Source organism: Mercenaria mercenaria, unplaced genomic scaffold (assembly GCF_021730395.1).
Source record: "Mercenaria mercenaria strain notata unplaced genomic scaffold, MADL_Memer_1 contig_1233, whole genome shotgun sequence".
In the NCBI taxonomy this organism is placed as follows: Eukaryota; Metazoa; Mollusca; class Bivalvia; order Venerida; family Veneridae; genus Mercenaria; species Mercenaria mercenaria.
The window spans coordinates 2,581-65,585 of record NW_026459214.1 but is presented as its reverse complement, the minus strand read 5'-3'; the positions used below and the strand labels follow the sequence as shown (position 1 = coordinate 65,585).

The window sequence follows — 63,005 nt, the reverse complement described above, 5'->3', positions numbered from 1 at the left end:
CTTGTTCTTATTTATTATGGCACAGCGTTTTTTATCCCTTTGGGCGGCCTAAAATTTTTGCCAAATATTAAATCAGGGCTGTTACTTTCTATCATCTCAGATCATATAGCACGACTTTTATGTCATGTTTTTGGTACTGTTTAGTTTCTCAGCTTGAACATTTCGGCCTGGGTGGTTCCAATACTCCCGCTTTCATAGCTTTGGGTATTGTATAATCACCCCTTGGATACTGTGCTTGCTTTTTCTTTTTTTTTCTTTTGGCAGCACCTGTGATATACAGATCCGTAACCTCAGATCCCCTTTCTAAATTCCAGTTTGTTTAGTTCTGGTCATTGTTTTCTCGTTTAGGGCAAACCCATTATTTTAACTTGCAACCATACGCCGCTTTTCATGGAATTACATGCAAGTGTATCATTGAAGGTGCCATGTGTTTCGCTATATGAACACATATGCGGATGTCTCTAAATTATTTTTGAACTTGTAGCATGAGTAAATGTTGAGTTCTGCCCAACCCGGGTTTAGAGGGAGTGGACGGCAGCATGCATTTCCACTACCGTCCATGAACAGGCTAAATCAAACCTAGCCTGCAACATTATCCTTTTTTTTTTGCCGTGTTGAACGACATGCGGGGTTTCCACTTTTTCTTATTTCATTTCACAGCAGCGTTTTGTGCCGTCTGGCGGCCGTAAAATGTCTCCCCGTATTTTGATCTTCTCAGATCGTTCAGCACGACTTTTATGTCGTGTTACTGGTATTGTTTAGTTTCTCAGCTTGAACATTTCGGCCCTGGTGGTTCCAATACTCCCGTTTTCATAGCTTTGCGTATTGTATAATCACCATTTGGATATGGGGCATGCATTTTAATTTTGTCTTTTGGCAGTTCCTGTGATATGCAGGCTCCATAACCTCAGATCTCTCTTCTAAATTTCAGTTGTTTATTTCTGTTCATAGTTTTCTCGTTTAGGGCAAACACATTTTTTTAACTTGGGACCATATGCCGCTTTTCATGGAATTTCATGCAACTGCATCATTGAAGGTTCAATGTGCACGGCCGTATGAACACATCTGCGAATGTCTCTAAATCATGTTTGTATTTGTAGCATGTATCAATGTTAAGTTCTGCTCAACTCAGGGCTAGAGGGCGCGGACGGCAGCATGCATTTTCACTACCGTCCATGAGCAGGCTGAATCAAACCGAGCCTGCAACGTTTTCGTTTTTGTCGTGTTGAGCAGCCTGCGGAGCTTTCACGTTTTCTTATTTGTTATATTTTCTGGTTCTTTGGGATCATGGAGTCCATGTAATAGAGTTTCGCTTAAGCCGGTGCTAGGGTACGTGAGAGGTGTTGCACATTCCATTACCTCTCAGGAACAAACTCAACCGCCTCGGTAGCCTAGTGGTAGAACGTCCGCTTCGAGTGCGGGAGGTCGTGGGTTCGATCCCTGGCCGCGTCATGCCAAAGACGTAAAAAATGGTACAAGTAGCTTCCTCGCTTGGCGCTCAGCAGTAAGAGGATAGTGCTAGGACTGGTCAGCCCGGTGTCAGTATAATGTGACTGGGTGGGGTATCATGCCACGTGTCTACGGCGTGATATTCCAGTGAGGTAGCACTATAAAGTTGGGTATTGTGCTCACTGCTACACGTAGACACGTTTATACGACTGAAAAATTGTTGTAAAAAGACGTTAAACCGGAACACACACGCACGCACACACACAGAGGAACACTCTCAGTCAAACCCAGTCTGCTATTATTCTTTTTGGTTGCATTCTATGCTTCCAAGGGATCTTTTTACAGATGTTGTAAAAATAACGTTGCGCTTCCCTTTATAGTGGTGGGACATAGGGGACATAGAGTTTAAAGTATTGAGCCACATGCATAGAAAACTACAAAGCTTTAACTATTATATATATTCACTGTCAAAAGAAGGCGAGTTTGCTTCTCCAATGTCGGACGTGTTCTCATATCTGAAGTGCTAATATTCGTAACAAATATATACACAACTGATCATTTGTGAGATATTTCTCAACAGCACACAAACAATGTTTAAGTATGAAGTCTGAAAAGAAGAACACACGAAGAAAAAATTTCACAATAAAGATTAAGTCCCATATCTGAATGCTTGTAATTAGATATTTTTCACCTCGCATCTAAAATAATAGCTGCCAATTATCAGCTGAAAAAGCGCCGATTTCACATTTCAGAGTTGATGTCAGAATACATTCTGTGGACGGGCAATATCACTGGTCAAGGTATGTAACTTCCAAGCATTCAATTTGTGTTTTTTTTTCCTTCCAAGAATACATGAACACATCTTTTTTTTCTATTCACCTCTGGTAAAGTGGTCTACGGTAGTGATATAAAATAGACCTACTTCTACCAAAGATAAGTAACAGCCGTAACCGTAAATGGGTTAGTTTCATATATTGATAAATATACGTTATTTCTAAAATAACTATTGTTGAAGCGTAAACTAACCAGTTGAAAAGTACTGAGAAGCTTTTTTAAAGAAATAAAACGATATTACCCTGTACATAATTTCTTTATTTCTTTGGAGCTTTCAATACTTTTGTCATAGGAATTTAAACGGTAGGAGTATAATATGTCTATGCGCCATTTATAGTATTGTTCTTCTGACTTCTACTTCCTGTCTATTGGAAGAGTCATATAGTCTTTATATTGTACTTTATTGTCCGGTGAATACTTCTGTCTTCCGAACAGCGGTATCAAATAATCTTGGAGCATTTATTTATGTATCGTGTACACCTTTTCATTTTCAAGATATTCCAAATGTGGGATAAAAGGTCTTGAATAAGACAAATGTTTGTCATTGTAATAATTTGCTGTTTATACATCAGTTTATACTTTTGGACTGCAAACTGTTTTACAATTATTTCATGCAGGTTTTCCAGATTTCAAAGAGAGTACTATCGGAGGCTTGGTGTGGTATAACTTTGATCTGCGGCGTTCGTTAGAAATCTCAATGATAGACAACCTACCGAGAAATTTCGTGAGTAAACGAACATATAAGGTATCTTTCTTAATTCAGTCAATTTGAATTAAACTTTGCTTTAGATTAATTATTATGATTAAAAAACAGTGATTTAATTACAGTGAACGCTTGTCGTAGCGCACGTAGAAGTTTTAACTTGACACAGCCTTGCCTGTTTCCCATAATAGGGAATCAATATGTATTGTAGATTTGGTAATATTGTGGTGCTTCAATTTCGTTATTTCTTACTTAAAGAATGACACATATATTAAACACCAGTGAACATATGACAGCATTTTCTCAAATTATATGACTGACTCATTCCCACAAAAACGCTAAATACAAGTAACGAGACAATTACTAAATCTATATAAAAATGTAAACTCATTCATAATGCTCGTGCATTCCGTAATTGCGTCAATTAGCAAAAAGTAGATTTAAAAGAAAATGTACTGTGGCAACGAAATTTATTGATTTAACGCTAGTAGCAATATAGTATAATTTAAAAATAGTATACAGTATAATTTGTTTTAAATGGCAACTGCTTAGCTGTGATACCAAGACACAATATATAGATATATATATATAGTTGCCATTTAAAACAAATCATACTGTATCAATGGCCTAGTGGTAGAGGGTCCACTTCGAGTGCGGGAAGTCGTGGGTTCGATCCCCAGCCGCGTCATAACGTAAAAAATGGTAGCAGTAGCTCCCCTGGCGCTTGGCGCTTAACATTAAAGGAAACTGACCTCTTCTCCCATACCCTCGTGACGATAGATTCCATCAGGAATGAGGTGTCGAAAATTATTAATATAAGAAAATGAAGCGGAGTGGCTCGTAATCAAAATTAGGTTCTGATCTGTAATAGCGTCAGCCTAATTTACATATTTAAGCAAGGTTTGCACAAAACATGCACGTATTAACATCGTCATTTACGCTTAACCATAATCTCTCTTTGTTGCAACCCATACTAAATATTGTTAATTGTCGATGATTACATCTATTATTTTTGATACGATCCAGTGTTTAAATGTTTTCCGATTATAGAAAGAAAGAGACATCCTTCAGAAGTTAAAACTGTTGTTACTAAGGTGGTTTAGGTGGCTGACTTCACTTGTCTCTGTATGATAAACGGTTGAAACCTAGCTTCCGATGTAGGATTCCTCATGTGCTAGCTTGTTCTACCTAGCTGTTCGCCTGTGATGAAATATTGCCTGAAGGGGCAGCTGGGGTCTGCCGCCTCAATAAAAAGCTCGTAAATTTGTGATACGTCCTACATTTAGACGAAGTGACTCAAAACCATGTATAAAGCTGTTTTCGTTGTATTATATCATCTACTTCCTGTAAATGCATTTGATTTCATTCACACAGAATTTGTACTTTCGATAAAAATAGCCAGTTTGTTGGAGCATGAAATCAATTTATTTGGGTTTTTTTTCAAATACGTCATTGGAAACGTGAAGTGAACAGTGTCAGCAAATATGAAAGATATCTGAAATGATTTGTTAAACCCGGAAAGAATGTTTTTCTTTCCGTTTGCTCATATAACTCTGCAAAGTGTACTATGTAAGTGATTTTGTAGATTGCTACAATAAATGATTTTGCATTATCAGTAGATCAAGGAGATTCCCAGAAACTTTTGAACTAAATCAGAAAAAATAACCTTGATATTTTGCATTGACATATTTGACTTCTCTGATGGAGGAACTATTGATCCTTCACTTACAAGCATAAACCCTAGGCAACGGTTTCAAAGGGTTTGTGTTTTATGCAGTGTCTTCAAGTCATAATTAACTAGAAAAAATATTAATTTACTTCAGAAACAATTTGCTTTCTACTGTTTCTATGACGATGTGAAGATGAGCTTTTTGCATCTTAAAGCGCCGATGTGTAATATTCAATCTGTTACAACTGGATCAAGAATACATATGAGGTAATGCGTGTGCAAACCTTTTTTTTTTTGAACTACTGATTTCTGATGCGTACAGTATTTGTTGATGATATAAAACAGATTATTTAAGGAAGTCCAGCTGTGTTTGTATACATCTTAATTTATCATCAGTCATAAACGATCGCTGTACGTTTTACACTAACTGTATATAAAATCCAAATTTCATAATTGAAAATATGGACAGCTACTACATATAAATCAATAGTTACACGTCACTTTCTTTTTTCTAAGTCTAGGAGTAGAAATGTCACATTCTTAATTATAACAACCGTTCAACAGGCATGTTCGAGGCCGTTTCATCACACTGGTATTTGAATCAAGGAAGAGCGTTCATTATCGAATGAGTAACGTATCTTTCGAATTCTATATTTCGAACAAAGAAGCACGTAAGTTAAAGCTAAGTTAATATATAACCTTTATTATCAAATCTATATTTGTAGTAATTTCCATTGGTCTAGATGTAGTCACTTGATCAAAGATAAAAAGTCACAAAAACACGCATTGACCGCCAACTGTGACGTTATCACGGGTTGACGTCAAAACAATGCAACGTCATACACAATTTACTACGAAAAATGACCAAAGGCTGCAGATATATTGTATTTAATTATTATACTGATAAGTAGGCTAGATTTGATAATAAAACAGTTGTTTCCTTTTAGGTTCGGTCATTTTGTGGATTTATCAGGTCGATAAATCCACATATCGACATCACCAAAAGGCAATAATTGTATATCCTTGACATGAGGATATCAAAAGAAACTTGTGCATGTAATATAATTCTCTGCAAAAGAACATCCAAACATTAACTTTTGTTTGAGTTACAGCATAGTTGGAGCGTATACCGTTTTCAACAACATTTTAAAATTTGTACCTTTTCATTTTATTTAGTAAGTATTTCAATGTATATTTGTTTGGAAATGTCTTTTAAAGCTCTTAACCGACGAAGCAAATGCAAATAATTCTCGTTTCCACAAATGGTACTAGACAAGAAAGGAAAAACTGTTTTACCGATCAGATGATTTCTTCAGCTCTATACTAAATGTTTTACTACAGTCTATAAATTTCAGAGCGTTTCAAAACGTGTCAGAGATGTTTGATATAGGTCTTTCTAAATTATTTCATGTCCACATATTACATAGACAGACGATAATACTCCCTTAACCGTACAGATATATTAAAATTGAAAACATTTATTAAATACTATTAGTGATACAAGCATTGTATTATATGTAGTGAAATGTTTAAGTATAGTGTATTACCAAGACCTGGCTCTAAGGTGTGTTAACATTATTATCCTACATGAAAAGCTTTCTTTTATCTGTTTAGAGACTTTAAATATAAGTTTATATACGTGTTAAGCATCTATAAGTGGAAATATACAAACATTAGAATATATGCAGCAAATAAAATTTCATAATGTGCAACACTCTATCTTTAATCATGGTTATGAATATTTTTAATTTAAAGAAATTGCAAAAGATTTTGAGTTAAAAATGATATACTGTTGCATAACCTCTTTTATAAAGTAATGGACAACCGTTTATTTCAATGCTATCTTTTTAGAAGATATTTCAACTTTTTCCTAAAATCGATATTCGTTTAAATGTACCCTCGACTAAGGCATATATGTAAGTGTTATTACAATATGACCATACGTAATTCCGCTACCAAAACGTTATATGTATATGTATATCTGTTACTTTCACAGGTATACTTCACATTCTCATACCTCATTAACCCTGAGATAAACAGAAGCAATTCACATGACTTTTTTACTTACAGTAGGAGGTGAATTATGTAATGAAGATCTTGGAATGGCAGATGGAAGTATTTCAGACTCAAGGATAACTTCTTCCTCATCACTTCCGCAGCATTTGCCATCATCAGCAAGACCCTTTAGGTCCGGTTGGTGCCATAATATGTCTGACTATACACCTTGGATTTTGGTTTGTACATTGCTAAACATCCATCTGAAAAATGCATGTGTTAACACAATTTTAAAGTAAGATATTCATTTAATCGCTTGAAAAGGACAATTTATTTATTATAAAATAGCCGCCGGTTTCTTTTTGCCACGCCGGTATTTGGCAAATTCAGCCCATATTTATACGCGCTTTACAAAAATGAAAATTGCCTTAAATTGTTACATAAACCCACCTATTTTAAAGTTAGTATGTTTTGATATGATATCATTACTAGTTTTTTGTAAATCAGTACGAGAAAATTACATTTGCCATGGCGAAAGCGGTTTTGCCATGGCAAATCGGTCTTTTGCCATGGCAAAAAAATTTTGCCATAGCAAGAAAATTCGTGATTTTGCCATGGCAAAATTGCCACGGCAATTTTTTTCCCATTTTTCTTAAAAAGTGATTTAACTACTTCCAAACGAATGTATTGGTAGAAATATGTTGTTTCATATCAATAACTCAGTTTTTTTTATTTGCCATGGCAAAAACTGGCCATGGCAACTTTGCCATGGCAAGATTCTGCCATGGCAATTTTGCCATGGCAAGGTTCTGCCATGGCAATTTTGCCATGGCCAGTTTCTGCCATGGCAACTTTGCCATGGCAAGATTCTGCCATGGCAACTTTGCCATGGCAAGATTTTACCATGGTAAGATTGCCATGGCAAGAATTTGCCATGGCAATGAATTAATTTTTTCAAAATATTAAAAGGAAGTTTGATATTTTTAGAGATTATGAAATACAATACTGGGCAGGAAAAGAGAAGATTTTAGGATTTCTTGTGTTGCACATTTAAAAACAGCAAGCAAAGAATCTTGCTACAAAGATAGTATCACCATTATACTGGGATAAATGCTGGTTGATTTTCACCGGCAAGAAGGTAGTTAATACAACCTTGTTTTAACAAAAGTAAAATGTGTTGTAAATGTATTTGTAATATACATAACGGTCATCCGCAGTGTGCACATAAATTTTTCAAATTAGAACAATAACAAATATTACTTAAAATACAGAACATATCAATTCAAGCAATAAGTAAGTTTCCATTCCGTTTATGAATACGATATACTTATTATCTTAAGTATCTTGATCTTTGATGTTATATAATGACTCGAGAATTTTTAGCAGGCTTGGATAATCTAAGCCGCGCAAAAATAGAAAAAAATAACCGCACAAAATTGTTAGCGCTTTAAAGTTTGTTTTTTTATATCTTGATCTGCATGAGGTACTTAAGCATTCAAGACATCATACAGCGAATTTAATGACGAATAGTGAAAAATGATTAGCAGATTTTCCCTTGCACATGAGTTTGTGCAACATAAGCTATGTTTACAAAAGCCCGTAGGAAAGTCATACATACATTTCCAGCGGAACCGGTTATAGGATCGAAGGCCCCGTCGCGGTCATACCAAAGACGTAAAAATGGTACAATAACCTTCCATCCACTGCGGCCGCTCAGACGGAAGTCTTAGACTTGTAAGCCGCGCCCCCAAAAAAAATAGAACAAAATATCCGAACAAAAATGTTTAGCGCTTTAAATGATTTAATATTAACAGTGAAATTATGTGAACTCTGAAAAGCAATTTAAATAAGAAAACAGTTTACATTTTGTTTTTCAATTTATTTTTTGAACGTTATGTAGATATATTTGATAGTCGAACGAAATAAATGGAAAAAAGCTGTTTATTCATTATTCTTATCTCAGTGTGAAAACAAGTATTATGGTACATACCTCCGGGTTGAAAAAAAAAAATATCAGCAGTGACGATTGCGCCTCATGACACCGAAACTGTTGAGCCATGCAGGCCCCTACACCACTAGCAAACGAGGGCCATGCCTGTAATGGACTCACTAGTCAAAAGAGCATGTGGCAGGCATGTCTTACCACTACTGAGCCATGCAGACATGACCGGCTTGCTATTGTAGCAATCTAGGCATGACCCATACTGAAAATCCTTAGCCTAACCAATCCATCATCCAAAGAAAAGGTAATCCAACCGTGTATACAATCAAAGTAAGTCAATGAAAAAAGTACAAAAGTAAAGTCATTTCAACAATGGATCGGGGAGCATTTTAAAGTCTGACTCTGAAGTTTTATTTTAATCATGTTGAAATGAAACATAGTCCATTGCACCGAGTTGACCTACTGACTTAGGAAGTTAGTCAATAAATCCTTGAAATCGCGACGTTTATAAATGCGTATTTGCCATAAACTAGATATTCTTTAACAATGTTGGTCTTGCGTATTTACAGAGAAAGACATGACGGTCACATAATTACATCATCATGTTAATTCACGTTGCTATATTTGAATGATCACAGAATTTCGCACAGCTAATACTAAAAGTAGATGTCACGAACCATGATGACACATTATGTATAACAGGGAAATAGAACTCAAAGATTGTCACTGTTCCAATTATAGGTAACTTACCATTGCAAATGCAATGCTAACCCTACTGTACAGAACACTTTATAACAACAAAATATTATCAATAACTGCAGTACTGTTGATTCTAGTTTAATATTAAATGATTAGACATTATCTATTAGAGAGCTGGAAGCACTATTCTATTTTGATTTTGTTTTTGGGTTTTCATTTTATAATTCCAATGGGAAATTTTAAAGATTTTATAATTTTATTAATGTTATTGTATCATCGATTTAAATTTATTTTTAATTTGTTGAAATGAATTGCCCTTCTATTCAATGTGCTCAGCAAATTTCCTCTATTGTACGAATGGGAGATGTACCCTAAGGAACTTTTATAGAAAGTTCATAATTAAAAAAGCGTTCTTTCATATTAATAATGATAATTCATGTTTTATAAACTGGACCACTGTTAAAAGATCTACTCGAAATATTAAGGAAAACAAAATGTGAACTTTCAATTAATGGAATAGCTAAAACTTAACTATAATACCACCACAAAGATGGTGATAACGACTAACAACAGTACTTTGACTCGAGAGATACAACACCCCTTCCCCGGACCCCCGTCCCAATGTTAAATTTGACCGCAGAGGATTCGCTACCCTGGCTCATTTCAAACCCCTTTTTAATTTATTATAAATATTTTTTTTAAAGTAACGGCAATGAAATATATTCCTCAACCTATTTCTGCATAATAAACTCTTTCATTTTTAATTAAGCTATTTGCACATGTTTAATATTAAAATTTTGAAAAATCCGTCAGATCATGTAACGTGAAAATCGTCCATCAAGAGTATTTGTTTCAAAACTGAAGTTCCAAGCAGAAAGAAACAAACAAGATAGAGAGAGAGAGAGAGAGAGAGAGAGAGAGAAGAAGAGATTAATCAATGCGTTGTTTCCCTAAAATAATGAAGTTTCCAATAAATCAATGAATGGTTGAAACTAGCCCAAATGCTAAAAAACGAAGAGAGCATAATCCAATTTTTTGCATTGATTTTAATTTTGCCTAAGTTTTCGCAGAATCCCGTATCACAACCATTAAATTCAAATTTTCAACGACGTGAAATTGGAGGAAAGGCTGTAATACGTACTCATGTAGATCATTTTTTTTAAAACAATAGCCCAATAATTAATTGAAATATTGTGCATGCCGAAAATGTTAGACATTGAACTTTCAGTATGTAGAACACTACATTAATTCAATTTAAAATTTTTGATTTAAGTTTTCATATAGATCGGATATTACCGATTTTACCAAATCCGTATTAAGACTTACAAAGTCAGTTGAGAATCAAATATCAGTAATATTATTAGTTTTTCATCAAACAGCCCCTGATATTTTCTCAGAAAACATTTTCTCCTCTAAGACGACCAACTCAACCGACATGAGACAGAGGCAAGAGATAATGTAAATTTTTTACATGAAAGAGGTATAGAGAGGATTTGATTTTTATGGCCGACTGTGCCAGAAAAACTGACCAAGGTAAACGGCAAATTCAATACTAAGATCTACTATTAAAGAGAAAATCTAATTATCTAACTCAGTGAAAACGAATTCAAACTTTAATCAGTTTCTTAGTGTTTGACTATTTTTAGCACGACTATCATTGAATAGTAGAGCTATTGGACCACGCCCATGCGTCGGCGTCCGCGTCCGCGTCCGGCGTCCCGCGTCGGTCTCCGCGCCCCGATTTGGTTAAGATTTTGTAATGTAACTGGTATCCCACAACCACATTGTGGGAAAGGAAAGAAACTTCATTCACACACTTATTTACTGTGATAAACAGACTTACATTGCACAGGTTCCATAACTCTGTTTTTGCCTTTATTTTACAAAATTAAAGCCCCATTTTCCGACCTTAGATATATTTGTTAAGGTTTTGTATGTAAGGTCCTGGTATCTCAGTAACCACTTGTGGGAATGGATTGAAACATCACACAACTTATTTACTGTATTACTGACTTCCATTGCACATGTTCCATAACTCTATTTTGCTTTTTAACAAAATTATCCCCTTTTTTTTTCGACTTACAATTTTTTGGTTTAAGGTTTTTGTATGTAAGCTGGTATCCTCAGTAACCACTAATGGATATTGGATTGAAACTTAACACACTAGTTTTTCACTGTCATGAATGACATCAATGCAAAGTGTCAAAAAACTCAACTTCGCATTTTACAAAATTAGCCCCTTATTTCCAACTAGGATTTTTGGTTAAATTCTTAATATGTAAGCGTGGTATCACAGTACCCACTAATGGGAATGGATTGAAACTTCATACCTTGTTCACAATCATGAGCTGATAAGCATTATGGCAGGTTCCATAAACCAATTTTACTTATTTACTAAATTATGCCCCTTATTCGACTTCCGTAATCATTCAAATGACAATGCAGTTGAATCGTCTGAGCGTTGCTGTCCCTCCGACAGCTCTATGTTTTTTTCGGGTAGCTACTTGGACAAAAGAAATGGTTTAGCAGTGCATTTTGGTGGTTAGGTAGAATAGTACAGGACGATCGCTAAAATGAATTCCTTAACATAACTTATCTGGCCATATTTACCTTTGTTCATCTCATATAATCTTATTTGATGTGATGTTGCAATATCAGAAATGTATTATAATACATTCTGTACATAAAATCCGATATAAATAAAAAAAAAAAAAAAAGTTTAGTATACAAGAGTCAGAAAAAATAGAATTGTACGTTTTTGTATTGTATGTCGGCCGGACAACTAACTTTCAGTAATGTCATTAATTGGTATACATCCGGTACAACTTACAACACATTATGTACAAGAAAAGACACAGTTTTATAAATAGCTGTTCAAAAAACTTCACGAAAACTTCATTTCAACACCATTAACTATTAAGATTTGTGCCTATGTGACAAAAGCAAACGAACCAAAAGGTAGGAGTATAAATATAATTAAAGGGTCATTACCGCCTTCCAAACCATTATAGCCTTCTGGCAGGCAAGTAATTCATGTGGGCCATTGCGATCATGCAGACCAAGATCAGAGCCTGCACATCAGTCAGTAAATTATCATTGAACACCCTCTTTAATGATAAGTTGGTACAGCCAAATTATATGTGTACCAGTCCATTTTAAATTTAGCAGGTTAAAGCTAACAAGAATCCAGTCGAAATAAGGGACAACCATTTCGAGCTACTATTTTAACCCTGTTATAGTCATAACGCAAAGAAACGCACGAGGTGACCTGGGAGGAAACATGCGCTTTCCAAATTCCGCCCGATACTTACCTGGGCATCTTCTGCTCAAAGTGAGAATTTATCACACACAAACATTGGAGATATATTATAATACATAATGATAAATCAATTTGAGCACACTTCCAAGATAGTAAGCACCTTTGTCAACAATAAAGTAATATATACCATTTTTCACATGCATGGTCATATTGATTGGTAGACCAGAGTGCACGCGCGGGTCCGCAAAAAGCGTGAAATTGACTTAAAAACTTTACACTGTTGGAATAATTAGACTAGCAAGTATGGAACCTAACTGTAATATAAAATGACGAAAGATCCACAATAGAATGACGTGATCCCACATGTCATAAAGAAAGAAAAACTATATATAAAATGGAAAATTAACAAAAAATATTACTGTTTTCAACAACAAGAAGAAAAAAATATTATAATGAACTGGAAGTGCCAATCCCACAAGTCACAAGGACCTAAGAAACAACTTTGGGAGTTTCTCTGACGAGCAGTTTGCTTTGCGGTTTCCCGAACTACATGAACTAAACATGCGCTTACAGGGAGCAACGGGCCGGTGGTTTCTTAGCAGTACACCCATGATCGGTAAATATCCATACGTAATATGCCATCCATTCTGTGACGTGAAACTGCTGGCACGTTCTGAGACATTTCAACTAAAAAGCTTTTTAGATTGTCAGATATGGTGTGGTACCCCGGTTTAATTTGAAACTTCAAGCCAAACCGGGCAAAGAATAACGGGTTTCTTCATTTCCAAATCCAGATAAATGAAAATGACATTGTGTGTCCTCGCATCTTGCGGGAGGTTGGTTTAGCATGGCATAGGTATTTATTAAAACTTGAATGCATCACAGTAATTTAAAAAGATATCCGTTAATGTCGTAACTTTCCATCGGATTCTCAACCATCTAATAGGCCTACTGGGGCAGAAAAAATTATAGACATTATTATTATATATTGATAATCAGTTCCGGATCACTTTACAATGTTTATTTTGAGCTTCGAAAATATTTTTTAAAAGCACAATTGCTTTTTAAAAATATCACCACACTTGGTTTGAAAATACAAGTTAAATGAATAATAGGTCTATACGAAAGAAGTATACCCCCTGTTACCTCGTATTCTCCAGGTTTCTCAATTCTCGTTTTTTGCCATCAAGTTGTCCAAATAATTTAATGTTTGTAATTTTCAAGACAGAAATGGTACAAAACTGACACTGAAAATTTACAAGTGATTTTTGAATGCATTTTGACGAAACTATCAGCAATTGTTAACTCAATATAACAAAAAATCCTTATTTATTTTTTACTGGTGGTGTTAGCAAATCAAAATTCATAAAATGATTTAGCAATTATATCAAATTGTAATATTTCATGATGTAATTTACTACAGAATATATCTTTTTAATAACAAAATGATTTAGGCTATTGAAATAAGAAGTCTGACGCTCAAATATAAAGTCATACTGTCTATATAATGTCGACACTCGAATATAAATATCATACAGCCATCAGCGTGTATGATAAATAGATTTGTCAACACCGAGGGGCAGAATGTCAACCGAGGGCGAATGCCGCGTGGTGACATTCGTTTATCGCGAAGGTTGACCAAAACCAGAGTACATAATCCTTTTCAACAAGTAATTGTTTTAATATTATCCGAACAAAATCTTAAGTACAAGATGTTTTAAAATGTTTTAAATTAATTTAAATTTAACAGTTTAAACTTTAGCGCTGTTATTATGCATGTGTACACACTGAATAGTGACCGTTACTAATATAAATAAGTTGTACCACGGGAGGCAAACATAAGGCTCAAAGATGAGGTTAAAATAGGCAGTATATCGGACACTAATTACTCCATGATGTATCGAAAGAGTCCTAGATAAAAGTTTAATAGATCCTCGTAAATTTTTTTTTCCGTTTTTCCGGTCGCATATTTGCTCGTAAAATCAGGGGCCAAATTCGATCACTTGTGAAATGAATATAACATAAAAAAGTACACTTTTCATGCTAGTTATTTGCTGATTTCGAGTGTTACTTGAAAGGAAAGTATAGAGTTTAATCTGAGAACCCTCCATTCTAAAATGCTGCGAAATGAGGTACCTGACTTCAGTTGACTTGCAATTCACTGCATACTACAGGTATCAACATCCCTTTTTCTTTCGTTTTTCCACGAAGCAATGTATGGAAATCATAGTGGAAAATAGGTCTAACGACAGAGTGAAAAAATCAAGAACTGTAACAAAAATGATCTAAGTAGCGAATTTTATAAATGTAACACAGAATAATTACTTTTTATATAGGTATAAGCCATGAAGCAGTTTAATTGCCCTTATAAGATATTCTAAAATACCAGCGCGTTACACAAATGATCAACGGTCACTTCGCTTACTCACTGTTATATAAGTTAAAAATGTTTTTAGAGTCCAAAATATCTCTTTCACGGGTAATGGATTGTATCAAAGAAACAAAAAAATAGGTATAATAAAAGATGTTCATATCTCGAAATGAGACCATAAAAAGCCATTTCATCGAAGTAAAATGTCTCGGCGCTCGAGGTAAAAAGATAGCACTCGAGATAAGATGTCGTGCCCTCGATATTCAGATAGCAAGTGCAGGAGAAGTACAAAACGCAGAACACGTTTTTCCTTTATCAACTGGAGAGTTATAATGGCCTAGATCGGGGATCTACGTATGTTCAATCACAACTGGGGAGTCTTGCATCAACCAAAAAATTTGGTATAACGCGACCGGTGAACGATCCAAGACCTCCCGTATTCGAAGGCGGAACGCTCTAATCCATCTAGGCTATCGAGGCATCAATACCAAAGAACGTAAAAAATGGTACCAGTACCTCACTTGCTTGGCGCTCTGCATTAAAAGGGAAACTGGCCTCTTTTCTCATACCCTGGTGGCGATGGATTCCATCAGGAATGAGGTGTCGAGAGTGATTAATATCAGTTGTAAAACTTCCTTCACAATCGACCTGAAATAAATTCTGTACTCTAACTATGAATAAGGAGACATATATATTTCAGTAAGGAAATCAATCATATGTTTAATTCCTTGAAATAAATATTTAGAAAAACTTTGCACGTGTTTTTCGCATTAGAATGTTTAACGACCTTTTCTTGAAACAGTAGCGCTCCTATGCACTATTTTGGCATTTCTATGATTTGAAAATAAATATTACATAGCAATTTAGGTTGCATACGATACCAAAATTATTATCCAAACATGTTCATTCATTTTCTTTCAAATCACTGTGGAGGTAGGGTTCAGCGTAGCTTTTATGCTCGCAAGTTTACCTACAGATATATCATTTCAACTTTTATCATATATTTTTTTGTCCTTGCATTTCGAGAGCTATTTTGAGAGTTCTGTTTTTTTCACATGAATTTCTAATTTCAATTTGCGGAAGTACCTTAATGAAATAACTTTTATCAATTATATATAAACATTGTCTAAACAGATATGTGATTTGAATACTATGACCGCCGACGGTTTCGTCGGGGGACCATCTCAAAATGTGCCCCTTTTCGTTAAAATATGCACACTCCTCATGTAATATTGTAATATGTAATTAACTTAATATATATAAACATACTTCTTCATGCCTTGTCAAGGAGTCCGATTTAAATAAATGATAACTTGTTGCAAAGGCAAGCCAGTAACCTAGAGAAAAGAGGAGTGCCTTGACTGCTCTGAAAAAGTTCATATTTTGAGAATATTACCGGAATTTGAACTATGGCCTTGACCCCTAGCCCGCCAGATTCGAACCTGACGTGGCCTGTTTTCTCTAGGTACTAGGCTTGCCTTTTTGCACCAAAGTATCATTCATTAAAATAGGACATCAAATTATAAAGATTATGACTCTCTGACAAGGCCCATCTCTCTATTTAATATAATGAAGAAGTATGGAATATTTTCACGACAATGATACATTTGAGACTGTCTTCCAACAAAACCGTTGGCGGTAAAAAAGAGATATAAAAATTACTTATCTGTTTTAGATCATGTTAAGGTTTAATTCATAAAAGTTATTCTATTAACTTGTGTTTGGAACATTCTACAATTATTTGAAGTTAGTGAAAAACACGGACTTTTCCGTGCGGAAAAGTACGGAAATACAGCTTTTATCCTAAATTACATACAGACGGACGAACAGATGTTGTCTTTTGTCATAAATTTTCAGATTTTGTCACTTTCTACCAAAACAATTTTTATTTGCAGTAATTTACACATAAATAAATATTTTATAAGCACTTTTCCTCATTTTGGCTAATATTTAAAGCCAAAAATGGCAAAGTTCAGCAAATGTTCCCGACGGCGTGTCCGTCGGAGAAGAAAATTGTTTTTCATATTCGATTAGACAATATTTTCAACTACTTAATCAAAAGAATTGTCAGTTTGATACCTTACTTTAACGCTTTTTACAATAAAATGAAATTAATATTTTTTCGAAAACAGATTAGCATTAAACAATCCCTATAGCAAGTCTGCAGATCGTACAGACGGACAAAACTTACCTAAGCTAATTTATTTCCATAGAAATAACTGATATCACCAAAGTGTGTTGCTTTAGAGCCTAAGTTGATGTAAAATCCTTTTTTGTAGGAAAAATAAGGTGTATTTCGTGCATTTGTTCGAGCCCGAACGACCCTTAGGGTTGCGTTGGAGCATTGCGCTATACTTTTTTTGAAATAGTTTCCATAGTAGTTCTACAAATGCATGTAACTTTTATTAAGAATACCTTAAAATACTTGAAAATGACCGATTTTTGAAAAAAGGAATATATTAACAACATTTAACCTAAATTAAACCCGGACATGTGACAATTCCTTCGAGTGTCATTGCCCGTTAAACTTTGAATCTTCAATCTTGAATCCCGTTGTCGTGTGTCGCATTGAATGTCGTGTGTCGCGTTAATGCCGTGTGTCCGTTTTCCTTAGGACAACACACACTCAAATGTTAAAATGTCGTGTGTTCTTGTACATTGTCGACCGTCACGTTGAATGTCATGCGTCGTGTCGTGTGTCGCGTTGATTGTCGTGTGTCGCCCTCAATAAAATTACTTCGACATGCGACAATTCCGCTACATTTGCGCTATATCATGTCGAGTGTCGTTGTTCCGCATTGTCGTGTGTCGCGACACTCAATTTTACTGTAACATTTTTTGCCAAACCCTAGCGCGACAATGAACATTCAAAATGTTAAAACGCCGTGTGTCGTGTACATTGTTGTCCGTCGCGTTGCAATTTCGTGTGTCGTTTCGTGTGTCCGCGTTGATTTAGTGGCATTAACCGTATTCCGTAATACAGCGATAGAACTTACATCATATTGCATGTGCAGGTAGCTGTGTGGTCAAACTCTTTACCTGCCTTGATTATGGATTCGAGACTTACGTCTTACCGTATTATTTATATAATATCCTCCGTATATATATATGAAGATTACACATATAAGTACAATTTCAGACAATATTGAATATATCCAAGTAAACACATATAAACACATTAGCAAAATAACTGATCTCTGGCTACTAAATTCTACGTATGTACATATACATAATGCAACTTTTAATCAAGCATCAAATCTTTATCTGTAAACTTAAATAGACAGGAACATTCTCACATTTCCGATCAAATTTATACTTAATTTATTGAGTGAAATACGCTTGTAATCAAGTTAACCGTTGTAGATAATGTCGATTAAAAAGCGTCTTTACTGTCTTAAATAAAAAGACAAATTACTGGTCACCAGCTTTCCCAGAAAATAATACTACAAGAAAAAATCGTTAAAATTTGTGAAATATGTTACATAAAATAATGTAAAGGTAAAAGCAATATTGATAACATCACATTACAGTTTTTAAAATGTATTTGAGTTGACTTCGAACCCGAGATAACATGCGTGTAAGTCTGACACTTTACCACTTCATCGGTTAACTAACTATACTAGTATTTATTTTAGTAATACAGGTACAAATATTGCTGTAAACAAACGAAAACGCCGAAAATCAGGGCTAAGAATCAATGACTGCGAGGAAAATACTTACGCACAATAGCTAAACTTATATTGACCCATATGATCATGCGCACTTCCCCTGCTTATAAAGTTGTCTATTTTTTCAGCCAATCAGATTTCAAAAGACAAAAAGTAAGTCACACCTCTAGGCATGTCATAACAGGGTGTAATTAACCCGTTATAGTTCGGCAGAATCTACGGAAATAAGTCTGTGTACCGTCTAATTCGTACCCAGCAAGTTTATTTATTTTAAAATGGAGTTACGCAATCATTATTTAGGATTATCATAAATGAAATGAAATTAATTAACTTGTCAACTATCATTCAAAAGTACACAACATATTAATATTTGTATGCAAAAGAAATTTTATGGAAATTCTATGGTGAAAATTTTTTGACGCTGAACATAAGAAAATAATTATCCTCTAATACTTATAATAAGTTTATCAATGGATGCTGTGTTAGATATTTTGTAAATCAGCTACAAACCTGTACCAAGAAATCAAGGCTCCTGACCATAAAATTAGGTCATAAATGAGAGGTTTGTCAATTTTAAATAATTCTTCAAAAACATATGATGTAAGGAGAGCAAAGAGTTACAAGAATAAAGAAAAACACCAAAATAGAAATGTAAAACAGATATCAGTCGGTTGTCGTATAGGGTGAAATGTAACATACAACATTATTGTTATTAAACATATACAGTAAATTTACACTTATTCGATTAAACTTGACGCTCAAAAAATATAAATGTACAAATAATCAGTAAAGTATATCATCATTAACGTCGAAGAAGTCTTTAAATACGTTATAAAAAAGAACATAGAGGGATGCGCTCCATCGTTAAGTTCTACAAAATGGCAAGAACCGATTTAAAAAAATTTATAGCCGTGTTTTTTTATAACCAGATTCCCAAATTTGTTTTCAAATGATACTAATTAGTGACTTCATGGTTATAAGCTCATCTTTAAAAAAGATGAAAAGATACACGACTTTGAATTTATAAAAGTATCTAGTTAACTAAAAGACTGTAATCTTTATTTTACTTCATTTTTAATACAAGTATCCACCGCCTGCTATGCTATATCAATACAAAAACGCTGAGACGTGCTTTCGATCCTATCACTTCTGTATTTTCTTATTATTATTAATATTTATTATTGTTGTTGTTGTTTTTGTCTATCTCTGATACAAAAAGGGCTTATATTCCTAGAATGTGTACATGTAATCATTGTAACATAAAAATATTCACTTGATGAAGGACCTCATAATTGCAGGCTAATCACTACTGCAATTATTTAATGAGTTCATAATAAGCACTTCATTCAACATTATATCTTTTTACCACTCAGCAATTAACGATAATAACAATACAACACAATGTGGCAACAAGAGATAATCCCGCGTTTTTACAATGCGCATAGCCAAGCGCCTCAGGCAAAAATACCCCGCCGCGATCACAACGGTACTGGTATTTGTGTCACTTTTAAGCGGATATTAGTGAGAAAGACTTAGGGATTTATGCAGGTTTGGTTTTCTCAATATACGATTTTCTGTACTTGCACTTAAATTTTGCGGACATTTACCAGACAATTTTTGATGTTATGTAGAGAATACATGACCATTTAGACCATTTAGAAAATAGAACCATTTTTTGCTTGTCATGTCTGTACCTACTTAAATTTGTCTTTAACACAAGATTTCGGACGGACTGTTTCTCGAATATTGTCGCGCATAAAAAGAGAGGTTATGAATCGTCCAAGTTAGTCATTTATTTTTTTTCCTGTTTCAGGATGCTTATTTATTACATAAAATGATTATTACACTCTTCCAAAAACATATAAACATTTAAGAAATTGTTTGTTATTTGACCTTGCGCATATTTTAATTAATATTTGTACTAAAATAAAGACAAACCGAAGTAAAATGTGAAAACTACTTCTGCTGGCCGTGAAGTAAACGCTTTCTGAATGTTAGTAGTCTAAACTATTTGCACTCTGCTCTATGGACTCGGGTAATAGTCATGGGGACCATACAATAAGGTAGTGGCTAGGGATCCGGTAACCAGCCCTCTAGACCCTGAGTCCTAGATGTCTGTTAACTGGCTATCAGACAACCCCTACTTGGCAGCTAGAGGTCTATTAATCCTTATAGATACTGAGACTTTTCTTGTATTACAAAGAGCAGACTATATAACGGAGATGATTTAAAAAAGTTTGTTTCAACCCGTCGGGGGTAACCATTAAAGGCTTAACGGCAACTGGTGTGGTCAAGAGAATATATAAATCTCAGGGAAACGTGTAAAAACATATTCAAATCCTAAACTTCTTCAAAAGAGATGCGGCAATAATCAGGGTTCACTTTTTATGCACCCCGTCTGGGTACCATAGTAAGGCTTTAAGGCACTGGTGCGATCAATACAAGCGATATATCCTCAGGGTGCAAGGAAGGAGCTATCTATTAAAGTGCTAGGGTCGGGCCACACTATGAATAGCAAGAAAAAATTTTAGAAACAACTAGTAACAGATCCGACTGTTTAATGGAAGCATACAATGGATAGTACCCGAAAGAGTTTCTAAATTATAGATTTCTTTTATATTAATTTAAATTTTAATTAGTCAAAATGGATATATACATATGTTATTTTTTCTGTTCTATAAATATAATCAAAAGCCAAATACTTTCTTATCCAACCAATATCTTTTAAATTATTCTGATTTTAAACATACACGGTAATTTTAAGCCATAATTAGGCTAATTTCTGACAAATGATTTTATAACTAAGAGACATATCCTTGCAACCACTTTACATTTCGGCAAGGATGGTCACCATTTTAACTAATTTAGTTTTAAATATATTTTTATTAGCTTAATTTTTAATAAAACTTTAGGCAAAATAAAAATCAGAATAAAGAACTTTGTGTTTTCCTGACTTTAAAATCAAATTTTAGCCATACTTTAAACATTTTTAAACAACTTTTTATTCCAATTTAACTTTTTTATACAAATTTTATAATAACTGAATAAAATCATGATAACATAAACAACAAATTATCAAATAAACCTATAAATTAAATTAAAGTAATGGCCATCAATATATGAGGTAGGGACCTATGTGCATAAGCAAGAAACCCAGTCCGAAAAACATGTACTAGAAAGACGCACATAGGAAAATCCATAGTAATGATGACCATAAACGGATGACGAAACAGACAAATGGTAAACAAACAACAGGTAAAACAGGTACATTTAAAGTAAAAATTCCTCAACGCGTATATTTAGACGTCCGGGTACACAGGATTTTCTGCGTGTAATACATTAATTAATACATAGGTTTTATCTTCAAAATTTTCAGAATCGCTAAAGAACACATAATAGCTGTAATGCTAGAGCAATTTTTTTTTAGTAATATCATGTAATTCAAATAAGCAAATCACATAGAAACGGTCGAATTTTTGATAAAACCAACCGTAAAATTTTCATACAGCGCATCGTAATATCTTTTCTATACAATAAGTACAGTAACTAATACCGATACATCACTAAATTTAGACTTTGGCTAAAAATGCAAAAAACAGATCTGAAAAACAATTAAAAAATGACAAAGTGACAGCAATTTTAAAAACATAGAGTAAAACGGTATCGGTAAAGTACATTGAAATTTACGAGTATACAGAATAAGCATAATTTATCGATATGACACAATTATGCATAGGCGAGGGTGGCTGGAATCTAAAAAAATAATCTGTGTACTGACAACATGGACGTATATAAATGTTTGTATAATAATTGAGCCGGCCATGAGAAAATCTCACATAGTTGGGTTTTGGCGACCAGCATGAATCCAGAACAGCCAGCGCAACCGCCCAGTCTGTCAGGAATCCATGCTGTTCGCTTTCAAAACTATTATTTATTAGAGAAACCATTAGCGACCAGCATGGATCTTGACCCCGACTGCGCGGATGCGCAGGCTGTCTGGCATCCCAGCTGTCGCTTAAACCCACTAATGTTGGTTTCTCATGGCTCGACACATATTTTTTATAAAGTTTTAGATGTTTTTAAAATAATGGTTAATAAACTAAAGTATAATATAATAAAAGCGTATAGTTGTAGTTCATGGTCACTGCAGTTATTCTCAGCGTTTCAGAGTGTAAGAAAGGTAAATCGCGGTTTCTTACTCTAGAAGACAAATTTAATAATTTAAATTATATTATTTCAAATATCTGTTTCATTATTTGTCCAATTTAGACACAATTCAGGGGGATACAACAATTAAACAATGCAAAAACAATAACTACTCCAGCAGACCCAGACATGCTCCTAAAATAACACCCGGGCTTGAATTAAGGTCCCCCTTTTACTATATCATAGTACTAATTCTTTGGAATCAATCCAGTGGCACCGGACCTGTATCTGGCAACGGTCTCAAATTCAAATCTCGCCTGGTCTAACTATTGAATATTTGACGGAAACAGTCATAACCACGCAGCACACAGCGTAAACCAATAAAAAAATGAATAAAAAAAAAGTTTGTTTTCATACTTCCTCGATATTTTGAATGTTCATCACAGGAAACAAGTCTTTATATTTCTTTAATGCCGGAAAAGTACAATCGCATATTTCAGATAAACAAAAGCTCTCTCGCTATTCATATAGCTTAACCCGGACCTCAGCCTGTCCTTTACGAGTTACCGGGCGCCTAACCACTTACCATTCAGTAAGCGTATAATATTACATATTCTTATAAAATTCACCGATCAATAATTGTGCTATGTTTTGAATTTTCGATGCCGTGCAATAAAACACTTGCAGACCTCGAACATAATTTTTGACACTGACCTTCAAGTCATTCGATCAAAGGTTTGAATAATAAAGTTGAGTGTGTATATTTCTTATCTATATTCCAAAGTAGTTATTTTGTAAATCGCCTTACGAAATTTATATATTAATATTTCCTTACCGATAAAGCAAGACGTCTGCCTATCACAAAAATCAATAAAAACCGATAATCCAAAATCACACAACAGCTTTCGGATGGATTTCGTGGATTTCCGTACCAGTTTTTGTTGTATGGTACTCTGTACAAAATAATTCCAGTATCTGACTTGATACAATCTACATATAGAAGTTAAATGCAATACACCTTATAACAAATGCTTAAAAGAAATAAAAAAGAAACATCATATTCAAAATATTATTGTTTAAGTAAAAGTTAGGCCAGCATTTTTATATAAGTATTAGGGAACCTATGGGTTAAAAAAGGTCAGTAATTCTAATTCTTCTTTGTTTCATCACATAAATAAACGACAAACTTCATGTCCTCTTTACGTAATCTTTAGAGAACATCACTTTACATACACCAATTTTTCAAAAGAGAACTATCACAAATGAACGAAAAAAGTGAAAAGATCAAAATAGGGGGTTGAATAGTTCCTTGTGAAATGCCAGACAGTGGTGGTCTGCTACCCTAAATATGCGCATATGTTGCTACGGGGGGGGGGGGGGGAGGCCGCGCAATAAACACCTACTTTCGTTTTCGGATCTGCAAAATTGTATGAACATAAAACCGTTCCCCATTTCATGCAGAATGATTCTAGAACAACAGAAACGCGTGAAGAAGCATTCATTAATAAAATTTCGCTTCAAACTTTCAGAATCGATAAGAATAGATATAACTCGAATGGCTAGAGCATTTTTATTTAATGAGAAATTAATGTAATAATACGCAAAATCATACAATAACAGCCGATTTGCAATAAATTGCCTGTAAATTTCATACATCGCATTCGTTAAATAGATCTTTTGTTTTAATCAGAAAATGTAGTTAAACCGCTGCGACCATTAAATTCAGACCTTTCGTCCAGATAATGCAAGAAACCAGAATAGACAAATATTAAATAATAAGAAAATGGCATCAGTATAAAAAAAAAATGGCCAACATAGTTAGAGTGGCAAAGTAATGCATATAGAATGACACATCTACGATACAACTATGAGCCGCGCCATGGAAAACCAACATAGTGGTTTTTTCGCAGCCGGGGGGGGGGATCCACATAGACTCAGACCAACCTGCCAGTATGGTCAAGAATTCCATGCTGTTCGCTAACAGGTTTCACTAATTGCAATGGCTTTGAAAGGAACATAGTTTTTTTTCTAAAACAGCAATTTGGGCCTTGATAAAGGCCCTTCTTTTTATACAAATACATGTATATTACAGTTTGGAATATATCCAGCGTTGACTTGTAAGTTAAGATAAGGCTGTATCATGAAAGCACAAATAGGGAAAATATTTCCCTAAAGGGCCTAACTAAGGAACAGTTTCACAAGCATTTGTGACTGTCGTCGAGTATTGGAATGTTTAAATAATAATGTCACTTTACAGTTTTGCAAAGTAATAGAGATTACTATAAATCTTATAGTGTCTACACTTTTCTTTTGTACTATGATGTTTCAGGGAATTTTACATATTTTAAGGATTTTCTAATTTATCTCCTAAGAGCTTTATGAATACGGGCCCTGCAGGTCTCCAGATTCAAATTTCGCGGTGTTGGGCATATCAACGATTGATTAGATTAATTGTGGGGCCCCGGGGTGAACGGGTGGAGCCCGAAAGCGTGAAGCAGCAGAGTGCTGTGTACGCAGGTACTCTCTAAGATCTAACCGACGATCGTATTGGGACTATTTATATGAGAGTCCGAGACACGTGTAGAAGTTGTTATGGTGCTCCTGTGGGTACTTTAGGGCATAGTGGGTTGGACTATGTTGTTTTTAGCAGCCATATAGGGAAATAAAGCATTAATATTGATATATATTATATTTCCAATATAAAAAAGCAAAGCGGAACAAGTCGAAATGTATAAAATACTTGATTCATATCCAGTAAAGGAAGTGATTAAGAATATGAATATGTTATCTTAAATATAGGAAAGACGCTACATTTGTCCTGTCTATTATCTACCACGCAGGCAACAGAATAGAGCTCTTACATTATTTCTTTAAATTTTTATTATATGTTTTTTTTTTTATAGCAAATATGATCTACAGTAAATCACAACAACCTATGAACTAAAAATCTGCAATTATCAACTTTTAAGTAACATCGATCTATCGGAAAATCGATAAATTTGCCTATATAAACAAAGAAGGAAAACATTACTTAAAGCTTAAATAAAAATTTCATTTGGGAAATCGAAAAAATTCGATACCCCACAAATTAAAGTTTAATTTAAACCGGATATTATGAATATTTTTTTTTTAAAAGTTTAATAATTGGTTGTCCTTTTTTGACTTTAATAGACCCACCACAGTTTCAATAACCTCGTAGGAAACGGGTAAAAAAACTGGACGGTTTTTTCAATATAACAGATAAAATGAGATATTTTCCGCAAATAATCAAAAATTCGGTACCCTAAAAATGTAGAAAAATTATTCAATTTTCGGTTATTGTAATTTGTTTTAAATTTAAATAATGGTTTGTTTGTCCTTTTGCATTTTTTAGTGTATAACATTGAACATTTCTTTAAAAATCCGGCTTTTTCCGCCGTTATCCGTAAGTACTCTGAAGCTGTTACGGGAAAATAATTGTCGTCTGCTAGCCTGACTTGTCGTACAAATAGTTATAGATCCAATCCTATGAATGTACAACTTCACATTGGACAAAAAAATACTTAAAGCAACAAATTCCTCAGTGTGTTTCCATAAAATATATCTGTTCATAATTGAGTTTTCAAAGCATTCTTAAGAAAATAGCGATGATTAATTCCAGAATACCTATATTGGGAGACAATCAAAATCCCCTTGATCAAAATCCCCCTTCACTGAAAAATGAAGGGTGTTTCAAAATCCCCACTCATTTGTCAGTGGAGGGATTTTGATCAAGGAGATTTTTAATATACACTCACCTATATACCTAATATTTTTGCCGCTGGTGACTTGTTTATTGCCGCGGCGTCCGGGACCGATCTCCGACGCGGTCCATCACTTTTTTTCTCATATGGGATTTTTTAATAATTTTTTAAACAAAAACAGCATTTTCCTATTATTCATAATATGGCCAAACTTTAATGAAAGTAGCCCTTGATGAACAGATAATTCTCCTTCTTTCCGAACGCCCCTTTGTAATATATTCTGTATTCTTAATTACATGCATGTTTTTGGGGGTACTTTCTTTAATCATTCGTTTAAAATTGCGAAATTATTATTTGTTTTTAGTCCCAAGATTGCACAAATTCACATCAAGCATAAAATAATTTAATAGTAACAAATATCTTAAAATTACCCTTGACTTTATTGTGTATTACATATTTGCCTAGGGGTAAACAATATCCGTCAGTGTTGTTTCAAGCCGGGTCAAAAAGTTATCTGTTACGGGTTGGGGCACCCCACTTACTACAAGTGATAGTGTAATTTTTTTATGGTTTTATGGTTATTTGGCGTTGTAATAATTATTTTCACTTTCTTCTGTCTTTATCTAGTCTTTTCCCAGTCTTTCAGGAACTTTGTTTTTACGATTTTTACCCTTATTTCATGAATCGTATGACAGAAGGAAGAATCAGTACAAATTTTATAATTCACATCGTTTAATAAGTTGTTCCGTAATATTTACTGATAAAGATCTTGCCCAAATTCACGGAAAAGCTTAAGTTTTATTACTTATTATTTAATTTTGATTTTTTCCCGGTAACAATAATTTATATTAAAGTATACTAAGTAGTAGTATAATGTCAGCAGTAACTTATTCAAGTCACGCAAATATGATATTTCCTATTTAGGCACGAATATAAAAACTTAATCCTTACCATGCTAACTTGCTATGTTTCAATTTGACAGTACTATTAATTATGAAAAGGTTGCCTACCAAAAAGTTACTGGCTGAATGGCAGACAGTGCAGATCATGATCAGTCTGCACAGCCGTGCAGACTGATCATCATCTACACTGATCGCAAAGGAAGAAACAAGCGTGTCAGCATGTAATGGTTATTATTCCTTTTAACATAGAAGTCTTATTTTGGGTATACTTCTTTTCTTTAAAGCGACTGGCCTCCAGATCGTTCGATAACAAAATACCTTTTGAGATCTCTTGAAAAAAAATGCTATATTTCTTATGAAGGCCTCAAAACATAATTACGACAAACTTTATGTTAGGGAAATACATGATAATTTCTGTTTTATTGCATTTTACGATGAAAATCAGCAAGCGTTAGTGTTTAGAATTTTGAAAATATTTAGAAGCAAAAGCTCATATTCCTAATGTCATAATATGTGAAAGAATGCGCGTATAGAGCAAGTATACTACGCCTTGCTAATATTTTAGATAACATATTCATTTCATGAATATTTATATAATACATCAACACACAGACAGTTTCTTGTGCGTAATATTTCCTCTTCTGTACGATAGATATATGTAGCATGAATTTGCATGTAATTAAAAAGAAAGTAATCTATGTGTTCGATGTATAAATGTTAACGATTTCTAAATAATTTAGAAACATTAATCATAAATTATTACTTTTATGAGACAAATAATAAGATTATATAAATTTCGACTTGTTCCGATTTTCACTTTAATAATTATTAAATCTTTCATTTCAAGTGTAAGCCCGCCTGTAAATGCATCAGATAATGACCAAAGATGTTAATTATCGATTAATCCCCCGTGTTTACTACAACAACAACAATTAGTACGGAAATCAACGAATCCGCCGGTAGCGAAGATATTGGATTATTGGTTTTATGATTTTTATGATAGGTAGATCTGCCCGCTTTCTCGGTTAGAGATGTACTAGGGAACCTAACTAATAGTGGTAATGTTTTTATCAATATTAACATCGTGAAGTCATATATCGCCTTTTATCGTCAAAGATATAATATTCAACCTGTGTATTTAAGGAACTGTTTTATGAAAACTGTTCTTAAAGAATTTTTACACGGGTATAAAATTTACATTTATAGCTCTTGCTCCGTTCAGACATTTAACCAGAAATCACCTAAAAATACCGAATACACCGGAGTATAAACCGGAATGCTAATGTTTTTTTTTTTTGTTTGTTTTTTTTTGGTTGTTTTTTTATTTTTGTAAAGTATTTACTTTTAAGGGTATTTAGACAGAATTCATCATGAATGACACAATTATTTTGTTGTTTTTTTTTTTTTTTTTTTTTTTTTGTAGTTGTTTTTTTTTTGTAAATGTATGTTTCTTTTAAGGGTATTTGACAGAATTCAATCAGAATGACCACTATAATATTGTTTGTTGTTGTTTTATTTTTTTTTTTTATTTTTTTTTTTTTTTTTTTTTTTGGGTAAGTATTGTTGAGGGTAATTGACAGAATTCATCATGAACTGACACAAATATTAACTTACGAATGAAAAGAATACGTATTACACAAAACGATTTCAAATGTTATGGAAGTATTCGCGTGCGCACGGGTAATTTATAACCGAAATGCAACCGTATTTATTTTAATTAAGGGTCATATAAGACATAAATAAATTACGGTTCACGTGTCAGCGTCATACATAATGCAATCAACAATATAAAAACACGCCTGATTAGAGATAAACATTGATAACACTGTCCATCTTGAGTAATCCAGTATAAATATTTAACGACAAATTTTATCAATTGTGTGAAATATGATTACCTTTCTAAAAGGACGTATGAAATGTGTTTTTAACATAGACCGTTGAATCAAGAGTATTTTGATTAAATTAAATAGCCTGCGCCAGAAACACCAACATAGTCATAGTGCCGCGTTTGTTTACCAGCATCCACGCAGTCTGAACCAGGATCCATGCTGTTCGCTTTCAAAGCCTATTACACTGATTTCCTAAGTAAGTTTTTGCTTTAAGTCAACTTTTCTCCTTTACGGTCAAATCATCGATTAAAACCTGAGCATTATTCGCCATTAAAGGTGACACAGCACAGCACAGTACTCGTAACTCTGCATTGCTATTTTGCAAGAATATTTGACCTCCTTCGACTTAGAGAAAACACGGCTATGTTTATAGACTTAAGAATCATGGCAGGTTTTATATTCCTTTTCCACGGAAACAAAAAATTCAGATGAGCATTTGCAACCGCAAGGCGGTGCTCTTGTTGTGTAAAGGATAATGCAGTAATTCCGTTCTATACCTGATTCTACTTTATAGTGATAAGTCTGAAATTAGTTTATTTTTCGTTACTCATTTACTGAGCGTATGTCATAAATTTTACAACATTAATTGTTCTTTTTACAGGTCGACTAAACGCAAAAACCGGTCATGCGGATAGACATCAAATTGGGAACTGAACTGTATTTTGAGACTTTAAATCTTCAAATATTACTTCATAAAAGGTGGAAAATTCGAAGTGGAAGTCTTTTAGGAATGGGCGAGTAAACCAGTGTGTCCTCTTTGGAGAAACGATGATACAATATTTACGTCCTACATTCAAATGAAGCTATTCAAGGTAACACAATAATCAAAGAAGCTGACATTTGGCAGAGGTGAGAAAGGAATCTACTTTTGCACGACAGGACAAAAGATATTTGCATGCATATTTTACGGAAGCAGCTGCAAAAACACGGTCAGGAAAACTCTTTGAAATTATGGTGTGGTAGCCTATTTTACTGTTATTGGTCCGCCTTGGTGGACAATTAAGATTTAGAGTTTTATATTAAAAAACTACGATAAAGTCAGATGAATCTCGAATGTGTGAAAACATAGAACCTTGATTCTGAAGTTTCCGCCTAAAAATAAAGCCTCTGCGTTGGACCAGCCTGCAATTTATTGCCGTCTCTGAAGATCTTATCTACTTCAGAATACATTCCGCTGGACCAGCTACTCTGCTAACTGTGACCTCCATTTCTCTTCGCTCCTTCCGGTGCGGCTCAAACTCCGATGCTCTCGATCTGAATCGGAAGGCCCTACGACTGAGCTATAATGGCACACGATTCCACTTTCTTGATGTAATTTTGGTGTAAATAGTAAGCGATGTAGAATAAGTGTACACGACGTTGAATCGACAACGGCCGCATACTAACGTTTTTCTTACAAAGCTAAGCTTGTTTAAATTAAAATTCGTTACAATTCATGTGCGAAGCACTACTGCAGACGACAATTCATATTGGAAAGACGAATACACAGCATATACTTCGCGCTGATACCAACGCGAAGGTAACCACAGGGACAGTTTACTGAGGTATATGACACACTAAATAGCTGTAGGCCTTCTTTTATTTATATGAAAAGAGGGAACTTCCACGGCTTGCAGCGCATTCTGAGTAAGGCACAACCCCGGGACCAATTTGAATAGACTGTGACCTTAGTTTACCTTATCTTGAGGAATGTAGCCAGTGCAGTATACAAAATCGGAAGAAGACTTATTTTCCCTGACAAGTTAAGATTTTTTACGACGAAAACGCTACCCACATTTCAGGATAGACCTGTTTTAATAATTTCAACCAAAACAATCATCAAAAGAACCGGAGCCAAAACTGCGATCTATTTGAATCAGTTTATTTTCTACCAATTTTTTTCGCCCATTTTCTTATTTGTTAATGTCTGTATACCCACAGAGTAGCAAGTCCAGCCGTTTGACAAATAGTTTAACAATGCAGAATTTTCATTGAACCTTTTTTCTTATAAAAAAAAAAAAGAAAAAAAAACCAAACAAAAAACAATGGAAATTGAGTTACAAAAAAAAAAAAGATAAGATCGTATGCAGTTAATTTATTGTACGACCGATTTTGCCTTGATTTCTTTTTTAATTTGTCATTCATAAAAGTCGAAAATGTCCGATGGTATAAAATCATAGATTGTCAGTTTTCAGTTAAAACATAATATTGTTTGTTTGTTTGTGTTGAGCTAGTGTTTATCATTATGTAATGCCAGACAGTTAACCTAACCGGGTACATTGATTACAATCCGATCTCCCGCAGTACGCCAACTTCCCCACATAAACCAAGGTGCAGGACAGAAATTTTCAGGTACAAAGCCATTTTATCAGATCGCCACGCAGAGCACAGGCCTCGCACAATCGAACTCACGACTCCGCGATACTAGATCTTGCGTTCTCCCTATTTGACTAAGCGGCAACCTAAAAACAAAATATTTAGCTGGATTCTACAAAAATCAATGGTTTCATTGAGTCGCAGCTAAATACACTAGAATGATAATTATTAACTGCACAAGACACATACTCTTTTTTTTTTAAATCTATAACTGAAAAACGTCGACGCCAAAAAACAACGTAGAAGTTTTTATTACGGAAATGAGACTGATGTTAATAAAACTAATTCATTATTTAACAATGTTTGTGTAAAGGTACAATCGACTTTTATCACATGACGTAATTAACAGATAATAAATGTAGCTGCACTGGTTTTTATTTTACTTGTTATTGTAGTTCTGAACCGATATGATACATTTCATTTGTACAAAAAGCTGAATATTTTCAAGTTGAGATATCGCTTTTGTCTACTATTGACTTTGAGTCACATTTTCCTTACCTAATTGAAATCCCAATGGTACAGCCAAACTTTCATTGAACCTTAAAAATGCATACAATAGCGCTAGACGAAGTGCATCGTACAAGAAACTGAAATCTTGTGTTGTAGTATTCAGATTATTTCCATTTATGTAGCTATTTTTAGTCCAAAAATACAAAGAAAATCGGACAACGTAACTTTTTATCAGAATTATGAGACGGAGAGCAGTACAGAAGAACAGTAACCTCGGTTGAAGCATTTAAAATCCCTTTTAGTACATAATTATCCGGGCCAAATGAGCGTATTTATAAAATACTAGGAAGTTGAAATCAGATGAGCAATGTATAACAAGGAGTGCTGAGAAATCTTCACTAGCAGTATCGGACATCCTTATTTATCCGAAGCATATTGTTTTTGCGTTGCCCGTCCGCTGTCCATACTAGGTGCTTATAATGCGGGAAGTATTTAAGCTAGGATCGCCACATATAACCAAGACTAAAAAAATCAATAGATTGGCAACTATGACAGGCACATAGAGCATATCTCGCCAACCTCCCGTGACAAAAAAAAAAAACGAGATCTTCGTTTACCGGAAGTGGCGCAATTATTCATTGGTAAAATAATTATCACCGTATGGAACCACGCTTCTTTCGATGGCAAAAAAAAAAAAACAACGTGTACTCGTGTCTTAGACCCATTTCCACATTAAACTAATTTGTTTTAGTAAGCTAACATGTATTTTAAATGTATATTAAAAGGTACAAATTGAAAACTCCATGCTCGCCGATGTTTGGATTTTTAGTAGAGATAACGCCCGAATCACGCTCTGATCACAGCTCACGCGAGCATTACAGCCAGTTGCCATTCTGTGTGCTTTCATACTTCTTTGATTTAACATAATTTAAAATTTTTGACAACGCACTTATTGAATGACATTTTCGGACCGTGGGCAATATTTTTCACTATTTACCGCCCAGCGATCTATAAAGTTTCTAATTGCATGGAGGTTCAGATGTAAATTTTCATTAAAACTATTCTTTAATTTACTACTTAAGTAAAGAAAATAAACTGTTTGAATGTAGACAAGTCCATAGGCATAAACTAATTTGCCCGACCGACTTATAAATAAAGGTTATGGTAATAAGATTTCATCCTTACACGTAATGAAAAGGGACCTCTATAAAAAATGAAATATAGATGGGCAGATTTTTTACATGCTTTATCGCAGAATATATTCATTCACCATTTACCATTCCTTTACCCAATACATGACAGAGAGCATTCGCATGAACACTACAGTTTAATTACAAAAATGAGTTATTATAAGTCATACATAGTGCGTTAATTTCCATTAGATTTATTTGTTTTTTAACTGCATGAAGATAGTTTTAAATAAGCTGAACGTAACAAACTTTTTTACTACAATTACAACTATTTTACCAAATAAATACAGATAATACTATAGAGATATAGTCCAAGCAATTCGAGACCATAATGTACTGAAAATGATACAAATTTACTGTTATCCTAATTAGGTAAAACACAAACAAAGGCGGTATCGCACTTTGTTCTTCTGATTGACAGGATGATATATCGTGTCCATCCAGTATCCAATATTGTTTTGCGTCTACTTGTATATAGCATTTTTGCGCATGGGTGCTTATGCATTATACCTTAGAGACTGATGCCATGTAAAAAACTTTTGTTTCATTTTTTAATACGATTATTTAAAGAGCAATTGTTAATGATACATGCAATTGTAAACTTTTTGTATATGTTTCGTATTAAAAAAATCAACACCACTTTTTAACAGTACAACATCATCTTGCATCCAATATTGAGATGTGTAACAAATGTATGATCTTCTCTACTGGTAAGGAATTTTGTGTGTACTTATAATTAGATTTTTGCGCTTCAGTCTTTTAGACAGCAGGCGGACTCGACTGTCGCCCGTGAGCATCATATAGACGGTTAATCGTTTTGGTTGATTTTTAGACAGATGATAGATTATATACATAGAAGTAAAATATATCTATTTTAAATGCCAGCTCCCGTATATAAAGCTGTATTTTATCCCCTATTAAATATGTGAATACTTTATCAAAACACCAAACTGAATGCAGAGTGTAATCAGTGCATAAATCATCATTATAATTATTCACCCTCAAATTTTAAATTCTAAATAAAAATTTAAATATTTCATAAAAGAACAAATATGAAACACACATCCTTATAACAGTGGATTAAAAAAAACGCAGCAAAATGGTTTAAGTCTGTTATCATCAGTGTATGAATGCCCGAGGCATATGAAAAATACCGTTTCTAATGTGGCTTGTTTTGCCTTATTCAATCAATAACTTATGTAAAACCTGTGTTTGTTAAAAATATATAGAAGTTCACTGGAATGGTTTTTTAAAATGTAAATCTTAAGAACGAAATGATACGAAATAAAAAGAACATTTGTTCATGTTTGCTCTTACAAACGGTAGTTAATCAAGATAAATTAGTTATTATGTTCTGATCCATTTAAACAGCCGCTTTGAAAATGAAAGCAATGTATAAAACAATTCCACATGGCGTCATGCAGACGACGCACGCTGCCACGCGCTTTACCTTTTTTACCAACATTTCTCACTAATAGATTGTTGCACGATAACCAAACGGTGTAACGTGCAACGTTGTACGAATAGTACAATGAAAAGTGTTTTAAGGCCATCCTACCAAATAGAATGAAAGTAGTCGCCTCCCCAATAATTCGGCCAGTACAAGACCGGTGTTTCAAAATATTTGAAAATGTCCAGATTATTTCATCAACTTTCTACGCTCATTGCAAACTGAGAGGTGAAACGGCGGTAATCGACAGAGCGTTACTAGGACACGTGTATTGTCTTTCTTTTCTTCTTTTTTCTTGACACGTGTATTGTCAATTAGCGGAATCGGCCAATTGTCCAAAAATCCATGAAAAAATAAAATTAAATATGTTGTGTGTGTGTGTTGGGGGGGGATTATCTTTTTGTGGTGCGGCGGACGCTCGACATATAAGAGCAAAGAGCAAATAAAAATGATAGCTCTTTGAACAGAACAAAAAGTGTAGAGTTTTCGATATTAAAAATCCATCTATACATAAACTTTTTAAAGGTGCAGTTGTCCTTAGTTGAGCGCCGATATTGTTTTACATTTTGAAGCAAGGTGTTATACCAAAAGCAGGTAAAGGCTTAATAAAAAATAATAATTTAAAAAATTGTTGATTATCAGTAGAATATAGATCAGAATGTATATGCAATAACATCTGATAAAGAAGTAAAAAACAGCACCCTTCCCGTCCTTTCACATCACTCATTCTGTGTTTTACCCTTTTATAAATGAATGGTTCGTTGCTTCAATATTTTCTGACATAATTGATACCTGACGAGAAAAGCTCAATTAATAGTTATAACTTCACACCTTGATACAGTTGCGCGTTTTACAGTTTCTACAGTTTCTAGTCAATGAACCCCGCCCCCACGTTTTTAATTTTCAGTGTCTTTCAGAATTAATTCAGCATTGCTTAAACAGAGCTTTCGTTGATAAAGTTGGCACAAATAACGTCTAGATATAATTGGTTAATTATAAGGTATTAAATGCAAGTAAATCATTCAAATATGGTGCAATTTGCAAAAAATTCCCACAACCTAACCGCGTCGGAGGGACACCCTCCCATACCCACCCTGTCAATGTCTCATGCCGCCCTAATAACAAGATGCCTCGCCACGCGCCTGTTTCGTCTAGATAAACACTGCCTATTTAGTAGTCCTACTATTTATCGCCTGAGAATCGTTTGGACAAAAAATTGTCGTTGTAACATATTTGAAGTACACATTTCAAAAATCATATAAGAAAACTATCAGGTTATTTAACATAGTTTTTCTATACAATACGGTGATAAATTTGGACGAGTACCCAGTGAGAAAACCAAATTGGAGAGCCGCTAGGCAGATCAATATGGTTTTCTCAGCTGGGTAGCTCACAGGTCCTTTTTATCTATATCTCTCTCTGCTATATATATAATAAACTATAATAATAATACTTTTTTTTTTTTTTTTTTTTTATTATTATTATTATTTTATTTAATATCCTCCACAATGTGAAGATTACATATAGAAAAGTAAACAAAAGTATAACAAATAAGAAACATTACAAAGTACAAACTTCCAGTCATATCAACACATATAAATCCAATTACATTATTAAACGATCCATTCTGCAAACAAATGTAGAATACAAATATACATAATATAAAAAATGACTTATAAGACCTAAACCCCATACTGAAATAAACCTAAACCTGAACCACTAATGTGATTTAGTATGACGAGTATTCCAATAAAAAGTGGTAAGAAGCAACAAAATACTTCATAAATGCCCGCACAACGAAACTTAACATAATTATTCTACATGATAGTTTATGTAAACTTGTACACTACACATATACAGCTCTATTCTTTATGCTAATACATAAGCTAATAAGACACATACAGTCATGTATACCAAAAGTTATATATTAAGAGAACTACTGTTCTTTTATAACTGCTTTCTGAATATCTTACGACACATTAATATCATACTTAACTGAGAAGCATACTTGAACTTAATTTAAAAAAAAAAAAGAACCTTGTATGTAGCATACCATTTAACCACTTGCCGAAACGAAACCACAAGAGGCCAGAATGCTAACAAGTTCTTCTCTATCAATGCTGCTAACCATCTTAAATCTCTAAAAACCTTATGCAAGACTTTCAAAATTCTAATACTTTTAGGTGATATCCTGCATTCATCATCTACAACGTCAGTATTAATAAGGTCAAACAGAATTATTTGAACTTGTTTTGACGGGGTTTGTAAGACGAATTCTCGGAAAAAGCTCAACCCATAATCATCTACTATAATACTCCATAATTTCATAGTGTCGCTATGTTTCCCTGACAATGGCAAAGCATGTGAGTCAAAAGATCATTACCAAACTATTGCATTTTAAACAAGTCTGAGGGAATGTTCGTGAATAGAACCTTCCTATGGCTTTAACGGCGGAAGCACAATAAATTAACATAGTCGGTATTATTTTACTTATTTTCCATAAAGCACATGGCTCATTCACCTTAGAAGACAGTCGGCTCGATGCTCTTCTTCATCGTTACACAAACTGTTTATAGTGTCAAGTCCTGAACATAGAATAATGTTCTGTTTAAGCATTTGTTTCCACTTTTGTTTCGACGGAAATAATCCAAGAGAAACATATCTTACCAAACGTGGAATAGATTATATTTCTGTATAGCCTATAAATATCTGGTATATACCCCTGTGTCTGTGATCATAGTTAAGAAAGCGAATTAACCTGTTAGTAAACACTAGTTTCGCAAGGTAATGTATAGGTAGTCTGCCACAGCTGGCCAAAAAATTGCAATTTCTTATATCAATTTCACTTTCAATTGACGTTGAGCCGATAGCACTTAAAGTAAAGTCTGTGCTGGTACTATTTGGTAATTGCTGGATAACCTTAGGCAAAATCTGTGGGATCTCTCAAGTTGAAGTAAATCTGTAGACGACATATTATTCCACAGCTCACACCATATAAGCCTTTTGGTAAACCACGCTTTGTAAATTTTTATACAATTGTGATTACAGTTCAATCCCTCTGGGTGCAATCCCACTATTAGAAATTCCTAAAAGTGTACCTCTCAATTCACACCAGCTCATACATTAGCTGTCTAGTGCTTAAATATCTGTCTGTCTTAATGCCTAAATGCGTATAATCTAGAGTCATTTTTATTTCGCTTCCGCCTATGGACCATACTTCCGGTTTCGAGTAGAAACTTGGGGTTGCATGAATACCACAACTGCACATTTACTGGCATTATATTCGTAGCGCCATGACGGGAATATGTATAACATATGTCAAGCAAATGCTTAAGGCCCTACTTGAATATGATATGAGTGTCATGTCATCTGCCACGGTTGGTGATGATATATTCATGTTATACATGCACATTCCGCAACCACTTTTTGCAGCTTTATGATTAAATCATTTATGAAAGAAGATAGAGTAGTGGCGAGCTTTTGCCCCTGGCGAGTGCCTTGTTCTACTTTGAACCATTCCGATGCAAAGTGTTGATTTTTTACACAACTGGTCATATTTGTGTACAGTTCAGAAAATGCTAAAAGTGTTGTAGAATCTAGCCCACTTTGGGTGAGTTTGTAGAGGAGTGAAGAGTGCCACACTCGATCAAACGCTTGCTTTGCGTCTAGAAAGCAGATATGAAGTTTGCTAGAATTTTCTTTGCTAAACCAAATGGATTCTCTTAACACAAAAGATGTCATTAAGCAGCCAAGCTTTTCCTGGAGCCACCTTGTTGTGGACTTAAGCTTTGTAAAATAAAAGGTTTTGTTCTTTCTACGAGGACCATTTCAAATAATTTAAGAACACAGTTGATGTAAGTGTTATTGCACGGTAGTTGTTAGGATCGTCCCTGCTCTTATTCCCACCCTTGTGCATTGTCACAATAATTCCACGTTTCATTACGTCTGGTATATATGCATTTCGAAGCATACCGGGTAAACAAGGAAGCCAGTATAATTGATTACAAACGCACCGCCATATATTAGATGCTCATATTGCAATGTCATCAGATCCAGATGCTTTTCCCAACGGGCATGTTTGCAACATACTTGTAATCGATTCCGGCACAATCTTGACATTTTGATCCGGTACAGACCTGTTTAATGTTTCGCGTACTTTCTCTTCGACAGTTGTCTTCCAGCTGGAGTTCATACGTGGAGTCAGCAGTAGGTGTATATAGTTTCTTAAAGTAGTGTCCCCATTGTTCTGTAATTTCCTGTTGGTCCCAAAATACCGTGTCATTAAATTTCATACCGGCGCCTAATTTACGTATGACTGTTTACGTCTATTATTAACTATATTCCAAAACATGCGCGAGTCAAGCTCTGCAGTTTGGTCGATTTCCCTGTTAGTTCTGTCATGTATTGTGCCGTGCAATATCTGTGGTATCTTCTAAATTCGCGTTTGGCCGATTTGTATTCGTTATAGTGTTCATTACCTTTTCTTTCGGTCTTCCATGTTGGCACCATATGTTCCTCCTGTGAGTCATATTGTCATGCAATTCAGTCAAACGGGAATTCCAGTAGGGTTTTTAAATATGGTCTAAAGCGCTTCTTTGGAAAAAATACATCCTGCACATTTATTGAGGGACGAAGATATTATCTCGTAAAACTTGTCTATATCTTGATTGTATAAGTTGTTTATGGGCGTAATATTGGAGGGAAGAAATATCTTTAGCCTGCGTTGGAATTCCGTCACTTGCACATCACTTACTTTTTCCAATTAATTTTCATATTTTCACTATCCGTAGCGATGTAGTCTCGTGTCGCACTGATTGGAATTTCTAATTTGCATAACACGGCCTATGCCTTGACACATTTAAACAACTGTCATCCATAACTTCACAATGAGTAACACAATCATACATCTCAACTGGTAATACATAATAAAGTCTATTATACTTTCGTAACTGTTATCATATGTTACAAATGTTGACTTTGTGCCGGAGCCAAATATCTAAACTGTTTACAGGAACTAAATTTGTACATTGTACAAAATGAAAGAACAGCTGTTCTCTGTTAGATTTTCTGACCTCTATGTCATATGAAGCATTGAAATCTCCAATAAACCATGTCATACCATTCTCTGCATACATATTATGAAGATTGTATAATTTATCAATATAATCATTATAAACAGTGATTGAATGATTTTTTGCATGGTAAATATCTTGAAAAATGTATACAAATTGTTGTGGTGCTATCTGTACTTGAATACCAAACAATATGGTCATGTCTATAGTTAACGGCGTCGAAATATCTATCGAGCCTTTTATGCCAGAATAATGCAACCCCACCTTTCCCTATTCTTCGCTTACTTGGTATATTTAAATCATAGTCCGATACAGCATGATAGTTATAATAGAGACTAACAGATTTAAGGAAAAACATGTTATATTCATACAACCAGTGCTCAGCAATACCGCAAATATCAATATTGTTTTTATGCAATGCTTCACTTAGATAGCTAGCACTTGACATAATACCTGTCGCATTCCATGTAAACAGATTAAGTTTCTTTTTAAAATACATGATTAACAATTTTATTGTACACTTAACATTTTTATGCTAAATCAGTCTACATCAACATCAAGTTCTGCATATCTGTTCTCGATTCACAACTCCAATTGCTTTGATAAGAGTTAACGTTTGCTGGCTATTCAGAGGTGAATACCATTCCCCTATACTGACTACGTTGACCACGTGACCTCCATGGCTTGCATGTGACTCCTGAAGGCCAAAAACCGTTTTTATTCAAGAGTGATATGTTTTCGTCATTTTCAACATTTTAGACGTATAATAATACTATTTGCAGTACGCTTAAGAGGAAATATGCGCACCATAGTTACTTTTACACCTCTTCTGGATACATAAGCAGATAATTTTGCTTCTGTCATTGTATTTTTAAAGCCACCGATAAAGAACCGCTTTGATTTCTTTTTGACGTACACGGAAAAATCCTCGTCATCAATATCTTCATATAAAGGTTTGTCTCTGCTGGTAATTCTTACGGGAATTCCATTTACCTTAGGTAACTTTGGCGTACCAATATCTGAAATGATATCCGAGAAGGTTACAGTTTTTCTAAGTCGTTTGCGCCACTGTGAACCATCACCATTATTCCTAAACGGACTTCTAGTAGATCTATGTATATTGTTGTCGATACGTTGAGCAGTATAGCAAATATCAACCGGCGGTGAAGGATCTTGCACTACAGCATCATGACTGGGGGTATATGTATTTTCGTTACCGGATTGTTCAGTTACCTTTCCTTGAATACTATCCCCTTTAAGGTGAATGTTACCGGCTGATTTTGTCGACCCTGTAGCTTCACTGTCCTTTTGCTGAATGGCGCCCTCGATATTTTGTCGATTACCCTCGGCCTCGACTTCCTGTTTGTCAGTAGCCATGTTAGAGCAGAAATTCTCGTGATCAATAAGCGACTCACTTGTGTTCAATCTCTCCTCAATCTTAAACATATTCTGTTCAACAACACTTACGTGCTTATTAGCCACATCTACTGACCCTACAATCACGCCTGCAGCTTCCATGACACATTTGCTGCATTCATATATTTCAGATTTAAGTAGATCAAGGGACTTGGCTATGATTCCGTTTTGTTGAGCGCGTACTTGCTCTTTTGCATGCATTGTTTGCTTAAGTAACAAAACGTCAGCTTGTAAAGAGGAAACAGCGTCTTTAAGCACGGTTACCTCTTGAGCACAATGACACGGGTTGATAGAGTTACAGTTAGTTCTATTTTGTACTGTCGAAAGTGATGCTGACAGGGAACGTCTTGAAGTACTTATCATATTTTTCAGGCCAGTATAATCCTCGCCTTCATGAATCGATATAAGAGTATGAATATCGTTAGCTAGTTTTATGCAAACAGGTTCTCCTTGTCGAGTAAAAACCCTGCGTTTTAACTCGGTTTGTATGTCATAAGGGAAATCGTCGAATTCTCTTAAAGCATCATACAGTAACTGTCTCATGTTTTCTAGGTCCGCCTCACTGGATGAGTAATCCCTTACCACCTTTTGAACAAATAAGTCTGAAGGCATTTCCCTGTACAGTGCGACAAGGATATTGTATTCCCGGACAAACGTATCTCCACCCTCTCCATTTAAGCAGGGGCTTTTTGTCTCGACCGGTACTTTAACCTCTGTATTATCACACAGTAATAAAGGTTGTAACTCGCAGTTATTGCTTGCAGCCATAATCCACTGTTCAATCAAGGAAGAGGTAATCTCTTACCTGTTAACCTGTCTGATAACTTTTGACAATAATGTTACGTTGTGAGTGATCGCTCACTTAACCTATCAAATCTATTGTTCTTCACATATTGTCTTTTTACCGAAAAATGATAAATTGTTTACATTTTCTGGAAAGTCAAGCAAAATCCGCACACTTTAACAAACACTTTGGTATAAATATTAATCCATAATTTGATATATAACTATTTATATTCCTGTTTTTCTTTAGCTAAAAAAACATGACTTTTCACACCTCACCTGCATTCCATTTCTCGTCATAGATAACACTGCCTATTTAGTAGTCTACTATTTTCGCCTGAGAATCGTTTGGACAAAATATTGTCCGTTGTAAAATATTTGTAGTACTACTTTTCAAAAATCATATATGAAATACTATCAGGTTATTTAACATTGTTCTATACAATACGGTGATATATTTGGACGAGTACCCAGCTGAGAAAACCATATTGGACGAGCCGCTAGGCGAGTTCAATATGGTTTTCTCAGCTGGGTACTCAACAGGTCCTTTTTATTCTATATCTCTCTCTCTCTCTCTATATATATATATACTATAATAATAATACTAGAAACCTTTGATTCCAGCGAATCCAACTTGGTTAATTTGCTCTCTACATTATCTAGCCTTTTGTCAATCCTTTTCAAATATTGCAAAATTTCATGTGATTCATTAAAACTACTGGAAGCACTGCATCCATTGCTTGTTTTGTTATTTACCTCATTCTCCATCGTACATGTACTACCTTCATCAAATGCACTACCCGTATTTCCTGGCATACTTCCACATAAATCCTGTATAGAATCATCTAGTAATACATTGTTTGCTTCCCTGATAGAGCCAAATAAACTGTCCGGCGAGCCGCCATTACGCGCGTTTTTAGCGTCGGGCGTTACACCTGAGTCACTAGAAAGTTTTCGTTTCTCCATAGTTCTTAACCATATTCCGCTTAGTTATATACCCTATCACACTTCAACACTATTTCCACGTATTTATGCACGTTTATTTATCATATAAATCCTCGTAAATCATGAAGAATATTATTTTTTCACGAGCCGATTTAAAACGACCACCATTTTTTAAAGCGACCTTGACCTTCCATGTTTTGGATGCTGACCGCCCGTCCGCTGCCATTCATAGTCTTCTCCATTTTGTTTCTAACCGTTAAACAAAAAATGCTTAGGTAGCTATTCAGACACCAATTTCTAGGTTTCGTCCGGAACGGCTTCTTTTAGTGACTTTTCAAATATTCCAACATCTGATGATCCTTTTTACTGTATTTATTAACGAACGTTTTAATATCTAAATCAGATAGCGTTGTTATCCCTTGAATCGTTTTTGTGTGTTGTAAACAAAAAAAAAAAAAAATACTAAAATTAAATCCAGATTTCAAGACGCATAATCAAACTCTGTACACAGAGCGCCTACTTCATCCGATTTACATTTTCGGAACATTTTCACGCGTTTCTGGCTTTATCATATGTTTAACATGGGACTGTTGAACCGTCCAAATACAGAAAATACAGGATTTTTTGTACGCGCGTGCGTCCAAATACAGAAAATACAGGATTTTTGTACGCACGTGCATCCAAATACCGTAATATATTGTACGGTCACGTGTTGTAAATGAACGTTTGCGATTGGATAGATAAAATAGATATAGAATAAAAGCTATTTACTTTAAGTCAGCATTACTGAAATATTGAAAATACATGTCTATTGTTTACGGAAAACGTTTTATCGATCTTTTCTATTTCAAAATTACACTGCTGACGTATCATGTTAATAAATAAAAATGGCTATATTTCATAACATATAATGTACTTTGCAAGTAGATAGTTACTTGATAATCAGCTTTGCTACACATAGTGAATTATAATATCTGTTTCTTTCCATATAGCCAAACTAGTCTGTTATATCCATTATAGATTATATTTGTTTCTTCTTAAATAAAGATACGATATAGCTGTCTCGTATTTTGAAGACTCACACAATTATATATATATACCTAATTTTTTAGCCATATATGCAATAAAGAGTTGATATAATGCAACATTTTGAGTAAATTGTTTTCGGAGCGCCTGAGACAGCCGTAGAAAGCAGAGAATTTTATTACCAATCAATATCTTTTCGCATGTTTATCGCTTATTAACACCTTTTTATTAGGGGACTAGGGTGTTGGTGATAGCAGCGGAAGCACTGCGTCTATGTTAACAGCCAAATTCCCGAATATTTTTAATTATTATAATAAATACAATTGTTGTCAGATACAGTCAGTACGAAAATAGAAATATTTTATTGAAAAATGCTTACTCTCTACGTTATTTGTATACAATCACACGGCAATATTTAAATGTATAATTATGTTTATATTGTTTGAAAAAAACAACAACACAGTTTACCTCAATAATTTGTCTGCCCGTCCGTCCGTCCGTCCGTCTGTCTGTATTTATTAGCGTTAAGTTCAGAAAAATGTAACCGTGGTTTAGTATATTCGTAGAGCTAAACTCAAGCAGTTCTAGCACACGTTAAAAGAAAAGAATAATCTGTAATCCCTTATACTTTTGATAATAATATTAATAATAACAACAATAATAATTATGAATAAACGCGATATTTTCTTTCCACATTATAAAAGGAAAAAGTGATTGAGCTGTTAAAGAGTAATATGTAAATAGAACAAGTATTAAAGAATCAATCATGTAACATTCGTATCAACCTGTGTTTCGAAAATGTCGGTGCAACAACATCATTTCACTTGAAATAAATCAAGTTTTGTAGATTTTTTTCTAGGATAAGATAATCCTGGTTTTAACATCTAACATCTGTTAAATACATACCTATTTAGTTCTTAATGAGTGACTGGCTCGAGGGCAAGTAGGTCACACTTCCATGTCTGGTGTTGGCTATATACCAATAAAAATGTTCTTTTTTTATATATAAAATTCAGCTACCTCAAAACAATTTTGATACAGTTTTTAGATTTTCACTCTGTCGTAGACCTATTTTTCCACAAAAATCCATACATTTGCCTCAACAAAACAGAAACAGAGGGTGTTGAATAGTATGCAGTAAAATGCACGTTAAATGAAGTCAGGTACCCTCATATTGCCGCATTTCAGAAAGTGGTCCGCAGAATAAACACCCTACTTTTTTGTTTATAGGCATACAGACACTAAATAGAAAAATGGCGCGAAAACAAATGGTAATGGCGGATGCAAATAGTCCTCATTTTTGTGCTCTGTAGAGCTATGTTTCCTATTCTCTTTGCATTTTTTGGAGTAAAATCACATGGCAGATCTATGCTTGACACGTAGGTAGCATTTCGATAATGAAATAACAACATGACAAAATTTTTCATGGAAACTTAAATTATACACCACCAGTATAATTTGGGGTCTCTTTTTCAGCTACTAGTATTTTTTCAGTTGGTGTGCTTGACTGATACTATTTTTCTTGCATCAAACATGACCCCACTTTTTTTTTTTTAAATTTTATTTAGCACTGATAATATTCTTCAAGAAAATGTAGGTTACAGACATTTAAAATGGGTCCTGATTTGTGCTGCGGCCATTTGAAATAGATCAATTTTATATAGAATAAAGAACAACAACTATTTAGTGTGTTATAACCTTTTAAAGTAAACAACTCGAAGGCATGTAAAGTATCTTATTGTATGTAAAATACATTGCACGAGTGAAATAATGCTCATTTGGCCCTTGTTTTACGTGCAAATGTGCGAAAGATGCTTGTGAAGTTTGAAGTTCCTGGGTGCAGTGGTTCGCGAGTAAAGTGCCTTCATGCAAAACATTAACGTTGTGACGAACGAACGAACGAACTAACTAACTAACGAACGAACGGACGGACAGTTGAAAACTAATATTGCTTCTTTCGGGGGCATAAAAAGAAAGAAACTTGAATATTTTTTTCTGATATATATCTCTTCATAAAATTGATTGAGCCTGTTCTTGTACGGTATTGGAAATGGATGCTACCATCCACGCCGTTAAACTCACTCATACACTATCACTTCGTAATATGACGTGAAATATGGCGTCACAAATGCTGACTTGTAGCTTTTCTCTCTTGGAAACATGAAGGCGATCTACTACCTGCATAATATCTTTACCCGCTAGGTAGGGAATAATCAGTCCACTTTCTAACGTGACTATTCCTTTCATTTTAATTTCAGTCTGATAGTCCAACTTGTGACGTAATTATAACCTTCGTTTTATTTCAGTCTGGAATTATGTCCAGCTCTAGGCGGACCGGTGGTCTAGCGGTAACACGCTTGACTGTCAATCAAGAGGTCCAGGGTTCGAGTTCCGGTCCAGGCATTGGAAGTTTCTGAGATGCTCTGGAGTGTCTCCCACCTAACTAAGAGGCCTGTACTGGTTCTTCCCGGGAGAGACGGCTTTGCGTGAATAAGTGCTATGCATTGGACACCTTAAATAGCAGAATTTCTAATCGCAAAGAGATAGGTTAATTTAGCCGGACATACCTTATCTAAATATGTTCTCTCTAACTCTTCTGGGGCCTTATCTCATTCTGTCCCTGTGGTCAGGCCGCTCAGAGTCTGAAGTAGAGGATGAATTTCGCGCCCTGTGTGGCTGCATTTCTATTATGTAAAGCGCATTTGAACGTGTTTACAAAAATAATAATAACAATGATAACAATGATAATAATAATAATAATAATGATAATAACCCGGCCATATCTAAAATCTTATTAATCATTAGTGATTAAAATTGAGGAGCTCTATCTTTCCGCATACCCGCCCGCTTAGCTTAGTCAGTAGGGAGAGCTTCGGTCTACGAATCGCGGGGTCGTAGGTTCGATCCTTGGGCTGGACGAATGTTCTCCGTGACGATTTGATAAAAGAAGCTGTATCTGTAATCATTAGTCCTCTTTTTCATGTGGGGAAGTTGGCAGGTACTTGCGGAGAACAGGTTTGTACCGGTACAGAATCCAGCAACACTGGCTAGGTTAACTGCCAGCCGTTACATGATTGAAATACTGTTGAAAACGGCGTTAAACCCAAAACAAACAAATCTATCTTTCCGCAAAATAGTTTCTGTGTTTAAATATTGCCATTTCATAATATTTTTATATAAATAAAACTGCCTTTGTACCGATGCACTTAAAATTCGCCTGCCTGACATGTTTTGATTCCCAATAAATGCTAGCTATCTGACAACGGTGCGTATCTCTGAATTAAGTGTGTGTTCAGGTTTAACATCTTTTTCAAAAGTTTTACAGTTATATAAACTACGGTGTCTACTTGTAGCAGTGAGCACAATGCCCAACTTTATAGTGCTGCCTCACTAGAATATTACGCCGTAAGAACGTGATATGATACCCCACCCAGTAACATTATACTGACACCGGGCTGACAAGTCCTAGGACTACCGTCTTGAGCGCCAAGTGAGGAAGCTTCTAGTACCATTTTTACGTCTTTGGTATGACGCGACCGGGCATCGAACCTATAACCGGTTTCGCTGGTGTGTGACTTTCTACGGGTTTTGCAAAATGCTCATTTTTGCAACATTGCATATGTTGCACAAACCTATGTACAAGGGAAAATCTGATACACATTTTTCTTATTCGTCATTAAAAATCGCTGTATTCACAATCATGTCTAGAATGCGTTAGTACCTCAATGCAGATCAAGAATATAAAAAAACTTTAAAGCGCTAAACATTTTTGTTCGGATATTTTTTTCTATTTTTGCGCGGCTTAGATTATCCAAGCCTGCTAAATTCTCGAGTCATTATATAACATCAAAGATTAAGATATTGTGATATATAACTAATATGTATTTCATATTAAACGAAAGAAACTTACTTTTTATATATGTAATTCGAGAAATATATGTATTGTTCTAATCAGAAAAATATATGTCATATGATCACCGTTATATAATATTACAATTACATTTCATCAATTTTTATTCATTAAAACAAGGAAGTAAAAAACTACTCCTTGCCACTGCAAATCAATTAGCAATTATCCCAACAATGGCGAGATAATCTTTGTAGCAAGATTCTGTGCTTGTCGATTTAAATGTGCCAACGTAGGAAATATAAAATCTTCTCTGTTCCTCTTGTATTGTATTTCATAATCACTAAAATTATCGAACTTCCTTTAAAAAATAACTTAATTGCCATGGCAAAATAAAAACAAAACAAACTGAGTTATCGATATGAAACAATATATTTCTACCAATGCATTCGTTTGGAGATAGTTAAAATCACTTTTTATGAAAAATTAAAAAAAAATGTAGCAGTGAGCATAACACCCAACTTTATAGTGCTGCCTCACTAGAATATCGCTCCGTAAAAACGTGATATGATACCCCACCCAGTAACATTATACTGACACCGGACTGACAAGTCCTAAGACTACCGTCTTGAGCGCCGATTGAGGAAGCGTCTAGTATCATTTTTACGTCTTTGGTATGACGCGACCGGGAATCGAACCTATAACCGGTTCCGCTGGTGTGTGACTTTCTACGGGTTTTGCAAAATGCTTATTTTTGTAACATAGCATATGTTGCACAAACCTATGTGCAAGGGAAAATCTGATACACATTTTTCCTATTCGTCATTAAAATCGCTGTATGATGTCTTGAATGCTTAAGTACCTCAATGCAGATCAAGAATATAAAAAAACTTTAAAGCGCTAAACATTTTTGTTCGGATATTTCTTTTTCTATTTTTGCGCCAATTTTAGATTATCCAAGCTTGCTAAAATTCTCGAGTCATATATAACATCAAAGATCAAGATACTATGATAATAACTAATATCGTATTTCATAAACGAAAGAAACTTACTTGTTTGATGAATAGATATGTTCTGTAATTTAAGTAATATTTGTATTGTTCTAAATAGAAAAATAATAATGGCACACGATGACCGTTATGTAATATTACAAATACATTTCATACATTTTCATTCATTAAAACAAGGATGTAAAACTACTTCTTGCCACTGAAAATCAATCAGCATTTATCCCAGTAATGGTGAAACAATCTATGTAGCAAGATTCTGTGCTTGCTGATTTAAATGTGCCAACACAAGAAATCTAAAATCTTCTCTTTTCCTGCCAGTATTGTATTTCATAATCACTAAAATTATCAAACTTCCTTTAAAATATTTGAAAAAATAAATTAATTGCCATGGCAAAATCTTGCCATGGCAAACTTACCATGGTAAAATCTTGCCATGGCAAAGTTGCCATGGCAGAATCTTGCCATGGCAAAGTTGCCATGGCAGAAACTGGCCATGGCAAAATTGCCATGGCAGAACCTTGCCATGGCAAAATTGCCATGGCAGAATCTTGCCATGGCAAAGTTGCCATGGCCAGTTTTTGCCATGGCAAAATAAAAAAAAACTGAGTTATTGATATGAAACAACATATTTCTACCAATACATTCGTTTGGAAGTAGTTAAAATCACTTTTTAAGAAAAATGGAAAAAAAATTGCCATGGCAATTTTGCCATGGCAAAATCATGAATTTTCTTGCCATGGCAAAATTATTTTGCCATGGCAACACATTTTGCCATGGCAAAAGACCGATTTGCCATGGCAAAACCGCTTTTGCCATGGCAAATGTAATTTTCTCGTACTGATTTACATAAAACTAGTAATGATATCATATCAAAACATACTAACTTTAAAATAGGTGGGTTAATGTAACAATTTAAGGCCATTTTCATTTTTGTAAAGCGCGTATAAATATGGGCTGAATTTGCCAAATACCGGCGTGGCAAAAAGAAACCGGCGGCTATTTAAATCTACTCATTTCTAGAATTATACCGGTATATATATATAAAAAAAATTTATCACTGTAAAATGTGCGATCTATTTCGTGCTAATACATTGTGCTTCGATAATTCATTGATTAGAAAAAATCGTACATAATATACTGCAGGTATTGTATCATACGCTTTCAACTCAAAATAAAATATTAAAACATATTACTAAAGGACCAAGTTTACTTAAGCCTTATATGGCCTATGCAATTTTGAGAATTTTCAAATTGGCTATAATTTGAAAAGCTATATATTGTTTGCCACCAGAATGTTTATCTACTATAAGGAATTTAGTTTTTATAAATACATTTATTATTTTGTTCAAAACATGTCACTGAATATTGCTGAAATCGCAGATTTTTTTGAAATTTTTACAGGCATTTATTTTTACCATATATAGGTCATATGGGAATGTTTTCAGTAGTGAGCGCACTCGGGACCACATAAATATTTTGACCATAGTTCCAGCTTATTTTACAGAATTTATGGTAATTGGTTGCGGGTTTATCCCGCTACCAAAGTTAAAGTGTATTTCTGACAATCATAGTATCTTTATTTTATTCCGAATCACATCCAAAGGATGTTCATGTGCTACACACAAAAAAATAGTCCCATTCATGAACAATGCGGATGAATTATTAATGAACAAGCAGTTCTTATTCAACCTGTATCCACTCACACTGACCATTTAGATTATATAAGATCTATCAATGATAAGGTATTCCAGCCCATGGTTACATCACAAGCTGGGTCAGGCAGAGTTCATCTTAGATATGAGCCACATTAAATTTGTATTTGTTTCTCATTCATGTATAATCATAGACTGGCATTTAAACAGAAAATAAATCTACAAAAACCCGCAACCATCAGACATTTCAAGGCTTTGATTTTTTGATTGTGGTCGACAGTTGTGCTCGTAGCGAAAATTTCAGATATGTTTTAATATTCGGTTAAAAGGTGAAGGTTTCCCATACCCGTAATGTTAAAAGTATTTTCAGTTATGTTCGATATTTTCTTATATTTTCTTATATAATGAATATGTTGTAAAATATTTTGTGCAGTTTTATAAAACAATACTTCTTGATGAAAGTAGACATGTTCTTTACTCAATTTAGAGACTTTCTGTTTTTAGGCCATTTTGGTGCAATAGTGAACCTTCTCCTTTTTACACATAGTAATAAATAATTATCTCCTATCTGTAACGTTTATCAATGTCCTAATGACCCTTTCACTATCCGTATGAACTTGCTTTGTGTGTACTGATTACTATGGAACGTCGCAGCTGTCTTAAAACGGGACATTTCATGTCAAAACAGTGTCTTACTATGTTAAAAAGATCTGTTGTTATTAGTATGTAAAATTATGGTGTTAACTTGCCGCAACAGTGCTTTCTTATATTAACTTGTCATTTCATCTTGTCAATGTGTGGTGTTAACTTGTCGAAACAGCGACTTATTATGTTGAACTGTGTTGTTATGTCAAGTTGTGATGTTAACTTGTCCCAATAGTGTCTTTTTATGTTAACTAGCCATGTTATCATGTCAAAGTATGATCTTGTTTGCAGATTGTTATATTGTGTTAAAAAGCTATGGTATATTGTTAAAGACTTGTGTGATATTGTTTACAGAGCGTGTTTTTATGATAAAAATCTTTATGATCTTGTTAAAGTACCTTGTGATTTTGCTATGTTAAAAAAAACTATGTTATCTTGTCAAAATGTTGTGTTAACTTGTCAAAACAATGTCTTTATTATGTTTAAAAACCGCCTCGGTAGCCTAGTGGTGGAGCGTCCGCTTCGAGTGCAGGAGGTCGTGGGTTCAATCCCTGGCCACGTCATACCAAAGACGTAAAAAATGGTACTAGCAGAATCCTCGCTTGGCGCTCAGCATTTAGAGGTTGTGCTAGGACTGGTCAGCCCGGTGTCAGTATAATGTGACTGGGTGGGGTATCATGTCACGTGTCTACGGCGAGATGTACCAGTGAGACAGCACTATAAAGTTGGCCATTGTGCTCACTGCTACAAGTAGACACCGTCGTTTATATGACTGAAAAATTGTTAAAAAAGATGTTAAACCCGAACACACACACACATTATGTTAAAATGATATAATATGATAACTTCGCGCTTTGACATGATAGCATAGCATATTAACACGCTCTATAGACAACATCACACTGTACTTTGACATATTGACATAGGTTTTTGACATAATAAGATACTATTTGGACAACATAACATCTCACATTGAAATGTTTCTATAGCTTTCAACATAAGACACTGTTTCGACAAGTTAACACCATACTTGACATGATAATATAATTTTTTAACGTAACAAAACATTGTTTTGTTCCGAAATAAGACAGCTGCAGCGTTCCATAGATAACAGTATTCGAACTTTATCTATACCACTTATCAGTTATAGTCGGTTACTAGGTCAAGAGAATGAAGTTAAATAGGAGATCCTGACGACTAAGTTGTACATTAAGCTACTTTTCTAAAGCTTACATTAAATGTAATACTGTGTTTTTACTTGACTAAGTTATCTGGAACATATATTTCAATTTTTCAATATGATGAAATGTCTACTTGAATTTGTCAAATAGTGATATATACACAGATATTTAGAGCGTTCAAGATGGCTACCGGTGGTGGTTTATTTAAAGCTTTAGAGCGTAGACGTAAACCATTTTATGACTTTCCTTGTTCGTTATGTGAGGGAGAAGGAAAACACGTAGAAGCTGATAGATATTGCGATGATTGTTTTGTTTTCATGTGCAATGTTTGTATAAAGAACCACAACAAATTTCCGCTGAACAGGACACATCAACTGTTGGACCAAAGTCAGTTTGTGACTGTGACCCAGTCTAAACTGGTTTCATTTCCGACGAAGCGATGTTTAAAACATCCTGGAGAATTTTACTGCGGAGAGCATGATGTCGTATGCTGTGGTGCGTGCAAAGTTCTCTATCACACGTAAGTTTAATAACAAGTCAAATGGTTTATCGCGGCCAGAAATTTGTAGAAACCGGACAGAAGTTGCGAAATTGTCATTTGTGCAGGAAAGAAGCGTTTACCATAATGTCCAGTACTGGACAGGTATAGTGACCATGCACGGACACAGCCAATTTTCTCAGAGGGGGTCCGATCCCCTGCCCCGCCCCCCCCCCCCCCTGGAAATTTTGAAATTTAGCACTGCATTTTTTGCATTCTGGGGCAGTTTTATGGACTAACCTGTTAAATTTGGGAAAAATGATAAAATCAAGCTTTCTTGAAGGTAAAAAGGTAAAATTCTTAGTTTCTTTTAGGTAAATAATATGAATTATGTCGGGGTCGTATGTAGCAGCAGCCGCATATACTTTACATGCAGTCCTAATGTTGCCTTTTTCGAAAAACATTTTCTTTCCTTCTTGTCTTCTTTCCTTTTTTAAAGATTTTCCAGAGGGGGTCCGGACCCCCGGTCCCCCCCCCCCACCTCTGGATCCGCGCATGGTGACATATCACGCTTTCTGTTTATGCAGGTAAACTTGTGTTTGGTTAAAATTTCAACAGAGCACAATTGTCTGAACAGTGTACAAATCATAACTGTTTTTTCAGGCAAGGGTGGAAAAAAAATGGAAGAAAATGAAAGCAGTAACATTTTTATTAAAAAAATAAACAATGAGACAAACATTTCCAACATCTTTGGACGGTTCAAAAATCCCATGTTAAACATACGATAAAGCCCGAAACGTGTGAAATGTTCCGAATGTAAATCGGGTGAAGTAAGCGCTCTATGCGTCTAGAATGATTAAACTGGGCGAGTCTACTTACTTATTACTTGAGGATAAAAAAACGTGTTTTTTTAAATGTAGCTCTTAAACAAGGGTGGCGGTTGAACTACTAAAAGTATAACAACAGTTAATTCACAACAAATCGTACGGTATGTTTTATAATCAGTAGAAGCTAGTCGTATTTACGCATATGAGACCTGTTTCACCCACAAGTAAAGAATTCACAGGTCCATCATGAAATATTTTCCCCAGCACGTATATACTTGTCCTATTCAAAATGATCGCGGCCGATGAACATAGTTTATCATTGACATGTATGGAAAGCCAGATTAGGATTGAAGGTCGGTGCACCATGGTAATTGCCAAATGCTAAATGGCAGATATTTTATGCTAAATGCCCAATGCTAAATGTTAAATTTTACTTAACAGATAATCTGATTCTTTTTGCCATATACTTAACTCTTTACTTAACTCTTAAGGTCACAATAGCATAAATAAAATTCCCTATATATTGTATATAAAACTGACATTTTTAATGAGCTACCAAACATAGGTAGACCCAGTTTAAAGAACAAATCCTTACTTTGTTTAAAGAGTTTTGATAAAACTGACATAAAATGAAGAGAAAAGTAGCTTCTCAACAACAATAAATAAACAGTGTTATCAAAGGAATTAGAAACCACAATGGACCAAACATTAATATAAGCCTATTTGATTTTACCAACAGTTTTGTTCCCAGTTGCAATCGCGTGATGCGAAATGATTTTGCTGTTTATATATATCTGTTGCAGTCCAAAGTGCACCTGACTAGTGGATTTTGTCTGCTCATATGAGTTTGAGAATCGGTTCAAAGTAAACTGGTATTGAGGTATAAATAGAAAACGGTAACGAAAATATCAAAAATGTACGGTGGCACAGAGGTGACATCAGCAACACTGTATTTAAATTGTGGCCACAATTTAGTAACTTGTGGCCACAATTTAGTAACTTGTGGCCACAACTTAGTAAATTGTGGCCACAACTTATTAAATTGTGGCCACAACTTTGTAAATCGTGGCCACAAGTTAGTAAATTGTGGCCACAATTTACTAAGTTGAGGCCACAAGTTACTATCAACCAATCAAAACTATAAATAGATGGATAGACGGACGGACAGATGAATAGATTGGATGGTACCTACGTACCTACCTACTTATTTATTTGTCAGCACTTCCGGCCGTCTATCTATAGACATTTTTATGCGTCCATTTTGTATGGTTGCTGAATTCTGCCATTTTGCGTTATCTCCCTGCGACCCTTTCAAGCGAAAACACGAGATTTAACGAGTTAAAATGCAAGGACGCAAACTGAAAACCCTCTATTGAGTGGGGAAGCGGAGCGAAAACACGGTAATAACCGGTCACTGGGTGAGAATTAGTAGCTGGTATGTCAGGGGTGGGGAGCGAAAACACGATAATAAGCGCTGCTTAAACGTAGTATTTATCATGTTTTCGCTCCTCACCCCCACTAAATAGCGAGTTATCGCCCCTAACCCCTGTCATTATAAGTGGTAAATTTCACGTGTTTTAGCTCGGCGGGCTCACCAGGCGAAAACGCGCTATTAAACGTTTAATTAAAGGCACCCCATTTACTAAATCTCCCTGGCTGGGTTTCGGTCTGTTTTCTCGACATTTTTGAACTTGTTAATTCTCGTGTTTTCTCTCGACGGGGCCGCGAGACGAAAATATAATTTTATAGGGCTTAAACGCGGAATGACAGAATTAGCCAATCGAAACGACTGTTTTTTCTTCGCTGCTGTATAGGAGTGCAAAATAGGAGCGCACATAAGTGTCTACGTACCAGCAAATGCTAAACAGGAATAGAAGATAGATCATGAGATGGATGGATCGACGGAGGGACCGACCGATGGACAGATGGATTGACGGACGGATGGATTGGATCGTACCTACCTATCTACCTATTTATTTATCTTTCTGTCCGTCTATCTATCTATCTTCCATTCCTGTTTAACCCGTTGCAGGGAGTCTTAGACTCTTCTGTGCACGTCCAATTTGTAAGGATGCTAAATTCTGCCAATTCGCGTTTTAGCCCAATTAATTATATTTTCAGCCCGCGGCCCCATCGAGCGAAAACACGAGAATTAGCAAGTTAAAATGCCGAGAACGCAGGCCGAAACCCTGCATGGGCGATTTAGTAACTGGTATGTCTGGGGCGCGTTGCAAAAGTCCGATGATTAGCACTGCTTAAACGTTTAATAACGAGTTTTCGCCTGGTGACAGCGCCCAGCGAAAACACGTGAAATTTACAAGTTAAAATGGCGGGTGTTCGGGGTGATAACTCGCTATTTAGTGGGGACAAGGAGAGGAAACATGATGATTAACAAGATCGCGGGGTGAAATTTGGTAACTGGATGTCGGGGCGCGGTTCGGAAGTACTACGTTTAAGGAGCGCTAATTATCGCTCCCCACCCCTGACATACCAGCTACTAATTCTCACCCCGTGACCCCGGTAATTATCGTGTTTTCGCTCCGCTTCCCCACTCAATAGAGTTTTCAGCCTGCGTCCCCGAATTTTAACTCGTTAAATCTCGTGTTTTCGCTCGAAAGGGTCGCATTGAGATAACGCAAAATGGCAGAATTCAGCGACCATACGAAATGGACGCATAAAAATGTCTACGTCACTGCAAAGGTTAAGACAGGAATGGAAGATAGATAGACGGCCGGAAGTGCTGATAAATAAATAAGTAGGTAGGTACGTAGATACCATCCAATCTATTCATCTGTCCATCTGTCTATCCATCTATTTATAGTTTCGATTGGCTCATATAAGTCGTGGTCACGAGTTATGATATTGTGGCCACAACTTATCAAATTGTGGCCACAATTTACTAAATTGAGGCCACGATTTACTAAGTTGTGGCCACGATTTACTAAGTTGTGACCACGATTTACTAGGTTGTGGCCACGATTTACTAAGTTGAGGACACGATTTACTAAGTTGTGGCCACAATTTAATAAGCTGAGGTCACGATTTACTAAGTTGAGGACACGATTTACTAAGTTGTGGCCACAATTTAAATTCAGTGTTGCGGATGTCACCTCTGTGCCACCGTAAAAACATGTATTGGATATTTAAGTTTTTTGTCAAGAGGCTGTTCATTTACTAAAAAATATGTTGTTTTGTGATATACTGCTAAACCTTAAGCATCAAAAACAATCTTCTAAATTACATGGAAATATGCGCCTATATAAATATTGCATTCCAAGTAGGCCTATGCATTAGAAGGGTGATCCATCCATGTGGCTGGTTAATATAGTTAGTGAATTATGAATATGTGATATAGATAATAAAAGACTGGACTATTGGATATGGTTGATATAATATCGGATGAAGAAGCCTAAACGAAACAAAAATAAACACAAGACTACAGAAGACGATTACAGATTTATTGCAGAAATACGTCTATGGTTGACATTACACGGGACATTCAAAACATAAACATAATATAGAAAATATAAACTACGGGCAGTGTATGCTTAACCCTGAGACATATCTAACACGTATTCTAGTTTCTAGTTTTGGCCTTAATACAAAAGTAATCTTTAATATTTTGAGTAATTCTTTTAAGCACTATTTCAAGAATTCACTGGTATTTTTTCCAAATAATGTCAACTGCACACTGTCTCACGTAAAGTATGTATGAGCCGTGCCATGAGAAAACCAACATAGTGGGTTTGCGAACAGCATGGATCCAGACCAGCCTGCGCATCCGCGCAGTCTGGTCACCCAGCAAACACACCACGTTGTTACAACGTTGTTATGACGTCTTTTCCTGACGTTGTAACAACGTTGTTTTTTGGTTGATAATGAAAGGTGCGTTGACGTCTTGTCACAACGTTGGAAAGACGTCTTTTTTGCAACGTTGGAAAGACGTCTTGTCCACAACGTTGGAAAGACGTTGTTATTTGGTTGTAATGAAAGGTGTGTTGACGTTTTTTTTCATAACGTTGGAAAGACGTCTTTTTTCACGTTGGACAAACGTGTTTTTTGGTTGATAATGAAAGGTGCGTTGACGTCTTTTTTGCCCCCTTTGGAAAGACGTCTTTTTCACAACCCGTTTGAAAGAGTAGTTTTTTCTTTGATTGTGAAAGGGTGTTTTGCCCGTCTTCTGCAGTGTTGGAACTACATTTTTTTCAACAACTTTGGAAAGATGTATTTTTTACATTTGAATGACATCTTTTCTCAATGTTGTTTCGTCTAAAAGCACAAAAAAAAACCAACAGTCTATGGTTTTAAACAAAAGTGTACTGAATAATAGAATAGTCACAAGACGTATCATACATACAGGGTCTAGTAAGAAACATACTAAATATGATTTAACTGAAATGTTTTTATTAAAAAAGTACTATACCATTCAATCAAAAATAAATTTTGTTGGATGCATGAAATCTGTAAAAGAGTGTTCAGGCACAGCAACAGTCAATCGACTATTAAATAGTTTTTTAAAAAAAAATATTTCATCAATGAATACAACGATAAACACTTGTGGAAAAAGGGCAACCTTTTGCTTGAATGTAATAAAGTGTCATAGCATATAAAAACAAGAGCTGTCATAGAAGCAGATGTTTAACTATTTCAAAACTTGAAAACTAAGTGAAGAAACATTATCTTGAATTCTAGCATAAAACTGCTGTTATTGTCACTTTTCGGGGGTGTCTTAACAGGAGAGAAAACGTGTATTAACAGAGAGATTCTCGCGCTCACATGCTGTTTGTAACACCTTTTATTTTTTTTTTTGCGCGTTCCGTGGCAAAGCGTAAACGTTTTTACGGCCCAAAACGAATAATTCAAAGGAAATGACGTGAATGTGATAAAACAAACTTTACCGCGCATTTCATGGGAATTTTAAGACGTTGGGGGGACAATATATTCATTTACTTGGTTTTGCTTTTTATGCCGAATTAGCGTTAGCGCATGTTATTTTCTTGTTAAAACCCATCTACAGAATCCCTCGGGAATCATTGGTACCGGGCTTGGGTACCAACCAACCCCTCGGGATTCTGGAGATGTTTTGTAGCACGAAAAAATGCGTTATCCTACACAATTACTTTATGTTTGAACAAAAAGCATTGAATAATAGCCATAAATGAGTGAAACTGCCTAAAATTCCTTTAAATAATTCAAGAAATACTGTTCGATACCCACACTTCGGTCTTTTGAAATCTGATCTTAGATGCTGACAAAAAACAAGTAGGATAGCTCGCATATAGTTTGTACAGTCTAGCTAAAATCTTAAAGTTACTTCACCACAGTTTGGGTGAAATTTTTAACATCTTCCTTTCAAAAAGTTTAGCAGAGAATGTGTATTTAACACAGAAATGTGATCTAAAACGGTTGAAAAATAAATTTAGATATTGGTAAAATGCAACAGGAATGTAAATTTTCTGCAATATTTCAAATTTAGTATACTACATTCTGCACAAGATTTATTGTTATTTAATGGAATATCTTGCTTAATCATTCCAATAAGTTGACTGAACCAATTTCCAACTCAAAAAAAGACCTTTAATTTATCCAAACTCGTTGACAGAGTTATCTGCTCTTGCCTCAGATGGAAATCTGATAGTAAGAAAGTAAGTAAGTGTTCAAAGTTTCAAAGCCATATGTAAAATAGTGTTGACAAACACTTACTTGTACGCAAAACTGAACCATTTCTAAGTACAAAAAGGCCATAATTCAGCCAAAATAGTTGACAGAGTTATGAACATTACTACAGATGGCGATTATATAATAAACAAGTGTTCAATTTTCAAGCCACACATCAAACAGTTTTCACAAAAACATGGATGGTAAGAAATTTGTTACCAATTTTCAAGTCCAAAAAGAGTCATAATTTTTAGCCAAAATTACTTGTAAGAGTTATGTACTCTTACCTACAGATACAGACTATGGTTTAATTAATAATCAAGTGATAAAAGTTTCAATGTATATGTCAAACAGTTTACACAAAAATATGAACTAGTAGGAATAAAAGGTACCCTAATTCAGCAAAAGTCCTTGATAGAGTTATGTGCCCTTGCCTAAAATTGGATATGGTGTTATAACAAGTGTTGAAAGTTTCAAACCTTTATCCCCGAAGGTTTTGCCAAATGTAACTGGTACCAAAAACTTAACCAAGGTGTTGGCGCAAAGCTAATGCCGTATCGAGTAGGATGCTTTTCTTATAGTTCAAATAGTAAAGTTATAAAGGTCCAATTGCGGGTCTTTTATGCAGTTTCCGAAATGATTTTAATAAAAAATCTTGCAAAAAAGTTCTATGAGAAACAATCTAAACAAATACATTTTTTTTCATATATAACTTTAAACCCAAGGTCATTTAATATTGATTTATGTGACAAATTATTTTATTTATTTCTCAAAATCACTACAAATGGATAAAGTCTCCCCATCACTTAGCTTGAGACAACTTTAAACCCTTTAAACCCAACAAATTCTGTTTTTGCCTTGTGAAGAGTAATCTAATCCATTCACAAAAATATTAAGAATAAATAAAGTAAAGTTAAGTAATGGCTGGCAAAAAAAATGAACAACAACTGCAAATTTTTGAAAAACAATTCATTGTGCAAACTTTTTTCTCGAGATACTTTAAAAATATCTTCATCTTGTAGAATTTTAAAAATTTCTGAAAAAATTCCCAAATAACACTGTGCATCCAGAAAATAAATTTGGATAAAAGTTCTTCAGTTTTGTATACAACAAAAAATCAAACTTAACTTGCACTGTTTTCACCATTTCATGTATATCACTTTTCAGCTGCATTTAGAATTTACTGAAAGATTCATTTTGTAAGTAGAACTGATTTGCATTTAACACATTTTAAATTCAAATGTTTGTGTTTTAGGGGCAGATTACACAGTATGTAAGTCATGATTTCTGCTATTTCACTATTTCAGATTTCCTTTTGAACTGGATTTCTATCTGATAGTGCATATATCAGTCACGGGCACTTCTCCCACTCCTAGTTCCCCTTCCTGGTCCTATGTCTACGCAGGCTGAAAATATACATTTTAACAGCATGTAAACTTAAACGTTTTGTTAAAAACTAGAAGATGATCACACATATTAGAATTATGTATAAAGTTAAATGTATGGTAAGGTGACGGTGTATCATTTTTAATGCTTTGACATACAAAATTTCTTTACTTTATCACAAAGTTTAACGGTAATACAGTGGGTGGGATAGCGCGATGTCGTAAATTTCATTTCGGACATACTGAGTTTTCAAATTTTCTGGACCCTGAATACATTGGACGGGTTCATTCAAATGCTATAATTTCTATTTACTAACAACATTCTCACGTAAGTATGATCAAATATCATTCTTAAATATTTACCCTTCAAGATCGAAAACAATGTGTTCCTTTTTCTCCGTTTGTTTTTCCTCTGATGTTAACATGGTCATTAGTTTCATTGTCATCAACCTGTGAAACAGAATGAATTTGGTGATAAAAGTTAATAAAAAAGGGTACAATTTGAATCTATATCACTAAAAATTAATCAATAAGACAAGTATGCCAAGGAGCAGAGTGTTGAGCCCGCCGCTGTCAAGTGGACCTTGGACTAGGAGCCTGGTTCTTGCGCACGACACTCCGTCTCTTTAATGGTAAACTTCATGCCAAGTTACATCAAAATCCCACATGCATGAAGAAGAAATGCTCTGGACAAACTTCAGTATGACCGTAGGCCTCTTTAACTGTGACCTTGACCCTTTTAGACAGGAACATGGGGGTTTTTTGCATGGCACACCTTCTCACTTAGGTAAACATTCATACCAATATAAAAAAAGATTGGTTCATGCATGTATAAGTTATGGTCCGGACAAAAACAGGACAGATACAAGCACATACATCGAAAGTGGGGGACTATATCGAGCTCACCGTTTTAAATGGGTTCAACAAAAACTTGACACAAAACAAATACAACTCTTGCATATTATTATTTTTCATTCTCTTAAAGTATTCTTCTAAATTTAAAACATGCACAAAATGCTCGGAAACACGATTCAGATGAGTTTCAGTTAAGTTCACCATTTTATTCAAAAGGAAATAAAAAACAGGTAATAAATTTATGGAAACTTTATTCCAATATTACTTACTTATCAAACACCCTGATATCCTTGTACAGCTAGAAATTGTGCCACTGGCCCATGAGTAAGTGTTGTAAAATAGCAGAAGATAAAGATTCTATTCACAGTCCCTCATAGATGTTCTTCCAACAGCAGACAACATGGAAACCTGTCAAAAAGCAAAAAATTTCAAATTAGAGTACTTTGTAATAATCTACATTTAAGCACACACAACAGTAGTACACCCATGCATAAAATAAATTTTGAGAATTTACTGTCTTGCATTTTAGATGTAAAAACCTTGAATCAGTTTCACAAACTAGTTTACGGTAAACTTTAGCCTACTAGCAACAAGTGATTCGCCCTTTTCGACCAGTGCAGACCAAGATCAGCCTGCACATCTGTGCAGGCAGATCATGGTCTGCACTGTTCGCTATTCAGTCAGTAAAATTTTCAGTGAACACCCTTAGAAAAACAGATGGTACTGTCCAAACTGAACGATGGATCAGTTCATTTTAGAAACTTGCAGGGTTTTAAAAGGTTAATGAAAATTTTGCCTGACTAAACTCAGACATACCAAAAGTCTTTGTAAACAGATCCCAGGTTTTTTGCACGAGGCATATATGTTACTAGTCAAAATAATTCGCCGTTCAGATGGGTTTTTTTTATTGTGACGGGCAATCTAAACGTCAAAACTTTGAAGGACAAAATAATGGAATATAAATCACAGTACAACAGTCATGTAAAGTTATTGGTTTTTCGTTTTCGCATATTTGCATGTAGAGACACGGTAAAATTTAATCGTGTACAGTACATACTACATTTAAACTATCACCCGAAAATAAGTAATTTTGGATAATATTTTTTTAATTTGGCATAATCATTGAGAATTGAATCCCCGTTCAATACATGTAAGTTTATTTGAATTTAAGACTATGTTTGAAAATAATGGCATTTAAACCTATGCATTGTAAAGCGTTGGCAGCGATGAAAATTTCGTCGGAAATTTCTTCAACTATTTTGTCTTTCGAGTGTTTGACGCAAGTGGGGATACTGCCCATATGAAAAGAAATTTTTTTCCCAACATTTCCTAGGATCGCATCAAATTAGTTGGACTATTATGTTACTTCTGAAGAGAAACTATCAGGCATCAAACAAAGTGAAGCAGTATAATAAAAATTTTATTATTGGAGATGTCCAAAAACAACATAACAGGATATTTCGGGACAGTGTGATAACTTGACTGTCGCTGTCTAACATGTCTAAACTTTTTTGGCACGATTTCTTTCAGGA

General features: G+C 34.8%; 1 protein-coding gene across 1 annotated transcript; it reads left to right on the top strand.

Moving 5' to 3' along the window:
• Positions 1–2,900: 2,900 nt before the first annotated feature.
• On the top strand, positions 2,901–29,858 carry LOC128551532 (uncharacterized; the record flags this gene model as incomplete). The annotated part of the gene is made up of 5 exons (XM_053532424.1): positions 2,901–3,007; positions 4,810–4,922; positions 5,220–5,326; positions 6,726–6,889; positions 29,850–29,858. Coding segments are annotated over 5 exons (500 nt in total), but the record flags the coding sequence as incomplete, so codon positions are not given.
• Positions 29,859–63,005: the final 33,147 nt, after the last annotated feature.